Here is a 69,577-nt window from a genome sequence, read left to right as displayed (position 1 = left end):
GTCACGGAGATGCTCTGTTCTGCTTGGGGTTTATTTGTCCAGGATCTAGGATTTCTCTGTAGCCAGTGTTGGGGGCAAGGGGGAGTTGTGCTTTGTGTAATAGGATTGGGCTGCAGACTGAAATGTCCTTCACAAAGGCTGCGACTTGTAACCTATCCTCCATGAACTTATCTAGTTCTCTGAACCCTGTGATAGTCTTGGCCTTCACAACATCCTCAGGCAAGGAGTTCCACAAGTTGACTGTGCGTTGTGTGAACAAATACTTCCTTTTGTTTGCTTTAAACCTGCTGCCTATTCATTTCATTTGGTGACCCCTAGTTCTTGTGTTATGAGGCGGAGTAAATAACACTTCCTTATTTACTTTCTCCACACCAGTCCTGATTTTATAGACCTCAATCATATCTCCCTTTAGTAGTCTCTTTCCCAAGCTGAAAAGTCCCAGTCTTATTAATCTCTCCTCATATGGCAACCGTTCCATACCCCTAATCATTTTTGTTGCCCTTTTCTGTACCTTTTCCAATTCTAATATATCTTTTTTGAGATGGGGCAACCAGATCTGCACACAGTATTCAAGATGTGGGCGTACCATGGATTTATATAGAGGCAATATGATATTTTCTGTCTTATTATCTATCCCTTTCTTGATGATTCCCAACATTCTGTTCGCTTTTTTGACTGCCGCTGCACATTGAGTGGATGTTTTCAGAGAACTATCCACAATGACTCCAAGATCTCTTTCTTGAGTGGTAACAGCTAATTTAGACCCAAATGTTTTATATGTATAGTTGAGATTATGTTTTCCAATGTACATTATATTGCATTTATTAAAATTGAATTTAATCTGCCATTTTGTTGCCCAGTCACACAGTTTTGAGAGAGACTTTTGTAGCTCTTCGCAGTCTGCCTGGACTTATCTATCTTGAGCAGTTTTGTATCGTCTGCAAATTTTGCCACCTCACTGTTTACCCCTTTTTCCAGATCATTTATGAATATGTTGAATAGCACTGGGCGCAGTACAGACCCCTGGGGGACACCACTATTTACCTCTCTCCATTCTGAAAACTGACCATTTATTCCTACCCTTTGTTTCCTATCTTTTAACCAGTTACTGATCCATGAAAGGACCTTCCCTCTTATCCCGTGACAGTTTACTTTGCTTTAGAGCCTTTGGTGAGGGACCTTGTCAAAGGCTTTCTGAAAATCTAAGTCACTATATCCACAGGATCACCCTTGTCCACATGCTTGTTGACCCCCTCCATCACTGAAGCCTTCTTTACTCAGTGCTTGATGGGGGTCTCAGTCTAGAACCATATCCCTGATCAACCTCTGGGTTGTTGTTCGCAGTGTTGTAGCCTTATTGGTCCCAGGATATTAGAGAGACCAGGTGGGTGAGGGAATATCTTTTATTGGACCCATTTCTGTTGGTGAGAGAGACAAGCTTTCAAGCTACACAGAGCTCTTCTCTGGGCCTAGGAAAGGTACCCAGTGTGTCATCAGTAAATTCAAGGGGCAACAGATTGTTTAGCATAAACTGGTAGACCCTGTGTTAACTACGCATGCTAAACAATCCGTCCCCTTGTATTTAGTGGTGACGCACTGGGCATCTTTCCCAGGCCTGAAGGAGAACTCTGTGTTGTGTAGTCAGAGGTGAAAGTAAGCCGGTCCAGTATGGTATGGCATACCAGCAAAAGCCAGTACGCCGTGCCAGACTGCACCGGCTTCCACGGTGGTGATTTAAAGGGCCCAGGGCTCCAGCCGCTGCGGGGAGCCCCGGGCCCTTTAAAGCGCCTCCAGAGCTTTGGCAGCCGGGCTCCCACGGTGATTTAAAGGGCCTGGAGCTCCGCGGCGGCTGGAGCCCCGGTCCCCTTTAATTCGCTTCTGCAGCTGGTAGCTCTGGGGCGATTTAAAGTCCCTGGGGCTTCCAGCCACAGCCGGAGCCCCAGGGCCTTTAAATCTTGAAAGGTCCCGCCTCTTCCGGTTGAGGCCACGCCCCCGCTCAGGACTCCGGCATACCGGTAAGTCCTTTAAGTTACTTTCATCCTGGTGTGTAGTTCAAAAGCTTGAATACTTGTAACTGACACTGGCTTCTCCAGGGCAGTGGTTGGCACTTGGATGCTGTGCAGACACTGCCCTGTAACACTGATCACAGAGCGACTAGGCAGAGTGAACGACTTGAGCACGTGGCAGTTCCCTGCAGACCCTTGTTGTATGGAAGCAACTAGTCCAGTGTGGTAGCTGCGTTAGTGCTTTGGCTCTCCTGTGTGGTTGCAGGACTGGGAGGCCCTGTGCTCTGTACTTAGCAGTTCTGGAGGCAAGTTTGCGCTCAGAGGTCACATTCAAGTAGAGAAAGTTAAAGGGGGTGGAAGCAGAAGGATGCAGGAGGTTTAACACGGCAATGAAAGGTGGATACGAGGAGGCAGGGAAGTGCTGCGGCTGGTGCCCGGGTGCTCCGGGAGCATGGCCGAGATGCACTTTACATCTCGATGTGGTGTAGCCGGACCCTGCTTTGTAGGCACATTCATCCAGACCAAGCCTCTTCAGAGTGCTCGGTAAATCTCCAGTGTCAGCTGGTGGCTCCCTTTCGAGGCCTCAGCAAGCAGGGCAGGGGAGGCCCTGTTTGCAGCATGTGTGCAGTGGGATGGGTGAGTCACGCGGGACAGGAGGTGCTGCTGAGAACGCCCCAGGCTGCAGGAGCCTGGAACAATATGAGAGAGAACTGTGCGGAGACTCTGGTTTCTCAAGTGCTCTGTGGCATGGGGCTGTCTTGGGTGTGTCCTTCTTGGGTAGTTGAGTTGGGAAAACCTCCTTCCCTAGAGCTGAGGTGGTGACATACGTCCCTTATCTCTGGGCCTCTCTGGGCACCTGGAGCAGCTTCATTGCCAGTAGGCAAAGCCCCGTGCATTGTGCGGCTGTATCAGACTGGGCAGCCCAGCCATGTCCGCTGAGTGTGAAACCTTCGATAACTATCCGCAGGGCCGGCTTTAGGCACCACGGGGCCCGATTCCGGGGATTCGGCTGAATCGCCCTAAAGCCGGCCCTGACTATCCATCTCGCTGCAAGGGTGCTGAGAATCCGCCCGTGTGCCAGAGCCGGCAGGAAGCCCCCAGGGCAGGTGCAAAGCCGGGCTGCGAGGCCGATGAGAGCAATGGAAAGTCTGCTGCTGAGCAGAGACTGGGAGAGTGCGGCTTGTGTCATGGACTCACAGGACTCGTGTTCTCTCTGGGCTCCCCCCGGTCCCTGGGAGGAACCCCCTTCAGTGCGACAGCCCTGCTCGGGGGTCCACTCTCTCTCAGGGTCAAGGCTCTGCCTCCTGGAACCGCACCTCTCTGAGCCGTCAGCACGCCCGTCTCCGCCGTGGGCCCCTTGTAGGGGAAACATTTTGGTGCTTAACATCATAGGTGCGCCATCTTGGAATGCCCAAACAACACCTGGGAATCCACCTTGGCTGCCCTTCTTCCCCCTCCTCAGGTGCAGTTTCCTGCCCTTTCTACCGAAAGGCAGGAACCAAGCAACCCTGTGACCTGTGCTCTGCCAGTAACAGCAGGGCTATCGGGGCCAGCACAGCCGAGAGAAGGGGCTGCCCTTTGGAGGGGCAGTGTCTGGAGATGCTGCTGCAATCGTTGGAGAGCAGAGCAGAGGAGTACGCTGAGCACCGCATGTGTTCGCCTGGCTGCAGGAGGGTGATTCTCACTTGCACGCAGAATGTCACCAGCTGCCACTCGTTCACTGAGGACAAACACACCCCACAATGCCACAGGGGGAGCCAAGCCGAGTTATCGCTGGGGCAGAGCTGTCATCACCTGACCCTGAGGTCCCTCCGGACCTGTCGGTTCCACCTACCTAGATGAGTCCGGAGCTGTCCTGTCGACGCGCGGGTCCTCAGAGCTCAAGAAATGATCGTGGTCCATTGATCCTCCATCCTCTTACCTGGGTCCCGTCCTAGGGGAGGGAACTTACCCTCAGTCACAGTCAGCACACTGCCGGGCCTTTACTTACCTTATACCACCTGTTGTGGGGGTCCTGGCTTTACCTGTGTTCCTAGTCATTTGGTTTACCTCTGCTTCACCCTGTTTAGAACGAGAGACTGCTGAATTGGAATTAATTTGCAAATTGGACACCATTAAATTAGGCTTGAACAAGGACTGGGAGTGGATGGGCCATTACACAAAGTAAAACTATTTCCCCATGCTTATCCCCCCCCCCCCTACATTTCCTCACATCTTCTTGTCAATTGCTGGAAATGGGCCATTTTCATTACCACTACAAACAGTTCTTTTTCTCTTCTACTGATAATAGCTCACCTTAACTGATCACTCTTCTTATAGTGTGTGTGGTAACACCCATTGTTTCATGTTCTCTGTGTATGTATATATCTTCTTACTATATGTTCCATTCAATGCATCCGAAGAAGTGGGCTGTAGCCCACGAAAGCTTATGCTCAAATAAATGTGTTAGTCTCTAAGGTGCCACAAGTACTCCTGATCTTTTTGCGGATACAGACTAACACGGCTGCTACTCTGGAACTTGTTTAGAACTGTTGATGTCCTAATAAATACCTTGGTTGTTGACACCCACATATCCGAGTTGGGTTACTTGTTTTCTTAGGGCTGACAGCAAACCCCGGCGATAGATGCGGGTAGGAGGATGTTCCTTTAGACTGATTCTCTGTCAGCCTTACTAAGCAGTTGTTGTCAGACCCTCCTGGTGTGGTGCTCTGCTCTGTTCAATGTTGATATTAATTGGCTTCGTGCGTGTGTTCCCTCTGTGTGCTGCCCCAGCTCTGCGCGGATAGCTGACCCAGCAGACCCCGAGAGACCCCCAATGACCACAGACTCTAGTAAGGTACGAAGGCACCTCGGCCAGGTTTATTGCCTTTAGAGATACACAGTCTCCAGCTCCCGGGCAAACGAAGTCCAAGGTGCTGCTGAGGTGCGGCTAGCCAGTACATCTGTGCTCCCTTGACAATGGACTCAGCTCAGTCAGTGGCAGGACTTTCCACTGCCCCCTAGGCTGGACAAAGACATCCACTCAGGGGTGCATTCTTATACGCAGGTACAAACAAGTTACACATCCCTCCTGACGTATTGAGGTGCAGCCCCTCTGCGTAGTAAGGTGCCGCCTCTCACCTTGTACATGTTGGTTTGAACAAAACAACTTTATCCATCATATTCCCCTTTTGGCCCTGTCATTGGGATGGGTCGGCCTGTTCCTTGTGTGTGGAATGTACAAGTGTGCAAATGTTCTGATATCTGGTGTCCAGGACCTTTTAGGTATATCTGTTTTTGCAGCATCAGCCCTTTCCTTGCCAGCTTCTGTGAGCCTGGCCTGTCTCTGGCTCACAGCTTCACTTTGCTTTATGTTAGCAAAGTCTTGACCATTACTTTACTTCAGGCCTCAGGCCTCAGAGTCCACTTGCTCTAGGTCCCTGGGGCCTTCAGCCCCAGAGAGAATAATGCAACCCGATCTCTAGACCGGAGCTACTCTCAGCCTGCGTAAAACAGGAGGTTTATTGAACGTCTGAACCCACCATAGGAGGTTATCAGGACTCTTGGGCCTGGCATCCCTCCACACAGGACATCTAGGTCTCTCCTGCATGCAAAGCACTGAAGAAACAAGAATCTCCCCCCAACTTAGTCACAGCCTGTTTAGCCTAAACCGCAGGGGCCTGGGGATTGGATGGCTCCTTATAACTACATTGGGGGTGGGGGTAAACAGCAGGGAGGGGGAGGAGCCACTGAAGTTAAAAGACGAGGCTGGCCCAAGAACAAATGGGCCAGGAGCAGGCTGGAAATGAGTATTTCTAACCATTGGAGGAGTGAGGTGCTGGAGCAGCCTCCCCTTCGGAGCTGCAGCAAACAACCCAACTGGCTTCGAGCTGAGTTTACAAAGGGGATGATCTGATGGGGCTCCCTGGGATGGCCTCTGCCCCAGGAGGTTCCTGCCAGCCCTATAGTCTTCTGACTCAGAAGCTGGTAGACAGACGCAAACCCTCCATTTATAATTTAAAATCACTTCATTTTTAAGCCAATTTAATGAATTTTGGGGCCGGACTCGGAGTTCTTGAATGCTTGGGGTGACGCTCAATGCATTTCCATTATGTGGTGTTTAAAAACCTGTTACCTCCTGGACCTAGATTTGCCAGGGTACTTAGGACCAGATGGACAGGTGGAGGTTTATGGACAGATGTTCAGCACCCCCTCTCCCCCCATTGGGATGTGTCTGGCCAGTTGTTCAGCAAATCTCGCCCCCCCCCCCCCCCCCAATTGGGACATGTCTATCCAGACGTTCAGTACCCCCTTTCCCCCCACTGGGACGTGCCTGGCCAGATGTTCAGCAAATCTCCCCCCACCCATTGGGACATGTCTATCCAGACGCTGAGCAGCCCCCGTCCCCGTTGGGATGTGCCTGGCTGGACACTCAGTAGCCCCCCATTGGGACGTGACTGGACGGACGTTCAGAAGCTCCCACCCCCGTTGGGCTGTGCCTGGCCGAACGCTCAGGAGAGCTCAGTGCCGTGTGTGCTGACGCTTTGGGAAGCCGGGTCTCTCGTGCAGCGTGGGTTTAACACTGTTAGGCTTTGTCTAGATCTCGCAGCTTTTAGCAACACGGTTGTGCCGCTACAACCGTGCCACTAAAAGTGTAGCCGTGCTTTGTCGGCAGTAGAACGCTCTCCTGCCGACAAAAAACTTCCACCCCCACAAGCGGCAGCAGCTTTGTCGGCAGGAGCGACAAAGTGCTATTCGCAGCACTGCTTTTCCTCCGTAAAACTTTTGTCATTTGTGTGTGTGTGTGTGTGTTTTTAACACTCCTGAACGACAGATGTTTTGCCCATGAAGTTCCAGTGTAGAGAAAGCCTTAGAAAGGTGAACTGGCGGCAGGCAGCTTTAGCAGGTAAAGCCGGTAAAGCCTGTGTGTACTTGCTGCTTTCCGGTTTCAACCCCACTGAATTAAGTGCAATCACATGCTTTTATACCCCCCCCCCCAAAAAAACCCACCCCCCTTTTTCCTCCTCCAGCAGGGTCTAGGGCTCAGTTGAGGGGCTCGGGAGAGGTGTGGGCAGACAGACAGCAAACTCCTGTCACTCCCTGGTTCCAGGAAACAAGATTTCACAACTCTGAACTCGAAGGGAAACAGAACACCCCACCCACTGCATGGGATTCCTGAGAACTGGGGCCTGGCTGCCTCTCTCACGCATCAGGGCCTTGTAGGCCTGGGAGGGGAGGGACCCAACCAGACTTGTCCCTATCCTGCTCTGCAGGGTCTCCAGCACTGCCCAGCCAGCAGCTGCTCCATTTAGCTCTTTCCAGGCTGTTCGGAAAATGCTCTGAATTTGCTATCCCAGGTTCCTGGCAGGAGAGAATGTTCCTCTTTGCATAGGGTTACCATACGTCCGGTTTTTCCAGGACATGTCCGGCTTTTCGGCAATCAAACCCCCATCCGGGGGGAATTGCCAAAAAGCCGAACATGTCCGGGAAAAATACCGGCCGGGCACTTCCTCTCTCCGCGGCTGCTCTGCTCCTCCCCTGACTCAGACTGTTTAAGAGCCAAGCTGCCCGAGCCAGTGCTACCGGCTTCAGGCAGCCCCTATGCCTCTGGACCCTGCGCCCCCAGCCGGGCACTTCTCCTCACCGGCTCCAGCTGCTCTGCTCCTCCCCGGACTCAGACTTCGGCTCTGTTTAAGAGCCAAGCTGCCCGAGCCAGTGCTACCGGCTTCGGGCAGCCCCCATGCCTCCGGACCCTGCGCTGCCGGAGCAAAGCAGCTGGAGCCGGGGAGGAGAAGTGCCCGGCCGGCGGCTGGGGTCCGGAGGCAAGGGGGGCTGCCCGAAGCCCGAGTGCTACCGGCTTCATGGTTTGCTGGGCAGCCTCCAGACCCTGCGCCCCCGGCTGGGCGCTTCCCCTCCCGGGCTCCAGCTGCACTGGGGAAGCGCCAGCTGGGGTCGCAGGGTCTGGGGGCTGCCCGGCAAACCGTAAAGCCGGTAGCGCTCGGGCAGCCCTTTTCGCGTGGCTGGGAGGGAGGAGGGGGAGTTAGGGCGGGGACTTTGGGGAAGGGCGGAGTTGGGGCGGGGCCGGGGGTGGGAAAGGGGCGGGGCCAGGGCCCGTGGAGTGTCCTCTTTTTTTATTTTTTAAATATGGTAACCCTATCTTTGCAGCACCCCAGCCCCGAGCCACACCCCAATCCCAGCATGCCCTGTGGCAAGCCACGTCACCACACCCCAATCCCAGCATGCCCTGTGCCAAGCCACATCACTGCACCCCCATCCCAGCATTCCCCGCGCCAAGCCACGTCACCGCACCCCCATCCCAGCATTCCCTGCTCCGGGCCAGGTCACCGCACCCCCATCCCAGCATTCCCTGCGTCGGGCCAGGTCACCACACCCACATCCCAACATTCCCTGCGCCGGGCCAGGTCACCGCACCCCCATCCCAGCATTCCCTGCGCCGGGCCAGGTCACCGCACCCCCATCCCAGCATGCCCTGCGCCGGGCCAGGTCACCGCACCCCCATCCCAGCATTCCCTGCGCCGGGCCAGGTCACCGCACCCCCATCCCAGCATGCCCTGCGCCGGGACAGGTCACCACACCCACATCCCAACATTCCCTGCGCCGGGCCAGGTCACCGCACCCCCATCCCAGCATTCCCTGCGTCGGGCCAGGTCACCGCACCCACATCCCAACATTCTCTGCGCCGGGCCAGGTCACCGCACCCCCATCCCAGCATGCCCTGCGTCGGGCCAGGTCACTACACCCCCATCCCAGCATTCCCTGCGTCGGGCCAGGTCACTGCACCCCCATCCCAGCATTCCCCGCGCCAAGCCACGTCACCGCACCCCCATCCCAGCATTCCCTGCGCCGGGCCAGGTCACCGCACCCCCATCCCAGCATTCCCTGCGTCGGGCCAGGTCACCACACCCACATCCCAACATTCCCTGCGCCGGGCCAGGTCACCGCACCCCCATCCCAGCATTCCCTGCGTCGGGCCAGGTCACCGCACCCACATCCCAACATTCTCTGCGCCGGGCCAGGTCACCGCACCCCCATCCCAGCATGCCCTGCACCGGGCCAGGTCACCACACCTCAATCCCAGCATTCCCTGCACCGGGCCAGGTCACCGCACCCCTATCCCAGCATTCCCTGCGCCGGGCCAGGTCACCGCACCCCCATCCCAGCATGCCCTGCGCCGGGCCAGGTCACCGCACCCCCATCCCAGCATTCCCTGCGCCGGGCCAGGTCACCGCACCCCCATCCCAGCATGCCCTGCTTCGGGCCAGGTCACCGCACCCCCATCCCAGCATGCCCTGCGCCGGGCCAGGTCACCGCACCCCCATCCCAGCATTCCCTGCGCCGGGCCAGGTCACCGCACCCCAATCCCAGCATTCCCTGCGCCGGGCCAGGTCACCGCACCCCCATCGCAGCGTTCCCTGCGCCGGGCCAGGTCACCGCACCCCCATCGCAGCGTTCCCTGCGCCGGGCCAGGTCACCGCACCCCCATCGCAGCGTTCCCTGCGCCGGGCCAGGTCACCGCACCCCCATCGCAGCGTTCCCTGCGCCGGGCCATGTCACCGCACCCCCATCCCAGCGTTCCCTGCGCCGGGCCATGTCACCGCACCCCCATCCCAGCGTTCCCTGCGCCGGGCCAGGTCACCGCACCCCAATCCCAGCGTTCCCTGCGCCGGGCCAGGTCACCGTTGTGACGTGTGGCCTGTGTAAGTGAAATGAGAGATCTGGTAGATAAGTGGGTGAGGGACAAAGGCATTACAAGCTTTGAAGAAATGTGTGAATTGATTACTCAGAAACAATTCCTGAATATGTGCAGTGATGATGTAAAACAGTATTTGTGGGACAAAAAGCTGGATGCAGTGGGGGAATTAGCCGGGTTTGCAGACTCTTTTGAGTAATCACAAGCTGCAATTAAACATAAACCACTGGCAGAGGGTTGGGGGAAAGCAGAATCACCATTTTCCCCCTGGGAAAAAGGAGGCTGGGCGGTCACCTCCCCATTCCCCTGTTACTCGTCCCAAGTCTCCTGTGCAAGCAGCGGAGCCCCAAATGCTATCATTGTAAATCCACTGAGCACCTGAGGGATAAATGTCCTGGGCTGAGTGGAAACAGGCACCAGGTAACACATGAAGCTGCTGTTTCTCAGAGCACAGGGGTATCCCACTGCCTCTTTCACGCAGGATTTGTAAAGGTTGCTTCTACACAGCCAAGCAGTGAGCATACGCATGCTGTTAAGCTTAATGGGAAAGTGCTCCAAGGTTTAGGGACACAGGTCAGAGCCGTAACAAGGAATTTTTGCGCCTGAGGCAAGGGCCGGCTCCAGGCTCTTTGGTGGCAATTCGGCGGTGAGTCCCTCAGATCCTCTCGGAGAGAAGAGCCTGCCGCCGAATTGCCGCCGAAGAATGAATGAAGCGGAAGCGCCGCCGATCGCGGCTTTCCCCTCCCCCCTCCGCCCCGCTTGGGCGGTAGAACTGCGCCCCTCACTTGCCTCGCCCTTGTTACAGCACCGACACAGGTGCAGAAGTTTCTGTGGTCAGGAGAGACCTGATCCAGGAGAAGGATCTGTTACCAGGAAAAATGGCAGAATTAGACCTGATGGGAGTTTACAAAGTCCTTAAACCTTTAGCTAAGGTACACATGGACACTGGTGATTTGCAGGCTGAACTGACTGTCGCAGCGGTGGCACACAGTTTTGCACCGTTTCTACTGGGGAATGATTTTTTTGATGTGGCAGAATCTGTCCCAGGGTTTGTTAGCACCAAGAAGGAATCTTGGGCTGAAAGCCCCAGAGGGGAGGGTAAAGCCCCTAGGAGGGAGGGATAGCTCAGTGGTTTGAGCATTAGCCTGCTAAACACAGGGTTGTGAGTTCAATCCTCGAGGGGGCCACTTAGGGATTTGGGGCAAAAATCTGTCTGGGGATTGGTCCTGCTTTGAACAGGGGGTTGGACTAGATACCTCCTGAGGTCCCTTCCAACCCTGATGTTCTAGGATTCTAAGTCACAAGTGCTGCTGGGGAAATAGGAGAGTGTCTCTTTAATTCCTTGGTAGCAGCAGGGATGGTGGTGTAACTAGTTCCTGTAGCCCTGGGGCTCAAGGCAAGTCCCTGCGGGAGGGGCTGGATAAAGCCAGCTCCTGTCCTGTGATCATCTCCCCCGCGGGAGGGGGATGTTCCATCTTGTAACAGGGAGGCCTTCCCAGCTGCTGTCTGCCAGGAAGGTGCAGGTCAGCAGGGGACAGGTCCTGCCCTGGGGGGCACAGAAACATGGATCCCAGAGATGGAAGTTGGGGTCCTGGTGACCTCTGCGGTGGGAACGGACCCCAAGGACTCTAGCTGGAAGCAAGCCCAACCTGAGTTAAAGTGCAGGGGGCGTGGATTTTGCTGGCCAGTGAAGGGTCTGTCATAGCTGGGAGCTGGGAGCCCACAGCTGGACCAGGGTCACCTTCCCTTTTGGGGGTTACAGGAGTGTCTGCCCCACAGGGGAGCCCAGAGAGGAAGTCCAGACGGAAGGTGAGGGGGGACAGGAGGGTCTACCCACCTGAAGGATCTGCATCTGAAATGCCAGACCCCTCACCTGTGGGTCAGGTTTTAAGGGAAGACTGGTGGTCAAATCTCCTGGAGGGGAGAGTCCTCCCAGCTGACTTTTGGGAACAGAGAGTGGGGTGTCCGAGGGGATCTGACCAATCTGGAGCATCCCATTGAAAGATGTTGTTCCTGCCACGCTTGTAAGAGATCACACTGTCTCTTCAAGGCAGACAGAGGAAAACTTCGCATTTGGGAAGCTTCACAAGCGGGTGGGGCCCAACACAAACAGATTCCCGAGAGAGGGGCCGAGGGCAGGCATGGCTGCAGTGCACCCATTCCTTGCCAAAGCCTCAAACACATGCCTGAATTGAGAGTCTTCTCCAAGGAGGCAGGAGAATCTGTGTCGAAGCACCTACCATGGCACACAAAGGGTCTGGGAAATGCAGTGGACACTGAGCAAGCCAGGCTGTGTGAACGGAGTCTGTCCGTCATAAGTTACCTGTTAATCATGTGCCTTTTGCTACTTCATCTGAGGGTCAAGACAAAGGAGTTAATACTAATGGTAAACCCTTTAAAGATGGGTGATGTACCTGATTTGTGGAAAAAAACGTTTGTACATGCTAGGGATGGTAACAAGCCAGTCCCACAAGAGTGTTGCTTTTCAGCTTATACCTGTAACCAGGCTTAGAGCTTGGCACAGCAGCAAAAGCGTAACAGGCCTACACTGCTGTGTGGAAGGGGAAACTGAGGCACACCGCTTCATGGCATTGGTGGCTAAATGCCAAGACACCTCCACTTTAACAGATATTGCTATCTGCATTCTGTTAGCAATACTGCACACCAACATGTTTTCAGCCACCCAGGGACCAGGAACCCCGCATCTTTCTAGGACACCTCTGAATGACATCACAGGGTTTAGAGGTACTGGGATGGTGTCTAACCAGAAACAAACAGGCATTTTACATGTACTGCCTCCGCCATGGACAGTGTCCAAGACTCTGGCAGTAAGTTCAGGAGGAGGGTGTGACGTTGCACTCCATATGTTTTATGGAAATATGCTAATGAGTGTAAATATAATGTAACTGGAATATGCTTCAAGCAAAAGGTCTCTTGTAAGGTATCATTACAAAGCTTATAATCTACTGAGTGTGTTCATCCTATTTGTATGTATGTATCATGCTTGTATCTAAAGCTAGAAATATGTATAAAGCTAGAAGTATTACTCTAAAGTCCTATTGTAACTATGCAAAGTGTAGGCCATTAATAACGGCTTGGAATCTTGATGGCTCCCATTAACCAGGACAATTGGCTGTAAATGGCTGTGTTTGCTCCCAAACCTTCCTGGGTACGTGCAGGCCAACCCTGAAAGAAGGGAGAATGAGGCCTTACAATGACATGTGATCATGTCACCTGGTACTGGAATCCATCTTAAACCTGGTGCTTTTCCAGCTAGAAGGAGGGATGGGGACCCAGAGAGACAAAGGTTTCTCACCTTATGCCAAAGCCATATAAGAGGGTGGAACAGAACAGAGGAGGTTCCAGTCATGAGAAATCCCCTAGTTACCACCTGAGCTGGAGCTAACAAGACCTGCACCAGGGGAAAGGATTGGGCCCAGCCTCCTCCCCAGGGCTCTTTCCATTGCCCTGGCCAGGCAGGAGGAAGGACCTCGAGCCCGGAAGTGACTGGGCCTGTGGGACGCAGCAGCCACACCCTGGCTGGCCAGGAGCTGCAGAGAGGGCTCCTAGGACAGTGCACAAGGCCATGGCTGGGATGGGCAGCTCTGCCTGTAGGGCTCCATATTTCAGGCCGGGAGTGCAGTTGGGGGAGCTGGTGGGGTACTGGCTGGAGGTGGGGGCAGTGTCGCTCTCTCCCACGGTGCCAGGGCGGCTGGCACAAGCCCAGGATGCAGAGACAGTGACCCCCTTCGGCGGAGACCCTCCCCAGGGCTGGGAGCTGGGGCTTGCAGGAGAATGGACCGATCAGCTGCGGATGCAGGGAGCGACCAATCGGGAAGCGGGCCCATTGGGCGCTTTCTGAGATGCAGCTTGTCTGCTCTGCCTGTTGTTTGAAAAGGGCCCGGACAGAGGTGGAGGCGCAGACACGAGGCTGGTCCGGGAAAGCCCAGGGAGCAGCGGCGGCTGGGCAGGGAGCAGTACCAAGGGCCCCAATGAGAGACACGAACTGAGCCTGGCCTGGAAACAGCCAGCTCCTGCTAGCCTGAATAGACACAGCCCTGACTCTCAGTGGGACCAGCCCCAAACAGGTCCCACCGCTGCTCACCGCGAACTGTAACTGTCTAAGCTTCTGCAGCCTTTCCCCTGTCCTGCCAGCCCTAGTACAAACCTTCCCCTGAGCCGTGGCTTTGAGTGGTTATTGGCACCCACCAGGGCTGGGACCTACAAGCCCGAGCTGCTGAAGTGCCTGCAGTGTCCGGTTGCACCTGGCATGCTGCTGGCACCTTGGCGGTTTGGTGTGCTCCAGCCCTGAGCAGCTGCAATAATTTCACGGGTGGGCTCGCTCAGGAGGAAAGCCCGGTAACCTCTTGCAGTTTAGAGGCTCTCAGCACACCGGCTGTAAGGGCATCTTCCGGGTTATCTCCATCCCCAAGGCCTGGAGGAGCACAGAGTTCACAGCAATCTGGAGCTGCACGATTGCACGAGCTCAGGAATTACGGCTTCCTGCAGATGGCACTGCACTGCCACAGACGACAGGTGTGGTTTAGCCTCCTGGGCGCTAGGATCCCCAGGTATCAGTCCCGATTTTTACACGGATGCTATGGGCAAATCACCTCCCCTCTGTGCCTCCACGTCCTTATCCCCAGAACGGGGACTGGGACAGGGACTGACCTCCCTCGTGGGGCGGGAGGGCCAAGGGACTAATCAGATAGTTAACCCATAAAGTGCCTTCCATACTCCTAGTGCTGCACCCTGCTGCTGTCACTGTAACAGGGCAAATCTGGGCCTGTTCCCTGCTCCCCAAATCTCTCTGGGTTCGTCCACAGACAATGCACAGCATTGGCTTTTGAGGGTCTCAGGGTCTGTAATAGGGAGACACAGTTTTCCTACAGGAACAAAGCTGCCTCCCCTTCTGCTAAGATCTCTGCTCTCCCCTGGCTCTAGGCTTGACCTGGATCCGAGCACTGAAGCTCTGCCCTTTATCCAGTGGCAGCTGTAGAAGTCCTGGGGTTGAATCCATACAGCTGCAGAGACCGCTTTGCTTTGGATGGGTTAATTAAGACACAGATCTATTCTACTCATGTCATCCTCTGCAGGTTTTGAAAGATTCCCTTTATTGAGTCAGGAGAGCTAGTCAGCGCCTGGGCACCCCCTGTAACAAACCCCAGTGCAGGAAACATTTCTTCCAGGCAAGTGCGGCATGGGCAGCACATGGAGCCTCCAGCAGGCATAGAACATTGGCAAAGCGAGCTCAAGAGTTGGAAGGAGAAGAGGAGCTGAAATGCCCTGTCAGAGGGGAAAGGCCCCTTTACTTCTGGCTGTGCCACTGAAAAGTGCATGTTGCAAACCCAAGTTTTATTTATTTTATTAATGGAGATATCCGATCTCCTAGAACTGGAAGGGACCTTGAAAGGTCATCGAGTCCAGCCCCCTGCCTTCACTAGCAGGACCAAGGACTGATTTTGCCCCAGATCCCCAAGTGGCCCCCTCAAGGATTGAACTCACAACCCCCTGGGTTTAGCAGGCTAATGCTCAAACCACTGAGCTATCCCTCCCCACCTAAAGTTTGAGTAAACAAACCCTTATGAAAATACGCCACGCGATTCCTCAGCTCCTGGCTAGATTCCAAAGGGGGACTTTGAAAACAATATACTACTGTGTTTGTGAGTAAGTCTAGTGCTTGTAACGGGAGGCACACAATATCCCCAGCTACAGACTCACATAGTATTAGATCGCTCAGGGAGGATTGCACTTGGAGAAACTAAATCTAATCGACTAGAATAGTGCAGGCCAATGCTGTGAAGCCGTCTGCCGCTCAACTCTGCCAATGCCCCACACTCCCCGCCAAGGCCCCATGGTCTTCCAGTTCTGGCCCCCACCCAGCTCTGCTGATACTCCTCGATCCAGATCTACAGTCTCCCCGCGCCACTCCAATCCAGGGCGAGCCCACCCATGTGCCTCAACTCTGACCTGCAGAAACTTTGGAATTCCGGTTCTAGAACTATCCTGAGCAGAAACTGTGAAGAGAAGACCCAGCCACTTCCTCCCTTACCGCAGCCTGCACTGAGCGCTTTTCCTTCCCACAATGCGCTGTTTGGTGTAGGCATTGCACGTTACCCTGAGATTCCCTATGGTTATTCCGTACGATTCCCGCATGACCCAGAGCACTGGACAATATCAGGGACCCAATATCCCTGACAACATGGGAGACAAATAACATGGCATTCCACAGCAAGCAGCTAGTGGACAGACCAGGGTAAAAGGGGGTGATAATAAAGAGAAGAATCACTAAGATCTTCGTTCTGCAAAGCACGCTGGGAACTTCACCACACCATCAGAGGGACAGAATTCTGGTGCTCACAGAGACAGACTGAGTGGACACAAAGGGATGAAAAGTGCTATTTGCAAAACAAAACAAAACTGGGATCAGAGTGATGAAATGAAATATAATTAGTCCATCCCCACCTTCAGCAAACAGAGCCCTGTGTCTGGGTCTGGGACGCATCTGCTGAGGAGCTGCATGTAGGTGAGGTTCTCGTGAGTGTTGGGGTCGAAGAAGCCCTTGGTGTCGTCGCTGGGGTCAGAGAGGATGCGGTTCATCTCTTCGTCGAAGTAGCCCCGCTTGTAAGCCACCTCCACGGGGAGGCGGTGACTGTGCACGGGGTCGATGATGCCGCCGGTGGCGATCTGGGCCTCCAGCAGGCGGACGCCGTGGTCTTTGACTATCAGGTCTTTCTTCATGGCCTGGAAGAGGGAGATCTTGTTGCCCGTGTAGGGGTCAGTGTAGCCGGTCACTGCTCTCTCTGCAGAGAGCAGCTTCTCGTGAATCTCACGGCCCACCAGGCCGGCGGAGACGGCTTCATCGACGGACAGCTTCTCGTTCTTCAGCGGGTCGGTGATAAAGCCGCTGGCAGCCTGCGCCTCCAGCAGCACCAGCGCGGTGCCCGGCCTCAGAATGCCCTTCCCCATGGCCTGGTAGATGCTCATCTTCTCTGTCTTGGACGGGTCCGTGTTGGACGGCACCAGGACTCCGGCAATGCAGCTAGTTCCTTCCAGGTATCTCTTTACGGAATCCATTTCCGTGATCTCCTGCACCGTCTTGGTGCCCTGGGTGAGTTCAGTCAGCGTGTCCTGGTCAATAATGTCAGAGCTGAACAGCTCTGAGGCAGTCACCTGCCTCCTGAGGCCTGAGAACTTCACTTTGCTGCTTCTCTCTTCTGTCTGCTCAACGATGGTGGTGAGGATTCTGACCAGCTCCTCCAGAGTCACGGTCCCCGCTCTGTACTTCTCCAGGAGCTCCTGCCTTTTCTCTTCCGAGAGGTATTTGGAGAAGAGAAGTTCCCACACGGAGACCTTTCGCCCTTGGAACTCGCCGACCGATACGTCGACGGTCGCGAGCCGGAGAGTCTTTTCCGCTTCTTGGTCCTGTGGAGAAGGGGCGCTGGCAGCTCTCCCGGATGTTCTCTCCTCTCGGCAGGGGCCTTCCACCCCGCTGGGCTGTTTGCCGCTCTTTTTCTCTGTCTCGGTGATGATGGTGGTGAGGACGGTTATCATTTCTTGAATGGTTAGCGTCCCTGCTTTGTACTTCTTCAGAAGCTCTTGTCTTTTCTCTTCAAGGACGTATTTGGAGAAGAGCAGATCCCACACAGAGACCTTTCGCCCTTGGAACTCGCCCCCCGGCCCGTCGACTGTCGTAGTCTTTAAGGCCTTTTCCCGTTTTTCATCTCTCTGCGAATGGGCAGCCTCGGCCTTCTGTGACGTTGCCCGTTGCGTGCTCGGACTTTTCACGGGCCTGGGCTCTCGGCTGCTCTTTTGCTCTGCCTCGGTGATGAGGGTGGTGATGATGGTTGTCATTTCCTGAATGGTTAGCGTCCCCGCTTTGTACTTCTTCAGAAGCTCCTGCCTTTTCTGGTCAGGGACGTATCTGGAGAAGAGAAGCTCCCACACAGTCACGTTCTGCCCCTGGAAGAGTCCCACGCTGACGGTGGCAGGGGCAGACTGTAAGCAGGTTCGTGTTTTTTCATCTAGCTGGAAGAGCACGGAGCCTTTGTGCATCAGCTGAAGCATCAGGAGCCCCGTGTCTGGGTCTGGGACGCATCTGCTGAGGAGCTGCATGTAGGTGAGGTTCTCGTGAGTGTTGGGGTCGAAGAAGCCCTTGGTGTCGTCGCTGGGGTCAGAGAGGATGCGGTTCATCTCTTCGTCGAAGTAGCCCCGCTTGTAAGCCACCTCCACGGGGAGGCGGTGACTGTGCACGGGGTCGATGATGCCGCCGGTGGCGATCTGGGCCTCCAGCAGGCGGACGCCGTGGTCTTTGACTATCAGGTCTTTCTTCATGGCCTGGAAGAGGGAGATCTTGTTGCCCGTGTAGGGGTCAGTGTAGCCGGTCACTGCTCTCTCTGCAGAGAGCAGCTTCTCGTGAATCTCACTGCCCACCAGGCCGGCGGAGACGGCTTCATCGACGGACAGCTTCTCGTTCTTCAGCGGGTCGGTGATAAAGCCGCTGGCAGCCTGCGCCTCCAGCAGCACCAGCGCGGTGCCCGGCCTCAGAATGCCCTTCCCCATGGCCTGGTAGATGCTCATCTTCTCTGTCTGGGACGGGTCCGTGTTGGACGGCACCAGGACTCCGGCAATGCAGCTAGTTCCTTCCAGGTATCTCTTTACGGAATCCATTTCCGTGATCTCCTGCACCGTCTTGGTGCCCTGGGTGAGTTCAGTCAGCGTGTCCTGGTCAATAATGTCAGAGCTGAACAGCTCTGAGGCAGTCACCTGCCTCCTGAGGCCTGAGAACTTCACTTTGCTGCTTCTCTCTTCTGTCTGCTCAACGATGGTGGTGAGGATTCTGACCAGCTCCTCCAGAGTCACGGTCCCCGCTCTGTACTTCTCCAGGAGCTCCTGCCTTTTCTCTTCCGAGAGGTATTTGGAGAAGAGAAGTTCCCACACGGAGACCTTTCGCCCTTGGAACTCGCCGACCGATACGTCGACGGTCGCGAGCCGGAGAGTCTTTTCCGCTTGTTGGTCCTGTGGAGAAGGGGCGCTGGCAGCTCTCCCGGATGTTCTCTCCTCTCGGCAGGGGCCTTCCACCCCGCTGGGCTGTTTGCCGCTCTTTTTCTCTGTCTCGGTGATGATGGTGGTGAGGACGGTTATCATTTCTTGAATGGTTAGCGTCCCTGCTTTGTACTTCTTCAGAAGCTCTTGTCTTTTCTCTTCAAGGACGTATTTGGAGAAGAGCAGATCCCACACAGAGACCTTTCGCCCTTGGAACTCGCCCCCCGGCCCGTCGACTGTCGTAGTCTTTAAGGCCTTTTCCCGTTTTTCATCTCTCTGCGAATGGGCAGCCTCGGCCTTCTGTGACGTTGCCCGTTGCGTGCTCGGACTTTTCACGGGCCTGGGCTCTCGGCTGCTCTTTTGCTCTGCCTCGGTGATGAGGGTGGTGATGATGGTTGTCATTTCCTGAATGGTTAGCGTCCCCGCTTTGTACTTCTTCAGAAGCTCCTGCCTTTTCTGGTCAGGGACGTATCTGGAGAAGAGAAGCTCCCACACGGTCACGTTCTGCCCCTGGAAGAGTCCCACGCTGACGGTGGCAGGGGCAGACTGTAAGCAGGTTCGTGTTTTTTCATCTAGCTGGAAGAGCACGGAGCCTTTGTGCATCAGCTGAAGCATCAGGAGCCCCGTGTCTGGGTCTGGGACGCATCTGCTGAGGAGCTGCATGTAGGTGAGGTTCTCGTGAGTGTTGGGGTCGAAGAAGCCCTTGGTGTCGTCGCTGGGGTCAGAGAGGATGCGGTTCATCTCTTCGTCGAAGTAGCCCCGCTTGTAAGCCACCTCCACGGGGAGGCGGTGACTGTGCACGGGGTCGATGATGCCGCCGGTGGCGATCTGGGCCTCCAGCAGGCGGACGCCGTGGTCTTTGACTATCAGGTCTTTCTTCATGGCCTGGAAGAGGGAGATCTTGTTGCCCGTGTAGGGGTCAGTGTAGCCGGTCACTGCTCTCTCTGCAGAGAGCAGCTTCTCGTGAATCTCACTGCCCACCAGGCCGGCGGAGACGGCTTCATCGACGGACAGCTTCTCGTTCTTCAGCGGGTCGGTGATAAAGCCGCTGGCAGCCTGCGCCTCCAGCAGCACCAGCGCGGTGCCCGGCCTCAGAATGCCCTTCCCCATGGCCTGGTAGATGCTCATCTTCTCTGTCTTGGACGGGTCCGTGTTGGACGGCACCAGGACTCCGGCAATGCAGCTAGTTCCTTCCAGGTATCTCTTTACGGAATCCATTTCCGTGATCTCCTGCACCGTCTTGGTGCCCTGGGTGAGTTCAGTCAGCGTGTCCTGGTCAATAATGTCAGAGCTGAACAGCTCTGAGGCAGTCACCTGCCTCCTGAGGCCTGAGAACTTCACTTTGCTGCTTCTCTCTTCTGTCTGCTCAACGATGGTGGTGAGGATTCTGACCAGCTCCTCCAGAGTCACGGTCCCCGCTCTGTACTTCTCCAGGAGCTCCTGCCTTTTCTCTTCCGAGAGGTATTTGGAGAAGAGAAGTTCCCACACGGAGACCTTTCGCCCTTGGAACTCGCCGACCGATACGTCGACGGTCGCGAGCCGGAGAGTCTTTTCCGCTTGTTGGTCCTGTGGAGAAGGGGCGCTGGCAGCTCTCCCGGATGTTCTCTCCTCTCGGCAGGGGCCTTCCACCCCGCTGGGCTGTTTGCCGCTCTTTTTCTCTGTCTCGGTGATGATGGTGGTGAGGACGGTTATCATTTCTTGAATGGTTAGCGTCCCTGCTTTGTACTTCTTCAGAAGCTCTTGTCTTTTCTCTTCAAGGACGTATTTGGAGAAGAGCAGATCCCACACAGAGACCTTTCGCCCTTGGAACTCGCCCCCCGGCCCGTCGACTGTCGTAGTCTTTAAGGCCTTTTCCCGTTTTTCATCTCTCTGCGAATGGGCAGCCTCGGCCTTCTGTGACGTTGCCCGTTGCGTGCTCGGACTTTTCACGGGCCTGGGCTCTCGGCTGCTCTTTTGCTCTGCCTCGGTGATGAGGGTGGTGATGATGGTTGTCATTTCCTGAATGGTTAGCGTCCCCGCTTTGTACTTCTTCAGAAGCTCCTGCCTTTTCTGGTCAGGGACGTATCTGGAGAAGAGAAGCTCCCACACGGTCACGTTCTGCCCCTGGAAGAGTCCCACGCTGACGGTGGCAGGGGCAGACTGTAAGCAGGTTCGTGTTTTTTCATCTAGCTGGAAGAGCACGGAGCCTTTGTGCATCAGCTGAAGCATCAGGAGCCCCGTGTCTGGGTCTGGGACGCATCTGCTGAGGAGCTGCATGTAGGTGAGGTTCTCGTGAGTGTTGGGGTCGAAGAAGCCCTTGGTGTCGTCGCTGGGGTCAGAGAGGATGCGGTTCATCTCTTCGTCGAAGTAGCCCCGCTTGTAAGCCACCTCCACGGGGAGGCGGTGACTGTGCACGGGGTCGATGATGCCGCCGGTGGCGATCTGGGCCTCCAGCAGGCGGACGCCGTGGTCTTTGACTATCAGGTCTTTCTTCATGGCCTGGAAGAGGGAGATCTTGTTGCCCGTGTAGGGGTCAGTGTAGCCGGTCACTGCTCTCTCTGCAGAGAGCAGCTTCTCGTGAATCTCACTGCCCACCAGGCCGGCGGAGACGGCTTCATCGACGGACAGCTTCTCGTTCTTCAGCGGGTCGGTGATAAAGCCGCTGGCAGCCTGCGCCTCCAGCAGCACCAGCGCGGTGCCCGGCCTCAGAATGCCCTTCCCCATGGCCTGGTAGATGCTCATCTTCTCTGTCTGGGACGGGTCCGTGTTGGACGGCACCAGGACTCCGGCAATGCAGCTAGTTCCTTCCAGGTATCTCTTTACGGAATCCATTTCCGTGATCTCCTGCACCGTCTTGGTGCCCTGGGTGAGTTCAGTCAGCGTGTCCTGGTCAATAATGTCAGAGCTGAACAGCTCTGAGGCAGTCACCTGCCTCCTGAGGCCTGAGAACTTCACTTTGCTGCTTCTCTCTTCTGTCTGCTCAACGATGGTGGTGAGGATTCTGACCAGCTCCTCCAGAGTCACGGTCCCCGCTCTGTACTTCTCCAGGAGCTCCTGCCTTTTCTCTTCCGAGAGGTATTTGGAGAAGAGAAGTTCCCACACGGAGACCTTTCGCCCTTGGAACTCGCCGACCGATACGTCGACGGTCGCGAGCCGGAGAGTCTTTTCCGCTTCTTGGTCCTGTGGAGAAGGGGCGCTGGCAGCTCTCCCGGATGTTCTCTCCTCTCGGCAGGGGCCTTCCACCCCGCTGGGCTGTTTGCCGCTCTTTTTCTCTGTCTCGGTGATGATGGTGGTGAGGACGGTTATCATTTCTTGAATGGTTAGCGTCCCTGCTTTGTACTTCTTCAGAAGCTCTTGTCTTTTCTCTTCAAGGACGTATTTGGAGAAGAGCAGATCCCACACAGAGACCTTTCGCCCTTGGAACTCGCCCCCCGGCCCGTCGACTGTCGTAGTCTTTAAGGCCTTTTCCCGTTTTTCATCTCTCTGCGAATGGGCAGCCTCGGCCTTCTGTGACGTTGCCCGTTGCGTGCTCGGACTTTTCACGGGCCTGGGCTCTCGGCTGCTCTTTTGCTCTGCCTCGGTGATGAGGGTGGTGATGATGGTTGTCATTTCCTGAATGGTTAGCGTCCCCGCTTTGTACTTCTTCAGAAGCTCCTGCCTTTTCTGGTCAGGGACGTATCTGGAGAAGAGAAGCTCCCACACGGTCACGTTCTGCCCCTGGAAGAGTCCCACGCTGACGGTGGCAGGGGCAGACTGTAAGCAGGTTCGTGTTTTTTCATCTAGCTGGAAGAGCACGGAGCCTTTGTGCATCAGCTGAAGCATCAGGAGCCCCGTGTCTGGGTCTGGGACGCATCTGCTGAGGAGCTGCATGTAGGTGAGGTTCTCGTGAGTGTTGGGGTCGAAGAAGCCCTTGGTGTCGTCGCTGGGGTCAGAGAGGATGCGGTTCATCTCTTCGTCGAAGTAGCCCCGCTTGTAAGCCACCTCCACGGGGAGGCGGTGACTGTGCACGGGGTCGATGATGCCGCCGGTGGCGATCTGGGCCTCCAGCAGGCGGACGCCGTGGTCTTTGACTATCAGGTCTTTCTTCATGGCCTGGAAGAGGGAGATCTTGTTGCCCGTGTAGGGGTCAGTGTAGCCGGTCACTGCTCTCTCTGCAGAGAGCAGCTTCTCGTGAATCTCACTGCCCACCAGGCCGGCGGAGACGGCTTCATCGACGGACAGCTTCTCGTTCTTCAGCGGGTCGGTGATAAAGCCGCTGGCAGCCTGCGCCTCCAGCAGCACCAGCGCGGTGCCCGGCCTCAGAATGCCCTTCCCCATGGCCTGGTAGATGCTCATCTTCTCTGTCTGGGACGGGTCCGTGTTGGACGGCACCAGGACTCCGGCAATGCAGCTAGTTCCTTCCAGGTATCTCTTTACGGAATCCATTTCCGTGATCTCCTGCACCGTCTTGGTGCCCTGGGTGAGTTCAGTCAGCGTGTCCTGGTCAATAATGTCAGAGCTGAACAGCTCTGAGGCAGTCACCTGCCTCCTGAGGCCTGAGAACTTCACTTTGCTGCTTCTCTCTTCTGTCTGCTCAACGATGGTGGTGAGGATTCTGACCAGCTCCTCCAGAGTCACGGTCCCCGCTCTGTACTTCTCCAGGAGCTCCTGCCTTTTCTCTTCCGAGAGGTATTTGGAGAAGAGAAGTTCCCACACGGAGACCTTTCGCCCTTGGAACTCGCCGACCGATACGTCGACGGTCGCGAGCCGGAGAGTCTTTTCCGCTTGTTGGTCCTGTGGAGAAGGGGCGCTGGCAGCTCTCCCGGATGTTCTCTCCTCTCGGCAGGGGCCTTCCACCCCGCTGGGCTGTTTGCCGCTCTTTTTCTCTGTCTCGGTGATGATGGTGGTGAGGACGGTTATCATTTCTTGAATGGTTAGCGTCCCTGCTTTGTACTTCTTCAGAAGCTCTTGTCTTTTCTCTTCAAGGACGTATTTGGAGAAGAGCAGATCCCACACAGAGACCTTTCGCCCTTGGAACTCGCCCCCCGGCCCGTCGACTGTCGTAGTCTTTAAGGCCTTTTCCCGTTTTTCATCTCTCTGCGAATGGGCAGCCTCGGCCTTCTGTGACGTTGCCCGTTGCGTGCTCGGACTTTTCACGGGCCTGGGCTCTCGGCTGCTCTTTTGCTCTGCCTCGGTGATGAGGGTGGTGATGATGGTTGTCATTTCCTGAATGGTTAGCGTCCCCGCTTTGTACTTCTTCAGAAGCTCCTGCCTTTTCTGGTCAGGGACGTATCTGGAGAAGAGAAGCTCCCACACGGTCACGTTCTGCCCCTGGAAGAGTCCCACGCTGACGGTGGCAGGGGCAGACTGTAAGCAGGTTCGTGTTTTTTCATCTAGCTGGAAGAGCACGGAGCCTTTGTGCATCAGCTGAAGCATCAGGAGCCCCGTGTCTGGGTCTGGGACGCATCTGCTGAGGAGCTGCATGTAGGTGAGGTTCTCGTGAGTGTTGGGGTCGAAGAAGCCCTTGGTGTCGTCGCTGGGGTCAGAGAGGATGCGGTTCATCTCTTCGTCGAAGTAGCCCCGCTTGTAAGCCACCTCCACGGGGAGGCGGTGACTGTGCACGGGGTCGATGATGCCGCCGGTGGCGATCTGGGCCTCCAGCAGGCGGACGCCGTGGTCTTTGACTATCAGGTCTTTCTTCATGGCCTGGAAGAGGGAGATCTTGTTGCCCGTGTAGGGGTCAGTGTAGCCGGTCACTGCTCTCTCTGCAGAGAGCAGCTTCTCGTGAATCTCACTGCCCACCAGGCCGGCGGAGACGGCTTCATCGACGGACAGCTTCTCGTTCTTCAGCGGGTCGGTGATAAAGCCGCTGGCAGCCTGCGCCTCCAGCAGCACCAGCGCGGTGCCCGGCCTCAGAATGCCCTTCCCCATGGCCTGGTAGATGCTCATCTTCTCTGTCTTGGACGGGTCCGTGTTGGACGGCACCAGGACTCCGGCAATGCAGCTAGTTCCTTCCAGGTATCTCTTTACGGAATCCATTTCCGTGATCTCCTGCACCGTCTTGGTGCCCTGGGTGAGTTCAGTCAGCGTGTCCTGGTCAATAATGTCAGAGCTGAACAGCTCTGAGGCAGTCACCTGCCTCCTGAGGCCTGAGAACTTCACTTTGCTGCTTCTCTCTTCTGTCTGCTCAACGATGGTGGTGAGGATTCTGACCAGCTCCTCCAGAGTCACGGTCCCCGCTCTGTACTTCTCCAGGAGCTCCTGCCTTTTCTCTTCCGAGAGGTATTTGGAGAAGAGAAGTTCCCACACGGAGACCTTTCGCCCTTGGAACTCGCCGACCGATACGTCGACGGTCGCGAGCCGGAGAGTCTTTTCCGCTTCTTGGTCCTGTGGAGAAGGGGCGCTGGCAGCTCTCCCGGATGTTCTCTCCTCTCGGCAGGGGCCTTCCACCCCGCTGGGCTGTTTGCCGCTCTTTTTCTCTGTCTCGGTGATGATGGTGGTGAGGACGGTTATCATTTCTTGAATGGTTAGCGTCCCTGCTTTGTACTTCTTCAGAAGCTCTTGTCTTTTCTCTTCAAGGACGTATTTGGAGAAGAGCAGATCCCACACAGAGACCTTTCGCCCTTGGAACTCGCCCCCCGGCCCGTCGACTGTCGTAGTCTTTAAGGCCTTTTCCCGTTTTTCATCTCTCTGCGAATGGGCAGCCTCGGCCTTCTGTGACGTTGCCCGTTGCGTGCTCGGACTTTTCACGGGCCTGGGCTCTCGGCTGCTCTTTTGCTCTGCCTCGGTGATGAGGGTGGTGATGATGGTTGTCATTTCCTGAATGGTTAGCGTCCCCGCTTTGTACTTCTTCAGAAGCTCCTGCCTTTTCTGGTCAGGGACGTATCTGGAGAAGAGAAGCTCCCACACGGTCACGTTCTGCCCCTGGAAGAGTCCCACGCTGACGGTGGCAGGGGCAGACTGTAAGCAGGTTCGTGTTTTTTCATCTAGCTGGAAGAGCACGGAGCCTTTGTGCATCAGCTGAAGCATCAGGAGCCCCGTGTCTGGGTCTGGGACGCATCTGCTGAGGAGCTGCATGTAGGTGAGGTTCTCGTGAGTGTTGGGGTCGAAGAAGCCCTTGGTGTCGTCGCTGGGGTCAGAGAGGATGCGGTTCATCTCTTCGTCGAAGTAGCCCCGCTTGTAAGCCACCTCCACGGGGAGGCGGTGACTGTGCACGGGGTCGATGATGCCGCCGGTGGCGATCTGGGCCTCCAGCAGGCGGACGCCGTGGTCTTTGACTATCAGGTCTTTCTTCATGGCCTGGAAGAGGGAGATCTTGTTGCCCGTGTAGGGGTCAGTGTAGCCGGTCACTGCTCTCTCTGCAGAGAGCAGCTTCTCGTGAATCTCACTGCCCACCAGGCCGGCGGAGACGGCTTCATCGACGGACAGCTTCTCGTTCTTCAGCGGGTCGGTGATAAAGCCGCTGGCAGCCTGCGCCTCCAGCAGCACCAGCGCGGTGCCCGGCCTCAGAATGCCCTTCCCCATGGCCTGGTAGATGCTCATCTTCTCTGTCTTGGACGGGTCCGTGTTGGACGGCACCAGGACTCCGGCAATGCAGCTAGTTCCTTCCAGGTATCTCTTTACGGAATCCATTTCCGTGATCTCCTGCACCGTCTTGGTGCCCTGGGTGAGTTCAGTCAGCGTGTCCTGGTCAATAATGTCAGAGCTGAACAGCTCTGAGGCAGTCACCTGCCTCCTGAGGCCTGAGAACTTCACTTTGCTGCTTCTCTCTTCTGTCTGCTCAACGATGGTGGTGAGGATTCTGACCAGCTCCTCCAGAGTCACGGTCCCCGCTCTGTACTTCTCCAGGAGCTCCTGCCTTTTCTCTTCCGAGAGGTATTTGGAGAAGAGAAGTTCCCACACGGAGACCTTTCGCCCTTGGAACTCGCCGACCGATACGTCGACGGTCGCGAGCCGGAGAGTCTTTTCCGCTTGTTGGTCCTGTGGAGAAGGGGCGCTGGCAGCTCTCCCGGATGTTCTCTCCTCTCGGCAGGGGCCTTCCACCCCGCTGGGCTGTTTGCCGCTCTTTTTCTCTGTCTCGGTGATGATGGTGGTGAGGACGGTTATCATTTCTTGAATGGTTAGCGTCCCTGCTTTGTACTTCTTCAGAAGCTCTTGTCTTTTCTCTTCAAGGACGTATTTGGAGAAGAGCAGATCCCACACAGAGACCTTTCGCCCTTGGAACTCGCCCCCCGGCCCGTCGACTGTCGTAGTCTTTAAGGCCTTTTCCCGTTTTTCATCTCTCTGCGAATGGGCAGCCTCGGCCTTCTGTGACGTTGCCCGTTGCGTGCTCGGACTTTTCACGGGCCTGGGCTCTCGGCTGCTCTTTTGCTCTGCCTCGGTGATGAGGGTGGTGATGATGGTTGTCATTTCCTGAATGGTTAGCGTCCCCGCTTTGTACTTCTTCAGAAGCTCCTGCCTTTTCTGGTCAGGGACGTATCTGGAGAAGAGAAGCTCCCACACGGTCACGTTCTGCCCCTGGAAGAGTCCCACGCTGACGGTGGCAGGGGCAGACTGTAAGCAGGTTCGTGTTTTTTCATCTAGCTGGAAGAGCACGGAGCCTTTGTGCATCAGCTGAAGCATCAGGAGCCCCGTGTCTGGGTCTGGGACGCATCTGCTGAGGAGCTGCATGTAGGTGAGGTTCTCGTGAGTGTTGGGGTCGAAGAAGCCCTTGGTGTCGTCGCTGGGGTCAGAGAGGATGCGGTTCATCTCTTCGTCGAAGTAGCCCCGCTTGTAAGCCACCTCCACGGGGAGGCGGTGACTGTGCACGGGGTCGATGATGCCGCCGGTGGCGATCTGGGCCTCCAGCAGGCGGACGCCGTGGTCTTTGACTATCAGGTCTTTCTTCATGGCCTGGAAGAGGGAGATCTTGTTGCCCGTGTAGGGGTCAGTGTAGCCGGTCACTGCTCTCTCTGCAGAGAGCAGCTTCTCGTGAATCTCACTGCCCACCAGGCCGGCGGAGACGGCTTCATCGACGGACAGCTTCTCGTTCTTCAGCGGGTCGGTGATAAAGCCGCTGGCAGCCTGCGCCTCCAGCAGCACCAGCGCGGTGCCCGGCCTCAGAATGCCCTTCCCCATGGCCTGGTAGATGCTCATCTTCTCTGTCTTGGACGGGTCCGTGTTGGACGGCACCAGGACTCCGGCAATGCAGCTAGTTCCTTCCAGGTATCTCTTTACGGAATCCATTTCCGTGATCTCCTGCACCGTCTTGGTGCCCTGGGTGAGTTCAGTCAGCGTGTCCTGGTCAATAATGTCAGAGCTGAACAGCTCTGAGGCAGTCACCTGCCTCCTGAGGCCTGAGAACTTCACTTTGCTGCTTCTCTCTTCTGTCTGCTCAACGATGGTGGTGAGGATTCTGACCAGCTCCTCCAGAGTCACGGTCCCCGCTCTGTACTTCTCCAGGAGCTCCTGCCTTTTCTCTTCCGAGAGGTATTTGGAGAAGAGAAGTTCCCACACGGAGACCTTTCGCCCTTGGAACTCGCCGACCGATACGTCGACGGTCGCGAGCCGGAGAGTCTTTTCCGCTTCTTGGTCCTGTGGAGAAGGGGCGCTGGCAGCTCTCCCGGATGTTCTCTCCTCTCGGCAGGGGCCTTCCACCCCGCTGGGCTGTTTGCCGCTCTTTTTCTCTGTCTCGGTGATGATGGTGGTGAGGACGGTTATCATTTCTTGAATGGTTAGCGTCCCTGCTTTGTACTTCTTCAGAAGCTCTTGTCTTTTCTCTTCAAGGACGTATTTGGAGAAGAGCAGATCCCACACAGAGACCTTTCGCCCTTGGAACTCGCCCCCCGGCCCGTCGACTGTCGTAGTCTTTAAGGCCTTTTCCCGTTTTTCATCTCTCTGCGAATGGGCAGCCTCGGCCTTCTGTGACGTTGCCCGTTGCGTGCTCGGACTTTTCACGGGCCTGGGCTCTCGGCTGCTCTTTTGCTCTGCCTCGGTGATGAGGGTGGTGATGATGGTTGTCATTTCCTGAATGGTTAGCGTCCCCGCTTTGTACTTCTTCAGAAGCTCCTGCCTTTTCTGATCAGGGACGTATCTGGAGAAGAGAAGCTCCCACACGGTCACGTTCTGCCCCTGGAAGAGTCCCACGCTGACGGTGGCAGGGGCAGACTGTAAGCAGGTTCGTGTTTTTTCATCTAGCTGGAAGAGCACGGAGCCTTTGTGCATCAGCTGAAGCATCAGGAGCCCCGTGTCTGGGTCTGGGACGCATCTGCTGAGGAGCTGCATGTAGGTGAGGTTCTCGTGAGTGTTGGGGTCGAAGAAGCCCTTGGTGTCGTCGCTGGGGTCAGAGAGGATGCGGTTCATCTCTTCGTCGAAGTAGCCCCGCTTGTAAGCCACCTCCACGGGGAGGCGGTGACTGTGCACGGGGTCGATGATGCCGCCGGTGGCGATCTGGGCCTCCAGCAGGCGGACGCCGTGGTCTTTGACTATCAGGTCTTTCTTCATGGCCTGGAAGAGGGAGATCTTGTTGCCCGTGTAGGGGTCAGTGTAGCCGGTCACTGCTCTCTCTGCAGAGAGCAGCTTCTCGTGAATCTCACTGCCCACCAGGCCGGCGGAGACGGCTTCATCGACGGACAGCTTCTCGTTCTTCAGCGGGTCGGTGATAAAGCCGCTGGCAGCCTGCGCCTCCAGCAGCACCAGCGCGGTGCCCGGCCTCAGAATGCCCTTCCCCATGGCCTGGTAGATGCTCATCTTCTCTGTCTGGGACGGGTCCGTGTTGGACGGCACCAGGACTCCGGCAATGCAGCTAGTTCCTTCCAGGTATCTCTTTACGGAATCCATTTCCGTGATCTCCTGCACCGTCTTGGTGCCCTGGGTGAGTTCAGTCAGCGTGTCCTGGTCAATAATGTCAGAGCTGAACAGCTCTGAGGCAGTCACCTGCCTCCTGAGGCCTGAGAACTTCACTTTGCTGCTTCTCTCTTCTGTCTGCTCAACGATGGTGGTGAGGATTCTGACCAGCTCCTCCAGAGTCACGGTCCCCGCTCTGTACTTCTCCAGGAGCTCCTGCCTTTTCTCTTCCGAGAGGTATTTGGAGAAGAGAAGTTCCCACACGGAGACCTTTCGCCCTTGGAACTCGCCGACCGATACGTCGACGGTCGCGAGCCGGAGAGTCTTTTCCGCTTCTTGGTCCTGTGGAGAAGGGGCGCTGGCAGCTCTCCCGGATGTTCTCTCCTCTCGGCAGGGGCCTTCCACCCCGCTGGGCTGTTTGCCGCTCTTTTTCTCTGTCTCGGTGATGATGGTGGTGAGGACGGTTATCATTTCTTGAATGGTTAGCGTCCCTGCTTTGTACTTCTTCAGAAGCTCTTGTCTTTTCTCTTCAAGGACGTATTTGGAGAAGAGCAGATCCCACACAGAGACCTTTCGCCCTTGGAACTCGCCCCCCGGCCCGTCGACTGTCGTAGTCTTTAAGGCCTTTTCCCGTTTTTCATCTCTCTGCGAATGGGCAGCCTCGGCCTTCTGTGACGTTGCCCGTTGCGTGCTCGGACTTTTCACGGGCCTGGGCTCTCGGCTGCTCTTTTGCTCTGCCTCGGTGATGAGGGTGGTGATGATGGTTGTCATTTCCTGAATGGTTAGCGTCCCCGCTTTGTACTTCTTCAGAAGCTCCTGCCTTTTCTGGTCAGGGACGTATCTGGAGAAGAGAAGCTCCCACACGGTCACGTTCTGCCCCTGGAAGAGTCCCACGCTGACGGTGGCAGGGGCAGACTGTAAGCAGGTTCGTGTTTTTTCATCTAGCTGGAAGAGCACGGAGCCTTTGTGCATCAGCTGAAGCATCAGGAGCCCCGTGTCTGGGTCTGGGACGCATCTGCTGAGGAGCTGCATGTAGGTGAGGTTCTCGTGAGTGTTGGGGTCGAAGAAGCCCTTGGTGTCGTCGCTGGGGTCAGAGAGGATGCGGTTCATCTCTTCGTCGAAGTAGCCCCGCTTGTAAGCCACCTCCACGGGGAGGCGGTGACTGTGCACGGGGTCGATGATGCCGCCGGTGGCGATCTGGGCCTCCAGCAGGCGGACGCCGTGGTCTTTGACTATCAGGTCTTTCTTCATGGCCTGGAAGAGGGAGATCTTGTTGCCCGTGTAGGGGTCAGTGTAGCCGGTCACTGCTCTCTCTGCAGAGAGCAGCTTCTCGTGAATCTCACTGCCCACCAGGCCGGCGGAGACGGCTTCATCGACGGACAGCTTCTCGTTCTTCAGCGGGTCGGTGATAAAGCCGCTGGCAGCCTGCGCCTCCAGCAGCACCAGCGCGGTGCCCGGCCTCAGAATGCCCTTCCCCATGGCCTGGTAGATGCTCATCTTCTCTGTCTTGGACAGGTCCGTGTTGGACGGCACCAGGACTCCGGCAATGCAGCTAGTTCCTTCCAGGTATCTCTTTACGGAATCCATTTCCGTGATCTCCTGCACCGTCTTGGTGCCCTGGGTGAGTTCAGTCAGCGTGTCCTGGTCAATAATGTCAGAGCTGAACAGCTCTGAGGCAGTCACCTGCCTCCTGAGGCCTGAGAACTTCACTTTGCTGCTTCTCTCTTCTGTCTGCTCAACGATGGTGGTGAGGATTCTGACCAGCTCCTCCAGAGTCACGGTCCCCGCTCTGTACTTCTCCAGGAGCTCCTGCCTTTTCTCTTCCGAGAGGTATTTGGAGAAGAGAAGTTCCCACACGGAGACCTTTCGCCCTTGGAACTCGCCGACCGATACGTCGACGGTCGCGAGCCGGAGAGTCTTTTCCGCTTGTTGGTCCTGTGGAGAAGGGGCGCTGGCAGCTCTCCCGGATGTTCTCTCCTCTCGGCAGGGGCCTTCCACCCCGCTGGGCTGTTTGCCGCTCTTTTTCTCTGTCTCGGTGATGATGGTGGTGAGGACGGTTATCATTTCTTGAATGGTTAGCGTCCCTGCTTTGTACTTCTTCAGAAGCTCTTGTCTTTTCTCTTCAAGGACGTATTTGGAGAAGAGCAGATCCCACACAGAGACCTTTCGCCCTTGGAACTCGCCCCCCGGCCCGTCGACTGTCGTAGTCTTTAAGGCCTTTTCCCGTTTTTCATCTCTCTGCGAATGGGCAGCCTCGGCCTTCTGTGACGTTGCCCGTTGCGTGCTCGGACTTTTCACGGGCCTGGGCTCTCGGCTGCTCTTTTGCTCTGCCTCGGTGATGAGGGTGGTGATGATGGTTGTCATTTCCTGAATGGTTAGCGTCCCCGCTTTGTACTTCTTCAGAAGCTCCTGCCTTTTCTGGTCAGGGACGTATCTGGAGAAGAGAAGCTCCCACACGGTCACGTTCTGCCCCTGGAAGAGTCCCACGCTGACGGTGGCAGGGGCAGACTGTAAGCAGGTTCGTGTTTTTTCATCTAGCTGGAAGAGCACGGAGCCTTTGTGCATCAGCTGAAGCATCAGGAGCCCCGTGTCTGGGTCTGGGACGCATCTGCTGAGGAGCTGCATGTAGGTGAGGTTCTCGTGAGTGTTGGGGTCGAAGAAGCCCTTGGTGTCGTCGCTGGGGTCAGAGAGGATGCGGTTCATCTCTTCGTCGAAGTAGCCCCGCTTGTAAGCCACCTCCACGGGGAGGCGGTGACTGTGCACGGGGTCGATGATGCCGCCGGTGGCGATCTGGGCCTCCAGCAGGCGGACGCCGTGGTCTTTGACTATCAGGTCTTTCTTCATGGCCTGGAAGAGGGAGATCTTGTTGCCCGTGTAGGGGTCAGTGTAGCCGGTCACTGCTCTCTCTGCAGAGAGCAGCTTCTCGTGAATCTCACTGCCCACCAGGCCGGCGGAGACGGCTTCATCGACGGACAGCTTCTCGTTCTTCAGCGGGTCGGTGATAAAGCCGCTGGCAGCCTGCGCCTCCAGCAGCACCAGCGCGGTGCCCGGCCTCAGAATGCCCTTCCCCATGGCCTGGTAGATGCTCATCTTCTCTGTCTTGGACGGGTCCGTGTTGGACGGCACCAGGACTCCGGCAATGCAGCTAGTTCCTTCCAGGTATCTCTTTACGGAATCCATGTTTGCTATATCTTTTGCAGTCTGTTTTCCTTCCTCTAGCTTTTCCATTGTGTCTTTGGTAATTATCTGTGCGTTGAATAGTTCTGATGCAGTGATTTGTTGTCTGATTCCCTGGAACCAGATATCTTTTCTGCTCCTCTCTTTTTCATGTATAATGGTTAAGATTGTATCAGTGATCTTTTGTAGGATAACTGTGGATTCTTTTTTGTATTGTTTTACCAATTCCTTCCTCTTTTCCTCACTGATATAATCAGAACACAGGAGTTCCCATAGAGAGAGAGTATGTCCTTTGTATTTCCCTACCGGTACTTGAACCATGGTTAATAACAGTGTATTTTTTGTGTGCTCATCAATGTAGAAATAGTCTTCCTTCTTTTCTGTTATCTGCAGCAGGCAGAGTCCTGTGTCTGGGTCTTTGCTACATCTCTGCAGGAGCTGGGCATAACTGAGTTTTTCATGGGTGTTAGGATCCATAAAGCTTTTGTTACCATGTTCTGGATCAGAAAGAAGAAGAAATGTGTCATCGTCCAAATAGCCCCGCTTGTACGCCACCTCCACGGGGAGGCGGTGACTGTGCATGGGGTCGATGATGCCGCCGGTGGCGATCTGGGCCTCCAGCAGGCGGATGCCGTGGTCTTTGACTATCAGGTCTTTCTTCATGGCCTGGAAGAGGGAGATCTTGTTGCCCGTGTAGGGGTCAGTGTAGCCGGTCACTGCTCTCTCTGCAGAGAGCAGCTTCTCGTGAATCTCACGGCCCACCAGGCCGGCGGAGACGGCTTCATCGACGGACAGCTTCTCGTTCTTCAGCGGGTCGGTGATAAAGCCGCTGGCAGCCTGCGCCTCCAGCAGCACCAGCGCTGATTCTGGTGTTAGGAGACCTCTCTCTAGGGCCTGGTAGATGCTCATCTTCTCTTTCTTGGCTGGCAGCAGAACTCCAACAATGCAGCCAGTTCCTTCCAGATACCTCTTGACAGAGTCCATTTGTGTGAGTTTATGGACTGTGAGAGTTCCTTTTTGCAGATTGTCCAGTGTTGTCTTGTCAATTATCTCAGCGTTGAATAACTCTGACACAGATACATGTCCTCTGAGGCCTTTAACCTTGAGGGCTTGGGTTCTGAGTTCCATTTCCTCAATGATGGTGGTGATGGCTGTGATGAGCTGTTCTATTGTGAGGGTTTCACATTTATATTGCTTCACTAGTTCTTTTCTTTTCTGTTCTGAGATGTACTGAGAGCAGAGCAGGTCCCAGAGGGACACTGTTTGGCCTTTGAACTTCCCAACTTGCATTTTAATGGGTTTTGAGCGTAAAAAGTGTTTCATTGACTCATCGATATAGAAGTATGTCCCCCCATGCTTTACTATTTGGAGCATGTACAGCCCAGTCTCAGGGTCTTGGACACATCTCTCCAGGAGTTGTAGGTAGGTGAGGTTCTCGTGAGTGTTGGGGTCGAAGAAGCCCTTGGTGTCGTCGCTGGGGTCAGAGAGGATGCGGTTCATCTCTTCGTCGAAGTAGCCCCGCTTGTACGCCACCTCCACGGGGAGGCGGTGACTGTGCACGGGGTCGATGATGCCGCCGGTGGCGATCTGGGCCTCCAGCAGGCGGACGCCGTGGCTCTTGAGGATAAGCCCCTGGTTCATGGCTTCGAAGAGGGAGATTTGGCCTTTTGTGAAGGGGTCAGTGTAGCCGGTCACCGCTCTCTCTGCAGACAGCAGCTTCTCATAGACCTGTTGTCCAATGAGCCCAGCAGCGAGTGCCTCCTCCACTGACAGCCTCTTGTTCTTCACCGGGTCAATAATGAACCCGGTAGCAGCCTGAGCCTCCAGCAACACCAGCGCGGTGCCCGGCCTCAGCATTCCTCTCGTCATAGCCTGGTAGATGCTCATCTTCTCCTTGGCTGGCTGTACTAACACTCCAGCTATGAAGTTACCCCCCTCCAGGTATCTCCGGACGGAGTCCATCTCTGTGACTTCTTTGACAGTTTTCTGTCCCTGCTTGAGTTCATCCAGGGTTTTCTTGTCTATCAGCTGAGACTGGAAGAGGTCACTGGCAGACACCTGCTTCCGCAGGCCCTTGAACGTGAACCTCTTGCCTTGCTTCTCAGTTTCTTCAATGATTGTGGTAACGCTGGTGATGATTTCTTGCAGGGCCACAGCATTCTCCACTTTGTATAATCCCACCAGCTCTCTCTGCTTGCAGTCTGTGATGTACTCGGAGTTGAGAAGGTCCCAGAGGGAAACTGTCTGCCCTTTGAACCGTCCTACTGCTACACAGACTGTCACAGACTTCAGCACCTCCATGGTTTGTTTGTCCACATAGAATGCTGCAGTTTCAGACAGAGGTAATAGCCAGAGGCCTGTTTCAGCATCAGGGACACACCTGTCTTTCAGCTGCTGGTAGGTCAAGTTTTCCTTTGTGTTTGGATCAAAGAAGACTTTGGTGTTGTCAGTGGGCTGGGATAGGGCCTGGTTCATTTCTTCATCATAAAAGCCGTGCATGTAGGCTGCAGGAAGAGGAAGATGATGATGGTGGATGGGATCGATGACCCCTCCTGTAGCCAGCTGGGCCTCTATTAAGGGAACACCATCGCTCATGGGAATAAGGCCTTTCCTGATTGCTTGACAGACTGAGATTGAGTTCCCCGTGTATGGGTCTGTGTAACCGGTCACTGCTCTCTCTGCTAGAAGCAGCTTCTCCATGAGTTCCTCACCGACAATGGCTGCTTTGACGGCCTCCTCCACACCAAGTTTCTGGTTTGTTACTGGATCTATAACAGCTCCTGTAGCTGCTTGAGCCTCTAGCAACAACACCCCTGTCCCTGGCAGGAGGAGATTGTTTTTCATTGCTTGGTAAATGCTCATCCTCTTCTTGGAGGCCTGTAGGAAAATCCCAGCAATGCTCCCCGTGCCCTGTAAGTATCTCTTCACGCTCTCCATCTCGGCTACTTCTGTGGCCGTTTGTGTTCCCTGAGCCAGATCCTCGAACATCTTCTCGGTAATGATGCCAGCATCGAGCAGCCAGACGGCAGGCACACTGCCCCTCAGGCCTTCAAAGGTGATGTGGGTATGGGCTTTCATCTCTATTTCCTCAACAAGCTTCAGGACAAGAGTGACCAGCTGCCAGACAGACACGTCCTCAGACCGGTACTTCTCCACAAAGTCATTTCTCTGCTCCTCAGTGAAGTAGCCAGAGTGGATCAGCTCCCAGAGGGAGACCCCTTTCTCCTTCACCATGGTCTCCTTGAATAGCTGCTGGATCTGTTCATCCGTGCGGACAGGCACAGCTGTCTGTGGCAAAGGCAGCAAGTGGAGACCAGAGTTTTTGTCCTTCTGGCAACGCGTGATGAGCTGAGCGTAGGTCATAGGCTCCTTGCTGTTGGGGACACAGTAGACCCTGGTATTATCAGAGGCACTAGAGAGAGTTTTGCTCATGTCCTCATCCAAGTAGCCTTGTTTCTGGGCAAATTCCACAGGGACATAGTGGCCGCGGTGGGGGTCAATGATGCCTCCTGTGGCAATTTGGGCTTCCATGAGCTGAACAGCCTGTTTGTCGGCGATGAGGCCCTTCTTCATGGCTTGGAAGAGGGAGATCTTTTCCCCAGTGAAAGGGTCTTTATAGCCCATTACAGCTCCTTCCGCGTGCTGCAGTTTCTCATGGAGTTCTGGCCCGATAACCCCTTCCCTTACGGCTTCATCAACGCACAGCTTCTGGTTGTTCACTGGGTCGATGACGAAACCAGTAGCGGCCTGGGCCTCGAGCAGTGGGAGAGCCACCCCTGGCATCACAATCTTCTGCTTCATGGCTTCATAGATGCTCATTCTCTGGTTTGATGGCTGGAGCACGATCCCCCCAATGCTGCCGGAGCCATAGAGGTATTTCCGGACAGAGTCCATGCGCAGGACGTCCTCTGGGCTCACAGCTCCCTCCAGCACCCTCTCGAACAGGGCCTTGTCTATGATGCCAGTTTCTAGCAGGTGGTAGGCCGTGACGCTGCCTCTCATGGCTGGGAATTTGATGTGGGCCCATTTTTTCATCTCTTCCTCCAACATGAGTCTGATCTGCTCCAGGGTGAGCTTCCGCAGCTGGTAGTGATTAAATATCTCCCGCCGCTTTCCCTCGCTGAAATACTCAGAGTTCAACAGGTCCCACACAGAGACCCTTTCTCCTCGGAACCTCCCGTACTTCACGAGGAGCCACGTGCTCCTGAAGGCTTGTTTGGTGGTGTCATTGATGAACTGCCGCTTCTTGCTGTTCAGAGGCAGGAGGCAGAGTCCGGTGGAGGGCTCTGTGATGCACTTCTCCTTCAGCTGCAAGTACGTGAGGTTCTCGTGCGTGTTGGGGTCGAAGAAGCCCTTGGTGTCGTCGCTGGGGTCAGAGAGGATCAAGTTCATCTTCTTGTCGAAGTAGCCCCGCTTGTAAGCCACCTCCACGGGGATTCGGTGGCTGTGCACGGGGTCGATGATGCCGCCGGTGGCAATCTGGGCCTCCAGCAGGCGGATGCCGTGGTCTCTGACAATGTGGCCTTTGCTCATGGCCTGGAAGAGGGAGATCTTGTTGCCGGTGTAGGGGTCTTTGTAGCCAGTGACTGCTTTCTGTGCTGCCAGCAGCTTGTTGTAAATATCTGGGCCGATGACGCTGGCTCGCAGAGCCTCCTCCACGGAATATTTCTTGTTTGCAGCTGGGTCGATGATGAATCCAGTGGCAGCCTGTGCCTCGAGGAGGATGAGGGACGTCCCTGGCATTAGAAGGCCTTTCCTCTTTGCCTGGTAGATGCTGATTTTCTCCTGGGAATCGGGCAGCAGCAGCCCACTGATACTGCCTGTCCCTTCCAGGTACTTCCTGACTGTGTCCATGCCGACAACTTCTCTGGCGGATGTCTCCCCTTGGCTCAGCTTCTCAAACAAATCCCTGTTGATGATTTCAGCACTCAGGAGCTGGCTAGGGGTCACCTTGTGCCTCAGGCCTTCAAAGGTGATATTGGCAGTGGAAGCCATTTGCTGAACGGTGGTGCTGACGGTCTTAGCCAGTTCCTGGAGGGAGAGAGTCGCGGTGCGGCACTGCTGGGTAAGCGTGGCCCTTTGTGCACTTGTGAAATAGTCTGAGAAGAGGAGTTTCCAGAGCGACACCGACTTCCCCTTGAATTTGCCACAGGCCACAGGTACTGTTGTTTTTTCCAAAGCCATTCGGGTCCTGTGGTCAATGAAGGACTGCACGCCCCGAGACCCTTCCCCATCATCTCCGAAGAGTGGCAGCAGGCGGAGACCGGTGTCTGGGTCAGTGACGCACCTCTCCAATAACTCTGCGTACATCACGGTCTCCTTCGTGTTGGGGTCAAAGAACCCTTTGATGTCATGGGTGGGATGGAAGAGGAGCCGCTTCATCTCTTCATCGAGGTAGCCCCGTTGGCAGGCCATCTCCACTGGGACACGGTGATTGTGGACTGGATCGATGAGGCCACCGGTGGCCAGCTGGGCCTCCAGTAGGTAAGTCCCCTGGGCCCTGGCAACGAGCCCCTTATTCATGGCTTGAAACAGAGAGAGCAGCTCCCCAGTGCAGGGGTCTCGGTACCCAGTGACGGCTCTCTCAGCGGATGACAGCTTCTCATAGAGCTCCGGCCCAACCACACCAGCCTTGACAGCATCGTCAACTGAGAGTCTCTGGTTCTTGGTGGGCTCTGTCAGGCAGGCAGTGGCAGCCTGGGCCTGCAGGAGGGCCAGTGCTGTGCCTGGCATGAGGAGGTGCTCTGTCAGCGCCTGGTACAGACTCTTCCTCTCACCGATAGGCAGTACGGCAACACCTGCAATGCCTCCCGTGCCCTCCAGGTACTGCTGAACATGGTCCATCTCTGCTACCTCCTGGACGGAGACCCGGCCTTCCTGGAGGGCCCTGAACGTTTCCATGTCGATGATGCTGGAGCTGAGCAACTCACTGCTGCTCACTCTCCCTCTCAGCCCCGGGAAGGTGATTTTCAGAGGCAAGAGGAGGAGCCCTGTGGCCGGATCGATCATGCATCGTTTCTTAAGCTCCCGATAGGTGACCCTCTCGCTGGTGTTTGGGTCAAGAAACCCTCTGGCAGCAGCAGAGCTGGGGTCAGAAAGGAGCTGGCTCATCTCGTCACCAAAGTGTCCCTGCTCGTAGGTAACCTCCATGGGGACGCGGTGGCCGGTGGCTGGATCCACGAGGCCCCCTGTGGCGATCTGGACCTCCAGCAGACGGGCACCCTGCTCCCGCCCGAGCAGCTCTTTTTGGATGGCTTGATAGAGCGAGATCTTCTCATCCGTGTAGGGGTCCATGAAGCCAGTTGCTGCTCTCTCTGCAGACAGCAGCTTTTCTTTCAGCTCCAGGCCCACCAGCCCCAGTCTCACGGCCTCGGCCACGCAGAGCCGCTTGTTTCGCACCGGGTCAATGAGGGAGCCTGTGGCTGCCTGAGCCTCCAGAAGAGCAAGTGCTGGCTCAGACATCAGGAAATGCTCTCTGGTGGCATCATAAAAACTCATTGTCTTCTTGGAAGCCTCCACGTACACCCCAGCAATGGTCCCGGTCTCCGGCCGGGGCTCTCTGACTCCGTGGGGCTCCACACCCCTCTGTCCCTGCTTGCCAGGCTGCATGTCCTGATGGAAGTGACTCCCTCCTGGGGTGTCGTCTGGGTGAGCTGTGGGGGTGGCATGTCCATTCACTGCCTGCTTGTGCGCCATGCTGTCTGCCCTGGTGCTCTGCGCTCCCCTCCGGTGACGGTGGGGCCTCGCTCACCTCCTGGGGCAGCGCCCGCCTCTCTGCAGAGAGAGAAGAGAAGAGATCACTCTACAAATCACTCAGCCAGGAACCCGCCCCAGTCCATTCCCCACCACCGATCGCTCAGCCGGGAACCCGCCCCAGCTACCTCCAGCGCTCCCCGCTCCAGGGGGTTTCCGGCTGGCTTTGCTCCCCCCACCCCCACCCCCGGTGCTGCTGTGCTCTCCATCCCCACCCTCCCATCAGGGAGAGACGGTTGGTGTCTCAGCCTGAAGCTGCTGCGCTCCCCTCCGGTGACCGTGGGGCCTCACTCATGTGCACGGGCACGTGCAGTTTTCATGGTACATGTGGACAAGAGAAGTATCTCCGCAGACACAATGCCAGGAACTGGACTAGAGGCAGGGAGCGGAGCCAGTGCAGCCCCCTGGGCTGGGGGCATCCAGACAACAGTGAGAGCGAGACAAGAAATGCCAGAGGCAAGACTCTCCTCCCATCTCTCCCGCCGTGGGCTGGATTAGCAGCAGGAGCAGCAGAAGGCCCCTAAACATGGTGGGCCACCCCTTCCCCCTGAAGCCCTGTTCCTTGAAGCCCCGCCCCTTCCCCTGAAGCCCCGCCCCTTCCCCTGAAGCCCTTCCCTTGTGCCACCCCTTCCCCCTGAGGCCCTGCCCCCACGCTGCCCCTTCTCTCCGAGTCCCTGCCTTTGCACTGGCCCTTTCCCCTGAGCCCCCACCCTCGCACTGTCCTCGCACGGCACATGCTGGCCCAGTGCACTGACATGGGCCTGCCGTGCGAGGAGCCTGTTGGGGGTGTCTGTGCGGCCGCAAGGCCATTGCCCTGTGTGGAGGCACCCGTTCCCCACAAGCCCTGCTCCTGTGTATCCACCAGCGTGGCCAGAGAAGGGACACGGCGGGGCCTAGAGGTGTCAGAGACGAGCGGGAATGGGCTCGCTGACCCCCTTTGCCCTGTACAAGCAGCAGCTTCAGGCTGAGACACGAACCGTCTCTCCTGATGCGAGGGTGGGGATGGAGAGCACAGCAGCACCGGGGGGGGGAGGGCAAAGCAAGCCGGAAACCCCCTGGAGCGAGGAGCGCTGGAGGTGGCTGGGGCGGGTTTCCGGCTGAGCCATCTGGGGGGGTCGGAAATGGGCCGGGGCAGGCTGGGACGGGTTCCCAGCTGAGCGATCTGTGGGGAGGGAATGGGCCGGGGCAGGCTGGGGCGGGTTCCCGGCTGAGTGATCGGCGGGGGGGAATGGACTGGGGCAGGCTGGGGCGGGTTCCCGGCTGAGCGATCGGTGGGGGGAATGGACTGGGGCAGGCTGGGGCGGGTTCCCAGCTGAGCGATCTGTGGGGAGGGAATGGGCCGGGGCAGGCTGGGGCGGGTTCCCGGCTGAGCGATCGGCGGGGGGGAATGGGTCGGGGCAGGCTGGGACGGGTTCCCGGCTGAGCGATCGGCAGGGGGGAATGGACTGGGGCAGGCTGGGGCGGGTTCCCGGCTGAGCGATCTGTGGGGAGGGAATGGGCCGGGGCAGGCTGGGAAGGGTTCCCGGCTGAGCGATCGGCGGGGGGGAATGGGCCGGGGCAGGCTGGGACGGGTTCCCAGCTGAGCGATCTGTGGGGAGGGAATGGGCCGGGGCAGGCTGGGACGGGTTCCCAGCTGAGCGATCTGTGGGGAGGGAATGGGCCGGGGCAGGCTGGGGCGGGTTCCCGGCTGAGCGATCGGCGGCGGGGAATGGGCCGGGGCAGGCTGGGGCGGGTTCCCAGCTGAGCGATCTGTGGGGAGGGAATGGGCCGGGGCAGGCTGGGGCGGGTTCCCGGCTGAGCGATCGGCGGGGGGGAATGGGTCGGGGCAGGCTGGGACGGGTTCCCGGCTGAGCGATCGGCGGCGGGGAATGGGCCGGGGCAGGCTGGGGCGGGTTCCCAGCTGAGCGATCGGCGGGGGGGAATGGGTCGGGGCAGGCTGGGACGGGTTCCCGGCTGAGCGATCGGCAGGGGGGAATGGACTGGGGCAGGCTGGGGCGGGTTCCCGGCTGAGCGATCTGTGGGGAGGGAATGGGCCGGGGCAGGCTGGGGCGGGTTCCCGGCTGAGCAATCTGTGGGGAGGGAATGGGCCGGGGAAGGCTGGGGCGGGTTCCCGGCTGAGCGATCGGTGGGGGGAATGGACTGGGGCAGGCTGGGGCGGGTTCCCGGCTGAGCGATCGGCGCGGGGGAATGGGCCGGGGCAGGCTGGGGCGGGTTCCCGGCTGAGTGATCGGCGCGGGGGAATGGGCCGGGGCAGGCTGGGAAGGGTTCCCGGCTGAGCGATCGGCGGGGGGGAATGGGCCGGGGCAGGCTGGGGCGGATTCCCGGCTGAGCGATCGGCGGGGGGGAATGGGCCGGGGCAGGCTGGGACGGGTTCCCGGCTGAGCGATCGGCGGGGGGGAATGGGCCGGGGCAGGCTGGGGCGGGTTCCCGGCTGAGCGATCGGTGGGGGGAATGGACTGGGGCAGGCTGGGGCGGGTTCCCGGCTGAGCGATCGGCGCGGGGGAATGGGCCGGGGCAGGCTGGGACAGGTCCCCGTGAGCGTGCGGAATCAGGGCAGGGACGGATGCTGGCGGCTCAGTGACAGTCCAGCCTGGGCTGTACCTGTGGGCCCAGGCCCCCACACTGGGGATTTGTGCTCTCCCTGCTGGCCCTGGCGCAGTGGCTGCCTTGTTTGCAGGAGCCAGTGCCGAGGCTGGGGGATTCGCAGCTGAGCATCCGGCAGCCGGCCCAGGGTTAGCGGGGGGCTGTCTGGTACGGAGAGCTGGGCTTTGAAAGGGGCATCCCTGGGAGGCTGGCGTCCTGGCCAGTGTCCCGGGGACAGCGTTGGGGCAGCAGAAGCAGCTTCTCCCCTTCCTTGTATTTGTTTTATACCTGCTGCCTATTAATTTCATCAGGGCCGGCCTTAGCAAGAGCAGGGCCTGATTCCTGGAATCAGGCCGGGGTTGCGGGGTTTGGGTCCGGGCCGGGTCGAGGGGTGCTCGGTCGGCACTGCTCGGCTGGGGCCGGGCTGGAGTCGCTCGGCCGGGGCCGAGGCCGGCCGGCGCACTCAGCCCGGGACGGGGACGGCGCCCCAGGGCCCGAGCCAGAGCCGCCGGGGCCGGGGGTGCTCGACTGGCGCCCGGGCTGGAGCCACGGGGCCGGGCCGGGAGTGCTCAGCCGGAACCGGTGCCCCAGGGCCCGAGCCGGGCCGGGCCAGAACTGCTCGGCCGGGGCTGGAACCACTCGGACAGGGGCTGGAGCCGCTTGGGCCGGGGGTGCTCGGCCGGCGCCGGGACCGGGCCGGCGCCGCGGGGCTGGTCCGGCGTGCTCAGCTGGAATCGGGGCCGGTGCCCCGGGGCCCGTGCCGGGCTGGAACCAGAGCCGATCGGGCTGGGGCCGGGGGACTCAGCCGGGGCCGGCCTGGAGCTGCGGGGCCGGGCCGGTGCGCTTGGCCAGAACCGGGACTGGTGCCCCGGGGCCCAAGCTGGGCTGGAGCCAGAGCCCCTGGGGCCAGGGGGCTCGGCTGGTGCCGGACTGGGCCGTGCCTCCCCGGAGCCCTCCTCGCACCCCCCCGCCCCAGATTACCTGCTGCTGCCCGCCTGCCCCTGCTTCTTTTCAGACTTCCCGCGAATATCTGATTCGTGGGAAGCAGGGGAGGGGGAGGAGCAGGGGGGCGGAGCATTCAGGGGAGGGGAGGATGGGGAAGTGAGCTGGGGGCAGGGGCGGGGTGGGCAGCTGCAGGGCCCTCTTAGGCGCGGGGCCCGAATTGGCTGAATCGGCCTAAAGCCAGCCCTGAATTTCATTTGGTGACCTCTAGTTCTTATCATAGAATCATAGAATCATAGAATATCAGAGTTGGAAGGGACCTCAAGAGGTCATCTAGTCCAACCCCCTGCTCAAAGCAGGACCAATTCCCAACTAAATCATCCCAGCCAGGGCTTTGTCAAGCCGGGCCTTAAAAACCTCCAAGGAAGGAGACTCCACCACCTCCCTAGGTAACGCATTCCAGTGTTTCACCACCCTCCTAGTGAAATAGTTTTTCCTGATATCCAACCTGGACCTCCCTCACTGCAACTTGAGACCATTGCTCCTTGTTCTGTCATCTGCCACCACTGAGAACAGCCGAGCTCCATCCTCTTTGGAACCCCCCTTCAGGTAGTTGAAGGCTGCTATCAAATCCCCCCTCATTCTTCTCTTCTGGAGACTAAACAATCCCAGTTCCCTCAGCCTCTCCTCATAAGTCATGTGCTCCAGACCCCTAATCATTTTTGTTGCCCTCCGCTGGACTCTTTCCAATTTTTCCACATCCTTCTTGTAGTGTGGGGCCCAAAACTGGACACAGTATTCCAGATGAGGCCTCAACAATGTCGAATAAAGGGGAACGATCACGTCCCTCGATCTGCTGGCAATGCCCCTACTTATACAGCCCAAAATGCCGTTAGCCTTCTTGGCAACAAGAGCACACTGTTGACTCATATCCATCTTCTCGTCCACTGTGACCCCTAGGTCCTTTTCTGCAGAACTGCTACCTAGCCATTCGGTCCCTAGTCTGTAGCAGTGCATGGGATTCTTCCGTCCTAAGTGCAGGACTCTGCACTTGTCCTTGTTGAACCTCATCAGGTTTTTTTCGGCCCAATCCTCTAATTTGTCTAGGTCCCTCTGTATCCGATCCCTACCCTCTAGTGTATCTACCACGCCTCCCAGTTTAGTGTCATCTGCAAACTTGCTGAGAGTGCAGTCCACACCATCCTCCAGATCATTAATAAAGATATTAAACAAAACCGGCCTCAGGACCGACCCTTGGGGCACTCCGCTTGAAACTGGCTGCCAACTAGACATGGAGCCATTGATCACTACCCGTTGAGCCCGACGATCTAGCCAGCTTTCTATCCACCTTACAGTCCATTCATCCAGCCCATACTTCTTTAACTTGGCGGCAAGAATACTGTGGGAGACTGTATCAAAAGCTTTGCTAAAGTCAAGGAATAACACATCCACTGCTTTCCCCTCATCCACAGAGCCGGTTATCTCATCATAGAAGGCAATTAGGTTAGTCAGGCACGACTTCCCCTTCGTGAATCCATGCTGACTGTTCCTGATCACTTTCCTCTCCTCTAAATGTTTCATAATTGATTCCTTGAGGACCTGCTCCATGATTTTTCCAGGGACTGAGGTGAGGCTGACTGGCCTGTAGTTCCCCGGATCCTCCTTCTTCCCTTTTTTAAAGATGGGCACTACATTAGCCTTTTTCCAGTCATCTGGGACCTCCCCCGATCGCCATGAGTTTTCAAAAATAATGGCTAATGGCTCTGCAATCTCACCCGCCAACTCCTTTAGCACCCTCGGATGCAGCGCATCCGGCCCCATGGACTTGTGCACGTCCAGTTTTTCTAAATAGTCCCGAACCACTTCTTTCTCCACAGAGGGTTGGTCACCTTCTCCCCCATTCTTGTATTATGGGAATAAGTAAATAACTTTTCCTTATCCACTTTCTCCACATCACTCATGATTTTATAGACCTCTATCATATCCCCCCTTAGTCTCCTCTTTTCCAAGCTGAAGAGTCCTAGCCTCTTTAATCTCTCCTCATATGGGACCCGTTCCAAACCCCTAATCATTTTAGTTGCCCTTTTCTGAACCTTTTCTAGTGCCAGTATATCTTTTTTGAGATGAGACGACCACATCTGTACGCAGTATTCGAGATGAGGGCGTACCATCGATTTATATAAGGGCAATAATATATTCTCCGTCTTATTCTCTATCCCCTTTTTAATGATTCCTAACATCCTGTTTGCTTTTTTGACCGCCTCTGCACACTGCATGGACATCTTCAGAGAACTATCCACAATGACTCCAAGATCTTTTTCCTAACTTAATTCCTAGCTTAATTAGCCCCCATCATATTGTATGTATAGTTGGGGTTATTTTTTCCAATGTGCATTACTTTACATTTATCCACATTAAATCTCATTTGCCATTTTGTTGCCCAATCACTTAGTTTTGTGAGATCTTTTTGAAGTTCTTCACAGTCTGCTTTGGTCTTAACTATCTTGAGCAGTTTGGTATCATCTGCAAACTTTGCCACCTCACTGTTTACCCCTTTCTCCAGATCATTTATGAATAAGTTGAATAGGATTGGTCCGAGGACTGACCCTTGGGGAACACCACTAGTTACCCCTCTCCATTCTGAGAATTTACCATTAATTCCTACCCTTTGTTCCCTGTCTTTTAACCAGTTCTCAATCCATGAAAGGACCTTCCCTTTTATCCCATGACAGCTTAATTTACGTAAGAGTCTTTGGTGAGGGACCTTGTCAAAGGCTTTCTGGAAATCTAAGTACACTATGTCCACTGGATCCCCCTTGTCCACATGTTTGTTGACCCCTTCAAAGAACTGTAATAGATTAGTAAGACACGACTTCCCTTTACAGAAACCGTGTTGACTATTGCTCAACAGTTTATGTTTTTCTATGTGTGTGACAATTTTATTCTTAACTATTGTTTCGACTAATTTGCCCGGTACCGATGTTAGACTTACTGGTCTGTAATTGCCGGGATCACCTCTAGAGCCCTTTTTAAATATTGGCGTTACATTAGCTAACTTCCAGTCATTGGGTACAGAAGCCGATTTAAAGGACAGGTTACAAACCTTAGTTAATAGTTCCGCAATTTCACATTTGAGTTCTTTCAGAACTCTTGGGTGAGTGCCATCTGGTCCCGGTGACTTGTTAATGTTAAGTTTATCAATTAATTCTAAAACCTCCTCTCGTGACACTTCAATCCATGACAGTTCCTCAGATTTGTCACCTACAAAAGCCAGCTCAGGTTTGGGAATCTCCCTAACATCCTCAGCTGTGAAGACTGAAGCAAAGAATCCATTTAGTTTCTCCGCAATGACTTTATCGTCTTTAAGCGCTCCTTTTGTAACTCGATCATCAAGGGGCCCCACTGGTTGTTTAGCAGGCTTCCTGCTTCTGATGTACTTAAAAAACATTTTGTTATTACCTTTGGAGTTTTTAGCTAGCTGTTCTTCAAACTCCTCTTTGGCTTTTCTTATTACATTCTTGTACTTAATTTGGCAGCGTTTATGCTCCTTTCTATTTGCCTCACTAGGATTGGACTTCCACTTTTTAAAGGAAGTCTTTTTATCTCTCACTGCTTCTTTTACATGGTTGTTAAGCCATGGTGGCTCTTTTTTAGTTCTTTTACTGTGTTTTTTAATTTGGGGTATACATTGAAGTTGGGCCTCTATTATGGTGTCTTTAAAAAGCACCCATGCAGCTTGCAGGGATTTCACTTTAGTCACTGTACTTTTTAACTTCTGTTTAACTAACCCCCTCATTTTTGCATAGTTCCCCCTTTTGAAATTAAATGCCACAGTGTTGGGCAGCAGCCCAAGGTGCCCGGTTTGGGTTTAAGCTTCCCTTTAGCCCAGGAGCAATGTAGTTATTTTCCTTGGTGGGCGAGTACATGCAGCAGAACTGCACTGAATGGGCCCCAATGGGGGGTCACCCTGATTAACCACACGCACTAAGCGGGAAGTGATGCCGAAACCGAGGGAGAGACAGAGCGGTTGGGTCGGTTCCTGGCAGGTGCCGTCCCCCTGACCAGCGCCATCTGAGAATCCTGGTGCTTTCTCGGATGGCCAGAGCTGGACCCACTGATCAGATGGCTGGGACGTGGGGTGGAGGGGTGACCCGAGACCTGGGCTGGGGGACAGACAAGGTAGACGAGGCGATGGACAGCCAGCCCATGGCATCACAGTTAGACGCAGCAGTGACGGCGGAGCAGCAGTGATGGGGGCAGAGCCTGCAGCCACAGCGGAGGCACCGCTCGACCACCAGCCCCCTCAGGGGCAAGAGGTGACCCCCGGGACCTCCCCCCCCTTGGATTCTGGGACTTCAGCCAGCCAACACTGAGTGGGTGCAGCAGAGGGAAAGGGGAGTGGTGTGTCGAAGGGACATTTGGCTGTTGGACTGTCACCCAGCAGGGTGGGAAACTGAGGCAAAAGACACTGCCTGTGACACCACAGGGCGGGCGTTTACGGGGTTTCCGTACTTTGGCATTGTTGGTGTTTTCCCAAACGAATGCCAGGTTCCCGCTCCCTTTTAGTAACAGTTACTCTGGTACATGCAGACCCAGCGCTGCCTCTGAGAGATGCCCGGGGCCTGGTCCCCAGGTCTCTGGCTCGGGGCTCGAGTCGGTTCTGTTCTGTAACGTTAAGAGGACCCCCCAGATATTGAACCCAGCGCGCGATGCTGCCAACGCTGCCTGGCAGATGGGTTACACTTGTGGCCGAGGGGGGCGGGCAGAGAAAGGCAGACGCCCTGGCGGCGGGGGAGGGGGAAGGCGCTGAAAGAGAAGGGCAAGGCCGGCGTACACGTTCATGGGGACCAAGTCGGGGCAGCCCCTTGCCCAGCCCGGGCAGGGTTTTATCTGAGCACTTCATGGGGTCGCTGTGTCTCAGCTCTCCTTAGAAAGGAGAAAATAACCTGAAATTCACCCAACTGCAACCAGGAGTCTCCAGCTGCCCCAGTGCCCCCCCCTCCCCCCCCGCCACTTGGCCTGGCTCCCAGTCCCCTGCCTTCTTGGGAGAATTGTTTCACTCGGGTCCTCACACAGGCCCCTCCACCCCTGAGAGCTACCCCGGGTGGGGGGGGGGGGCAGGAGCAGGGAGCTGCCTGGGCCTGGTCTCTGGGGCAGCAGCGAGGGCCAGGGGTGACGACAGCCCCTGCCCAGAGAGCCGCAGGCTCAGCACAGGCTGAGAGGTGGGTCCAGCTGGCAGCTCCCCTCCGGTCCCCTCCCGTTCCCTCCCCTCTGCTGCTTCCACCCCATTTGTGGGCTGCTGTTTGTGAAAGGTTCACGGGCGGGGAGGGGTGGGGTGGTGGAATCCAGGCTTCTCCCAGCCCCACACTGTTTGCGCCACAAGGAGAGGAACCGTGTGCAGAGGCCTGGAATTCAGGAGTGGCGGGGAGAGGCTCAGCCGCCCACCGTGAGGATCCACTCCACTCCTGGCAGACACACAGGGAACCAGGCAATTCCCGCCCCCCCTCCCCCGCGCAGGGAACCTGGCGACCCGCCCCGCGCAGGATTCCGGCGATCCGCCCCGTGCAGGGACCCCGGCGATCCCCCCCGCGCAGGGACCCCGGCGATCCACCCCGCGCAGGGACCCCGGCGATCCGCCCCACGCAGGAGCCTGGCGATCTGCTCCGCGCAGGCAACCCGGCGATCCGCCCCGCGCAGGGACCCCAGCGATCCCCCCCGCATAGGAGCCCGGCGATTCCCCCCGCGCAGGGAGCCCGGCGATCCGCCCCGCGCAGGAGCCCGGCGATCCGCCCCGCGCAGGGAACCCGGCAATCCGCCCCGTGCAGGGACCCCGGCGATCCCCCCCACGCAGGAGCCCCGGCAATCCGCCCCGCGCAGGGAACCCAGCGATTCCCCCCGCGCAGGGACCCCGGCGATCCGCCCCGCGCAGGGAGCCCCGGCGATCCACCCCGCGCAGGGAACCCGGCGATCCGCCCCGCGCAGGGAGCCCCGGCGATCCGCCCCGCGCAGGGAACCCGGCGATCCGCCCCGCGCAGGGAGCCCCGGCGATCCGCCCCGCGCAGGGAACCCGGCGATCCGCCCCACGCAGGAACCCGGCGATTCCCCCCGCACAGGGACCCCGGCGATCCACCCCGCGCAGGGAGCCCAGCGATCCGCCCCACGCAGGGAGTCCGGCGATCCACTCCGCGCAGGGAGCCCCGGCGATCCACCCCGCGCAGGGAGTCCGGCGATCCACTCCGCGCAGAAACCTGGCGATTCCCCCCGCGCAGGAGCCCGGCGATCCGCCCCACACGGGGAGCGTTGGGGAAGGGACGAGATGCTGGGAGGAGATGCCCCCAAGCAGTGTCATGTAGCCACCCATGGGACTTGAAAGAGACACTGGGCACCTCCTTAGGCAGCTGCCATTAGCCGGCCTGCATGTCCCCTGGCAAAGGGAAATGGGTCATCACCGCGTGCCGGCTTCCTGCTCCGTAGGGCAGAGCCAGCACGGCTGCCTCGGGTGCCAACACTCCAGGGCTGTCCACGGCCCCAGGAATTCCAGGTTGTGTGGTGTGACCAAAGCTCCAGGAAGACGCCCGCTGAGAACTGGCGCCTCTAGGCCTGCGTGCGGGGCCCAGGCTGGACAAGCTGCAGGGTCTCAGACTCTACCAGGGCTGGAGAAAGGGCACCAGCCAGCTGGGCTCCGGGGCAGGATTGTTCCCGCCGGCCTCTCTGGGGCACCGCTGAGTCCCTGCCCCTCCGCCGCGCCCCTTGGGGGGAGCTGTGCCCAGCCGGCGCCATCGCCCTGAGAGCAGCTCCCGCTTCTCCAAGCCAAAGAGACGTTGCTGTCCCGGCTCAGCCCCCGCAGTGGCCTGGAGGTCGCCCTGCTCCGAGCCAGTGAGGTCGCGCCCCAGAGCTGTGCACAGGGCCTCTCCCCCCGCATTGAAGCACCCAGCACTGCCGTCACCTCCTCCTCCAGTCCAGAGCCACCCCCACCTGCTGGGTCCTGCCTGAGCCTAGACCGGGATTCTCTGGGGCGGGGTCTGGCTTTGCTACGTGTCGGGGGGGCCTGATCGCCCCAGTAGGACCCATATGTTCATCGCGATAGCTGAGCTTAGGATGCCCTGAGTTGTACAGAGAGGCTGGCCCACCCGGTCCAGGTATAGGGGCCGGGGGGCTCTGCACGATGCCTGCAAGTGCTGCCCCTGCAGCTCCCATTGACCGGGCCGTGGATTGTCCGGCTGGCGGCGCTACGCAGCAGGGCTGGCAGGCTCTGCAGCTCCCGGGAAGCAGCCGGCATGTCCCCCCTCCAGCTCCTACACGTAGGGACAGCCAGGGGGCTCTGCATGCTGCCCCACCCCAAGCACCACCCTGCAGCGCCCATTGGCCAGGAACTGTGGCCAACGGGAGCTGCAGGGGTGGCTCCTGCTGACGGGGCAGCGCGCAGAGCCGCCTGGCTGCGCCTCTGCATAGGAGCCAGAGGGGGACATGCCGCTGCTTCTGGGAGCTGCTTGAGGTAAGCGCCGCCCAGAGCCTGCACCCCTGAGCCTCCCCCCATCCCAATCCCCTGCCCCAGCCCTGATCCCCCTCCCGCCCTCTGAACCCCTCAATCCCAGCCCGGACCACCCTCCTGCACCCCAAAACCCTCAGCCCCACCCCAGAGTCTGCACCCTCGGTGGAGGGGCGGGGCAGGGGGCGGGGCCTCGGAGGAGAGGCGGGGTAAGGGTGTTCGGTTCTGTGCAAGTAGAAGGTTGGTGACCCTCCCCCCCGCCCAGGGGCCCTGTTGCTCTCTCGCTCTGGCTCTAGTTCTTTTTCCCTGTCTCTTCTCTTCCCCCTCCCACCCCCCCCAGTACACGGGAAGTCCTGGATCTCTCTGGGGAAGCTCCCCGCGGGGGGGGGCTCCGGCAGCCCCCAGTGATATGAGCCCTACAATCCTGTGCATGCCCCTTTCGTGGCAGGAAGTTGCCTGGCCAGAACGGGCCTGGGTTTGCCCTGTGCAGATCACAGAGACTATTTACCAGTGTCTCCCTGCGTGTGCCCGGCCTGGAGACTGCATGAGAGCCTGGCTGACCAGGGTGCAGCCCGCAGGAGCCAGGACTCCTAGGTTCTATCCCGAGCTCTGGGAGGGGAGTGGGGTCTAGTGGTTAGAGCAGTGGGGCTGGGAGCCAGGACTCCTGGGTTCTATCCCGAGCTCTGGGAGGGGAGTGGGGTCTAGTAGGTAGAGCAGTGGGGCTGGGAGCCAGGACTCCTGGGTTCTATCCCCAGCTCTGGGAGGGGAGTGGGGTCTAGTAGGTAGAGCAGGGGGGGCTGGGAGCCAGGACTCCTGGGTTCTAGCCCTGGCTCTGGGAGGGGAGTGGGGTCTAGTAGGTAGAGCAGGGGGGCTGGGAGCCAGGACTCCTGGGTTCTATCCCGAGCTCTGGGAGGGGAGTGGGATCTAGTGGTTAGAGCAGTGGGGCTGGGAGCCAGGACTCCTGGGTTCTGTCCCGAGCTCTGGGAGGGGAGTGGGGCCTAGTAGGTAGAGCAGTGGGGCTGGGAGCCAGGACTCCTGGGTTCTCTCCCGAGCTCTGGGAGGGGAGTGGGGTCTAGTGGTTAGAGCAGGGGGGCTGGGAGCCAGGACTCCTGGGTTCTATCCTGAGCTCTGGGAGGGGAGTGGGGTCTAGTGGTTAGAGCAGTGGGGCTGGGAGCCAGGACTCCTGGGTTCTGTCCCGAGCTCTGGGAGGGGAGTGGGGCCTAGTAGGTAGAGCAGTGGGGCTGGGAGCCAGGACTCCTGGGTTCTCTCCCGAGCTCTGGGAGGGGAGTGGGGTCTAGTGGTTAGAGCAGTGGGGCTGGGAGCCAGGACTGTTTCCAGCTGTGTTGCTGTGTGTGCTGGGCAAGTCCCTTGTCTCTGTGCTGCAGAATCCGGGCTGTGCTAAGGGGATCCCGGGGTGGGACTGGCCACGCTTGCACAGGGCTGCGGCCTAGTTCCGTGTCCAATGGGCGGTGCCGTCGGTTACTGTCACTCTGACTGAGCCCAGCGTGTGCTGTGTAAACAGCCCTGGGCAGACATGGCCGCACTGGCACACACGGCGAGATGCACAAGACCACAAACGAGTCCCGGGAGCCCTAGGCCTGTCTGCAGCATTCTGTGTCCCCAGCCCAGCGTAGTGTGAGTCCGTCTCAGGGAACCCATCACCCCCCAGCCCGACACCATGCAGGGACGGGACAAACGCTGGGCAGGGAGGGGGGCAGGCTTGGAATTGGGCAGGGGCCTCCCTCTGCCCCATGGACTGCGGCTTAAAAGATGTGACGCTTCCTCTGCCGGACCCAGGACCAGGCTCGATGCCCAACTGGCCTGCCAGCTTCTGGGCTGGGCACGGCCCTGCCCGTGCATGGCGCTCGCCCCAGTCACCAGGGCTGGATGCCGCGAGGGCCGTGCTGGGCCCGGGGGGCTTTGCCTGCTACTGCTCAGGGTGCAAGGCCAGCTACGGGCTCTTCCTGCAGCTGCACTAGGACCCTGAGGGCTTCTGTGAGCTAACCCAGCCCCCGTTCCTAGCCACACAGAGAGGTGAGGTCAGGCAGGGACAGTGTGAGACCGCAGAACCCAGCAGGGGGCGCTGTGGGGGGCAGGACAGCAGTATGGGTGGCGGGGGTTCCCAGCAGGGGGCGCTGTATGGGGGCAGGACAGCAGTATGGGTGGCGGGGGTTCCCAGCAGGGGGCGCTGTGGGGGGCAGGGCAGCAGTATGGGTGGCAGGGGTTCCCAGCAGGGGGCGCTGTGGGGGGCAGGACAGCAGTATGGGTGGCGGGGGTTCCCAGCAGGGGGCGCTGCATGGGGGCAGGGCAGCAGTATGGGTGGCGGGGGTTCCCAGCAGGGGGCGCTGTGGGGGGCAGGGCAGCAGTATGGGTGGTGGGGGTTCCCAGCAGGGGGCGCTGCATGGGGGCAGGGCAGCAGTATGGGTGGCGGGGGTTCCCAGCAGGGGGCGCTGTATGGGGGCAGGACAGCAGTATGGGTGGTGGGGGTTCCCAGCAGGGGGCGCTGCATGGGGGCAGGGCAGCAGTATGGGTGGCGGGGGTTCCCAGCAGGGGGCGTTGTGGGGGGCAGGGCAGCAGTATGGGTGGCGGGGGTTCCCAGCAGGGGGCGCTGTGGGGGGCAGGGCAGCAGTATGGGTGGCGGGGGTTCCCAGCAGGGGGCGCTGTGGGGGGCAGGGCAGCAGTATGGGTGGCGGGGGTTCCCAGCAGGGGGCGCTGCATGGGGGCAGGGCAGCAGTATGGGTGGCGGGGGTTCCCAGCAGGGGGCGTTGTGGGGGGCAGGGCAGCAGTATGGGTGGCGGGGGTTCCCAGCAGGGGGCGCTGCATGGGGGCAGGGCAGCAGTATGGGTGGCAGGGGTTCCCAGCAGGGGGCGCTGTGGGGGGCAGGGCAGCAGTATGGGTGGCGGGGGTTCCCAGCAGGGGGCGCTGTATGGGGGCAGGGCAGCAGTATGGGTGGCGGGGGTTCCCAGCAGGGGGCGCTGTATGGGGGCAGGGCAGCAGTATGGGTGGCGGGGGTTCCCAGCAGGGGGTGCTGTGGGGGGTCTGGGCAGGGGGGAGCTCCCAGGAGGGGGAGCTGTGGGGAGCAGGGCAGACGGGCAGCTCCCGGTTCCTCCAGCCCGGCCTCTCCCAGCAGAGGGACCTGCCTGCAGGGTTTCTCCAGCCAGTCCCGGCAGGGCACCCTGGCCCAGCAGCGAGGGCTGGGGATGGCATGTGGGTTCAGGCCTGCTCTCCTGTTGCCACACTGCAGAGCAGGCTGCGTGCCCAGTCCCAGGCGATGGGGGCGGGGGCAATAGGGAGGAGCTGGATGGGGGCGGATGCTTCTCAGCACTCTCGAAGGGTGTTGGCCCCGTGGAAACTTTTAATAATTGACTTTTCCTAGCAAATGAGGGAATTTCCTGGCTGGGCTTCAAAGGCTGCCAGCACCTGCCACTCCCTCAGGTGCAGACTCGCCCCAGCTGCTCCCAGGAGGGTGCATGTGGGCTCGGCTTGTTCCCAAGCTCAGGCCAGACGGGCCCATTGGGGGATCTGCTTTGGCAGCCAGTGCAGCACCCGCCACAGCCCTGCCCCCGTAACGCCTGGTGCACCTGGGGCTTCTGCATGGGCAGCCATAGAGACTCGTAGACCCGTAGGACTGGCAGGAACACGAGGGCTCTAGGCCTGTCCCCTGCACTCATGGCAGGATTCAGTATGATCTAGACCAGGGGTCGGCAACCTGCAGCACGCGTGCCATGGGCGGCACGCGAGCTGATTTTTAGTGTCACTCTGCTGCCAGCCAGGGTCCCGGCCGCCGGCCCCACTCAGCCCGCTGCCGGCCTGGATGGATGGAACCCCGGGCTGGCAGTGGGCTGAGCGGGGCCGGTGGCCGGGACCCCGCCTGGCAAGGACCGGTAGACAGAACGCCAGACCAGCAGCAGGGTGAGCGGCTCAGCCCACTGCCGGTCTGGGGTTCCGTCCGTCGGCCCCTGTAAATGTAAAATGTTACTGGCACGTGAAACCTTAAATTACAGTAAATAAATGAAGACTTGGCACCCCACTTCTCAAAAGTTGCCGACCGCTGATCTAGACCATCCCTGACAGGGGTTTGTCTAACCTGTTCTTAAACATCTCCAGTGATGGAGACTCCACAACTCCCTGGGCAATTTATTCCAGTGTTTAACCACCCGGACAGGAAGTTTTTCCTAATGTCCAACCTAAACCTCCCTTGTTGCAATTTAAGCCCATTGATGAGAAAGGGTGCGGGGCAGGGAGCTTAGCAGCGGGGGCTGATGTTGGATGGGGGAGGGGCAGGGGAGGAGCTGTGATGTGGGGGGAACTCAGAGAAGGGGATGGGGGGGTGATGTTGGGTGTGGGAGGGGCAGGGGAGGAGCTGTGATGTGGGGGGAGCTCAGAGAAGGGGATGGGGGGGTGATGTTGGGTGTGGGAGGGGCTGCAGAGGGGGCTGATGGTGGATGGGGGAGGGGCAAGGGAGCTGTGATGTGGGGGGAGCTCAGAGAAGGGGATGGGGGGTGATGTTGGGTGTGGGAGGGGCTGCAGAGGGGCTGATGGTGGATGGGGGAGGGGCAAGGGAGCTGTGATGTGGGGGAGCTCAGAGAAGGGGGTGATGCTGGGTGTTTCTAGGGGGCCCTGACCCCTGGCTGGCTGTGCCTGTTGATGTGCTAGTCTCAGGCTCATGCACTGACCTGCTGCCCCATGGTCTGCGCGGGGGTCACACAAGGATGGGGGCGTGGCAGAGTCTGGAGCAGACGGGACACCCCAGTAGGGAACAACAGACCGGGCTGGCTGCTGTCACGTGGGAAAGGGCCCCGCAGCCTGGGACAGCCCCACCTGCCTTTCCCGCCCTGCTGCCTCCCAGCCTCACCCTGTCTGTGGAACTGCTGGGGAGCGGGAGCAGCCAGGGCTGGTCACTGCTGGGGGAAGCTCGCAGCCAGGGCTGGTCACTGCTGGGGGAAGCTCGCAGCCAGGGCTGGTCACTGCTGGGGGGAAGCTCGCAGCCAGGGCTGGGCCCTACTGGGGGGAAGCTCGCAGCCAGGGCTGAGCCCTGCTGCGGGAAGCTCGCAGCCAGGGCTGGTCACTGCTGGGGGAAGCTCGCAGCCAGGGCTGGTCACTGCTGGGGGAAGCTCGCAGCCAGGGCTGGTCACTGCTGGGGGGAAGCTCGCAGCCAGGGCTGGTCCCTGCTGGGGGGAAGCTCGCAGCCAGGGCTGGTCACTGCTGGGGGAAGCTCGCAGCCTGACACATCCACAGAGGTGTAGTAGGGAGAGAGAGCCTGGAGCACTGGGCCTGGTGCAAGACCTGAGGCTGAACCAGAGGCTGAGACCGAAGTCAGGCCATGGAGTAAAGCAGACGCTCACAGGTTCATTTCCCAGTACATGAAGTTGGCCAATATCTAGGCAGCAGATATTTCCATAAAGCCATTCCCCTGAGCGCAGTCACATCCCAGTCTGGTACCAGAGACGATGGTTTAACAGAGCAATGAACAGGGATGGAAATTCCCGCTGCTGACTGAGCCACTCCTTGCTATTAAGCACGCGTGTGTCAGTGTGCCTGTAACCACAGAGACAGGGCGCTGGGACTGCGCCTAGGGGACAACAAACCTGGCTGGGTGCCTTTGTCACTAAACCATGCCTGGGGTCTAGCTGTATGAGTAACAGCGCGGGCTGCTGATGAGCAGCTGCCGTATCCGCTGGGAATAGTGATAACAGCAGAGCTCCAAGCCCCAGCTCTGGGCGGCCGTTACTCAGACCCCATTGCAGCCTTCAGCACTTAACCAACAGGGTAGTACTGTCGAGGTCTGTGGCACCCGCTACCTGCACAGCGCACCGAGAGAGCACACGCACGCACGCCAGCCAACAGCCAGGGGGCAGCATGCTGACATTCAGTTTGGAGTCAGCTCCACTAGTAAAATAAGTACGGGGGAGCGAGGCGCAAGGGGAGCGAGCAGCGGGGGCATGGGGGGAGCGAGCAGCCGGAGCACCGGGGGAGCGAGCAGCCGGAGCACTGGGGGAGCGAGCAGCAGGCGCATGGGGCACGGGGGAGTGAGCAGCAGGGACACGGGGCAGTGAGCAGCAGGGGCACAAGGAAACGAGCAGCTGGGGCACGGGAGCAGTGAGCAGCGGGGGCATGGGGGAGCGAGCAGCGGGGGCATGGGGCAGTGAGCAGCAGGGGCACGGGGGAGCGAGCAGCAGGCGCAGGGGGCACGAGGGAGCGAGCAGCAGGGGCACGGGGCAGTGAGCAGCAGGTGCACGGGGGAGCGAGCAGCAGGCGCAGGGGGCACGGGGGAGCGAGCAGCAAGGGCACGGGGCACGGGGGAGTGAGCAGCAGGCGCATGGGGCACGGGGCAGCGACCAGCAGGGGCACGGGGTAGTGAGCAGCAGGGGCATGGGGGAGCGAGCAGCGGGGGCACGGGGGAGCGAGCAGCAGGGGCACGGGGGAGGGGGCAGCGGGGGCACGGGGCAGTGAGCAGCGGGGGCACGGGGCAGTGAGCAGCAGGTGCACAAGGGAGCGAGCAGCCGGGGCACGGGGGCAGCGACCAGCAGGGGCACGGGGGAGCGAGCAGTGGGGGCACGGGGCAGTGAGCAGCGGGGGCACGGGGCAGTGAGCAGCGGGGGCACAAGGGAGCGAGCAGCGAGGGCATGGGGCAGCGAGCAGCGGGGGCACGGGGCAGTGAGCAGCGGGGGCACGGGGCAGTGTGCAGCAGGTGCACAAGGGAGCGAGCAGCCGGGGCACGGGGGCAGCGACTAGCAGGGGCACGGGGGAGCGAGCAGCGGGGGCACGGGGCAGTGAGCAGCGGGGGCACGGGGCAGTGAGCAGCAGGTGCACAAGGGAGCGAGCAGCGAGGGCATGGGGCAGCGAGCAGCGGGGGCACGGGGCAGTGAGCAGCGGGGGCACGGGGCAGTGAGCAGCAGGTGCACAAGGGAGCGAGCAGCCGGGGCACGGGGGCAGCGACTAGCAGGGGCACGGGGGAGCGAGCAGCGGGGGCACGGGGCAGTGAGCAGCAGGGGCACGGGGCACGGGGGAGTGAGCAGCGGGGGCACGGGGCAGCGACCAGCAGGGGCACGGGGGAGCGAGCAGCAGGGGCACGGGGCAGTGAGCAGCAGGTGCACAAGGGAGCGAGCAGCCGGGGCACGGGGGCAGTGACCAGCAGGGGCATGGGGGAGCGAGCAGCCGGGGCACGGGGGAGCGAGCAGCCGGGGGCATGGGGAAGTGAGCAGTGAGCAGCGGTGGCATGGGGGCAGCGACTAGCAGGGGCACGGGGCAGTGAGCAGCGGGGGCACAAGGGAACGAGCAGCCGGGGCACGGGGCAGTCGGGAGGAGCAGTATCTGGCCCCAGGTCTGTTTGCCGGGAGCAGCGGGTGGCAAAGTGGGCTGTAAGGGACCAGCAGAGGCCTGTGACCCCATGAGCAGGAGCAGAGGAGCCTGGGCACAGGGGTTACACGTTCAGCCAGCCGTGCTAAGCACATGGGCCTGTTCCCTACGGGGAAAGCTCCCGAGAGCCCGGGGGAGCCCGGGGCCTCATGGGCACGCACGTCTCTAGCCTCTGCACTGCCCCCCAGAGCCTGCCCTCTGGCTCTGAGCCCCGGCTGCCCCAGTCAGACCTGCCTGTGGCTCAGCCCCGCTCCCCAGACATCCGTTGTTTTACGGGGTTTTGTCGAGCATTTCATACAGCCAGGGCTAGACCCCCTCCCTTTGCCCCAGGCGCGAGGCCTCCCCCGGGAGGAGCCGTTTCGGAGCAGGGTGAAAGGACGAGGCTGCCTGCGATAGCAGGGCGGGACGTGCTGACCCACCAGGGCCCTTCCAGACCCATGGCCTAGGAGTCTCCATCTCAGGCCCCTTTGGGGTCGGACCCCAGCGCTGCCCCAGTTGGCTCCTCCTGACCATTTGGCCCTGGCAGGAGCCTGCCCCAGGCGTCCATGGTTCCCCGCCTGCCCCTGCCCCGGTGCAGCCCTGCCAGAGGCAGCCGCAAAGCTCTGATTGCTGCACAAACGCCCCAGGACTGCAGCTGCACTGCGAGCACCGTGCCCTCCTCCCCGGTTCCGCCCGGCTCCGTCCTACCTGCTGGGGCTGGGCTGGGCTGGGCGAGCCTCTGAGACGCTGGCAGGTGCTCTCCGTCCTGCCACTGCACCAGGCTGAGCCCTAGGCCGGGAGCCTGATTTAAACCCTTCCCTTCCCCGCCCCTGGGGATGACACATCAGCCCAGCCCCATTGCTTGCAAGGCGCACAGCTTCCCCGGCTCCCCGCCCCCTAGGCTCCCTCAGCCAGCCCTGCCGCAGCACAGGGGCCTCCTGCTGCCAGCAATAAACCCACCGGGCACACCTGGCCTGCTTCCTCCCTGCCCCAAGCCCGGCGCGGGCGGCCTTGGCCATTACCCCATCTCCCCGGGGCCAGACGGGGACACTGGGAGCCCTCTCCAGGGCTGGGCTGGGAGCAGGGCTGGTGGGTCGGGCTCAGGGCTGGGGGCAGTCCCCAGCTCTGCCCCAGATGTCCCGCGGGGCTGGGTATCTCCAGGCACACAGCGATGGGGTCTGCTAGCCCGGGCCAGCCCCGGGGAATAGGAGGCTTGTGCTCAGTGCAGCTTAAACCACTTCCCTGGTAACACCAGCCAAACCCAATGGCTCCTCTCGTGGCCCAGGGACCAGCAGCAGCTGGCCTCCCGCTCCCACCCTGGGCTGTACTGAGAGCACGTTCCTGTCGCGAGCAGCCCTCAGTGCCCCCTGCTAACACAGCAAGGGATGCGGCCTCACTCCATCCGGACAGACACCAGCTCTTCTTATGCCTTGGTGCGGCACCCCAGCCAGACAGCCCCTTGGCCGTCCAGCTTCCCAGCGAAGCAGAGCGCCAAGGAGGTGTGCAGGGGACATGGGGGAGGGAGGCTTGCAAGAGGTGGGGGAGGGAGGAGGGCTGGGATCATGGGGGAGGGAGGTGGGGCAAAGGGTATGTGGGAAGGGAGGTATGTAGGGGTGTCACGGAGTATTGGGGAACTCAGGGCCCTGCACCCCCGGCTTCCTGCGATTCACCATGACTCTCAGCCAGCCAGTAAAGCAGAAGGTGTATTTGGATGACAGGAACACAGTCCAAGACAGGTCTTGCAGGCACAGACAACAGGGCCCCCCTCAGTTAGGTCCAGCTTGGGGTCCCAGGGCATCCCAGCCCCCCCCTTTGGGGGGTCAGAGCCATCTCTGCCTCCCAGCCATCTCTCCAGCCTCCTTCCAGCCTGCTTCCAGCACTCTGCCTTCAGCGACCCCTCCCACAGCCTTTGTTCAGTTTCCCGGGCCCCGGAGTCATCTGACCTCCAACCCCCTCCTGGGTTCTCATGTTACAAGCTCAGGTATGTTCCCTTGGGCCGGCTCCCATCCCCCGATGCAGACCATCCTAGTCACACTCCCCTGTCAGCATTCCCACACCCCAGCAAGAACAGTCCCAGTTCGTCACATCTCTCCCCCCTTCGAGACCGAACTGAGCAGGGTCACTTTAGCCAGTGACCCGGGGAAGTTCGAACCTACCCCCGTTCCCATGGATGCCCCCGCATCCCTCCAGTTCCTTGGTGAGAATTACACCAGGCCCCTTCCGTTCCACGCCCCCCCTTAGGTCGGGGGTGCTTGATGGCACTCGCAGTTCGCATGTGGGAAGGTTTATGCGGCCTGTGCCCTTTTCCCACCCCCATACCTCTGGGGTTCCAACTGGGCTGTGGTCTTCTCCCAGCGCTCCAGTCTGGAGGTCTGTGCTTTGGGCTCTCTTGGTTTAGAGCCGCCCTTTTAACCTTGGCCACCCTCTGGAAAGGATCCTTTATGCTGGGCAAGGGTCCTAAAGCTCTTTTCCCCTTGTCCCAGGCCTTCCTCCCCCTCTGACAGGGGTCACAGGATCCGCAGTACTGTCGGACAGTAACAAAGACCCCAGGCCAGTAAAAGCTCCGTAGCAGCCTCTGCTGGGTACGCCAGGTTCCCTGGTGCCCTGAGAGGGGAATGTCATGGGCCCGGCACAGCAGCTGGCGGCGATACTTCTGGGGTACCACCAGCTGCCTCCTGATCCCCCCTGACTCCATTTTCCCTGGGGGAGCCCATTCTCGGTACAGGAACCCCTTCTCCCACAGGAACCTTTTCCGGCCACCTCGTTCCATGGTCTGTACCGCATTGAGGTCGGCCAGGTCCCTTATCTTCCGCAAGGAGGGGTCTCTCTGTAACTCGGCCTGGAACTCAGCAGCTGGGACAGGGATGGCCACCTGCTCTTTCTCGCCCGCTGGGTCCGAAGCTGCAGCCTCCCTGAGCCGCGTCCCTGGGCGTTCCCTCCCCACCAGGTTAGGGTCCTGCGCCTCAGGCAAGGCACCCCCCCCAAGGCCAGGGCGCAGGGCCCCTCGCCGGCTCTGACTGCGGGTCACAACCAGTGCCTTTTGGGGGTTGCTTGGCCAGTTCTCCAGGTCCCCCCCCATCAATACCTCAGTGGGCAGATACGGGTGTACCCCCACATCCTTGGGGCCCTCCTTGGCCCCCCACTTCAGGTGTACCCTTGCCACGGGCACTTTGACTGGTGTTCCGCCCACCCCCGTCAGGGTCAGGTAGGAGTTGGGCACCACCTGATCTGGGGCCACCACCTCGGGCCGGGCCAGCGTCACCTCTGCGCCCGTATCCCAGTATCCATTGACCTTCCTCCCATCCACCTCCAGGGGAACAAGGTACTCTCTCCGGAGGGACAGCCCCGCGCCCACCGTATAAACCAAAAACCCTGAGTCTGGGGCATCCAGCCCCCTAGAGGAGCTGGCCTGGGGCCCTTCTCTCTCTTGAGCAGTTGATAAGCTGCCAGCCCCTCTTGCGTGAGAAGCCTGCCCCTCGTCCGTCTGGGCCTCTACCAAGTTAACCCTATGCGGGTTCGGTCTGCTCAGTCTGTCCTTGAGCTTGGGGCACTGGGCCCGAACGTGGCCTCTTCGGCCGCAGTAATAGCAGCTCATGTCCTGTGGGTCCCCTCGAGCCGGTCGGTTGTCCCTGACGCTGGGCATTCCCCGTGGGAGGGGATTCCCCATATTCCCTCTTTGGGAGGTCCCAGGGTGACTCTCTCTCTGCATCACGGCGGGCCTGTTCCTTTGGGGCTCCTCCCTGCCACCCCCTGACCGGCTCTTTACAAACTCATCAGCCAGCTGCCCGGCGTGTCGCGGGTTCTCTGGCTTTCTGTCCACCAACCACAGCCTCAGGTCGGATGGGCACCGCTCATACAGTTGCTCCAGTACCAGCAGTTTAATCAGGTCCTCCTTCGTCTGGGCCCCACCAGCCCACTTGCTGGCGTATCTTTCCATGCGGACGGCTAGTTGCAGATATGAGATCTCAGGGGTTTTATCTTGACTCCGGAACCTTCCCCGGTACATCTCAGGAGTCAGCCCAAACTCACGTAGCAGGGCCTTTTTGAATAGTTCGTAGTCCCCTTTCTCTGCCTCTCCCAGTTGGCGGTACAATGCCACGGATTTGGGGTCCAGTAAGGGGGTAAGGACCCGGAGTCTGTCCGCGGGATCAACCCGGTGCAGCTCGCAGGCCGTCTCAAAGGCCTCCAGGAAGTCATCCATGTCCTCCCCCTCCTTGTATGGGGCCATGATGCACTTATCAAAGCTCCGTGCAGTCCTGGGTCCCCCCTCACTCACCGCAGCCGGGGGTTCGCTGCCCCTCAGTCTCGCCAGTTCCAGTTCATGCTGACGCTGTCTCTCATTCTCCTGTCTCTGTCTCTCTTCATGCTGACGCTGTCTCTCATTCTCCTCCCGTTCACGCTGATGCTGTCTCTCTTTCTCCTCCCGTTCATGCTGACGCTGTCTCTCTTCACGCTGATGCTGTCTCTCTTCATGCTGTCTCTGTTGTTCACGATCCTCCAGCTCCCTCAGTTTTAGCTCTTTCTCCCATTCCAGCCAATTCCGCTCCCCGGATGCCGAACGTCGCCGGGAGGCTCCTCTGCTGGCCGGCGGGCTTCGCCGGGGGGACCCCCTGCTGGCCGGGGGGATCACGGCGCCTTCGGTATTTGCTGGGCTCCTCCCCACCCTTCCCCTAGGCATAGGAAGGAGGGGTCTCGGGAAGCCCTCAGCAGCCGGCTGACCACTCCCAGCTGGGACAGACACTGGTGCCTGCGCTGCATTTGCCAGGCTGCTTCCCTGAGACACAGGGATCAGTTCATTCGCGCGATCTTCCGCCTCCAGCTGGGCGATGAGCTGTTCTTTGGTGAGCCTCCCAATGCGCAGCCGCCTCTGCTTGCACAGCTCCACCAGGTCGCTCTTAAGCCGCTTGGCATACATCTTCCTGCTGGCCACTCACCGGCCTGTGTGCTCACAGCTCCCCACAGTTTGCAGGGGGCCCCCTAGTGTGCCAGCCCTTCTCGAGGTCACCACCTCTCTGCCAGGGTCGAGCTGCAGACTCCTCCGCCCCTGGGACCACTCGCTGTGATCCCACGGGGGACCCTGTTACTGCAAAAGTCCTTCTCGCTGGTCACACACTCCCAGGGGTAATAACCGTCTCTCTCCCACTCTTCAGCAGGCCTGGTCCCCGTCAATCCCCCTTCGTTTTACTGCTCCCCAGTCACTTACTGCAGGAAGCGCCGTCCACGGGGTGCAGTAGATCCCACCGCTGCCACCAGTTGTCACGGAGTATTGGGGAACTCAGGGCCCTGCACCCCCGGCTTCCTGCGATTCACCATGACTCTCAGCCAGCCAGTAAAGCAGAAGGTGTATTTGGATGACAGGAACACAGTCCAAGACAGGTCTTGCAGGCACAGACAACAGGGCCCCCCTCAGTTAGGTCCAGCTTGGGGTCCCAGGGCATCCCAGCCCCCCCCTTTGGGGGGTCAGAGCCATCTCTGCCTCCCAGCCATCTCTCCAGCCTCCTTCCAGCCTGCTTCCAGCACTCTGCCTTCAGCGACCCCTCCCACAGCCTTTGTTCAGTTTCCCGGGCCCCGGAGTCATCTGACCTCCAACCCCCTCCTGGGTTCTCATGTTACAAGCTCAGGTATGTTCCCTTGGGCCGGCTCCCATCCCCCGATGCAGACCATCCTAGTCACACTCCCCTGTCAGCATTCCCACACCCCAGCAAGAACAGTCCCAGTTCGTCACAAGGGGGCGTGGGGGAGGGAGGTATGTAGGGAGCATGGGGGAGGGAGGTGTGATGAAGTGGGAATGTTCTCAGTGTTTTCTCTGAATACTGTGTAGGTGCCTCAGTTTCCCCATGCAGTTCTTAAGTATCTAGGTGGGGGGATCAGGGGGTGTGATTGTTGCAGAGCAGGGTCCCTGTGACACTGTCTGCACAGAGAATGGCCGACACTCTGTCTTCTGGCAATTAATGGCCTGGGCCCCTCTCCTGCAAAGGTGACAACTGAAGGTGTTGGAGAACAAAGAGATCAGGTGACCTCCTGGCCCGGGAAAGAGACAAAGGCCAGAGGAGGGGCTGGAGAGAGTCAGTTTGGAGCTGGCTGGGGAAAGAGAGGGAGGCCCAGACCTGGAGTCTGGCCTCCCTGCCCCCAAAATGGACCCGGCCGAGGGGTCCCGTTCTCTGGACCTACAAGCTCTGTTTTAGACCGTGTTCCTGTCATCTAATAAACCTCTGTTTTACTGGCTGGCTGAGAGTCACGTCTGACTGCGAAGTGGGGGGTACAGAACCCTTTGGCTTCCCCAGGACCCCGCCTAGGCGGACTCGCTGTGGGAAGCGCACGGAGGGGCATATGCTGAATGCTCCCAGGAGAGACCCAGGAGGTGAAGCCGTGTGAGCTTCTTGCCCTGAAGACAGTCTGCTCCGAGGGAGAGGAGGCTCCCCAAAGTCCTGAGTGGCTTTGTGGGGAGCAGTTCCAGAGCATCGCCCGGGGACTCCATGACAGATGGTTTCTAGATCCCAGGCCAGTAGGGCCCACATCGGTGTGACCCCCCATGTCACACGGGCTAGAGCCCTGCCCCACAGTAACTCCTGGAGCAGAGCGTGGAGACAAACAGCCCGTCTGGATTCACATGTTATCAGTGCTGGAGACTCCCCCACCACCCTGGGGACGTTGTTCCACCGGTTCGTTACCCGCTGTTAAAAACCTACCCCCAATTTCCTGCCTGAAATGATCCCGCTCCAACGTCCAGCCGTTGGATGGTGTCAGCCCTTCCTGTGCCCAGTGGTAAATCTTGGTTCCCACGCAGGTGCTGATAGCCCAGCGGGTGTGAGTGGGCTCTCTCTAGAGACGAGCTGCGGGAGGACTTCAGGAGCAGCCGGGTTCACAAGCCGGGTTCACACAGTTACTGTGGCGTAGTCGGAACGATGCTGGTTCTGGCGGGACACAACTGGGGGCATCAATTCAGGACAAATTGCTCAGAGCAGGGCAGTCCCAGCCCCAGGCTGGGGTCCTTTGCACACCCAGGCACCAAACCAGCCCGACAGAGACGACTTCGGTTTGATCCCCACTGGGGTCACACCAAAGCAATTCCCTCAGACACTCCAGTTTCCCAGTATCACCACCAGTGCCTCTCGTTATGGGGACAAATGGTTATGAAAACCAATATCCCAGTAAAAGAAAAAAGGTTCTCCCGATCCCAAAGGACCAAGCCCCAGACCCAGGTCAATATACAAATCAGATCTTACCCACAAATCACACTGTTGCCAATCCTTTAGAATCTAAAATCGAAAGGTTTATTCATAAAAGGAAAAAGATAGAGATGAGAGTTAGAATTGGTTAAATGGAATCAATTCCATACAGTAATGGCAAAGTTCTTGGTTCAGGCTTGCAGCAGCGATAGAATAAACTGCAGGTTCAAATCAAGTCTCTGGAACATCCCCAGCTGGGATGGGTCCTCAGTCCTTTGTTCAGAGCTTCAGTTTGTAGCAAAGTCCCTCCAGAGGTCAGAAGCAGGATTGAAGTCAAGATGGAGGAGCTGCAGCAGCCTTTTATAGTCTCTTGTCATGTGGCCTCTCTTCCTTTGTCCCAAAGACAAGCATTCGGGCACATGGCAAGAAAAACCTCAGAGTTCTGTCCATACGCATGTCCCTGCATACCTTGCTGAGTCACAAGGCCTATCTGCCTTCTCTCAATGGGTCAGTTGTAGCTGATGGTCCTTAATGGGCCATCAAGCAGGCTAGGTAGAGCTAACACCAGTTTGTCTGGGATGTCACCCAGAAGCACAGCATAAGTTTGAAATACAGACAGTCTAGAGCCAATATTCATAACTTCAACTACAAAATTGGTACACACATATAGACAGCATAATCTTAACCAGCAAACCATAACCTTGTCTTAGACACCCCATTTGACCCCCTTTATACAAGATTTGGTGCCACTACAGGACCTCGGTTGCAACCATATTCTATACGGTCCCAGTTCAAGTCACTAACGTCACAGAGGGGGGCGGGTGTTTCGGCTTTGCGGTGTGGCTGCTGCTCCAAGTGTCTTAGGTGCTCGTCAGTGTGACGAGACTCGATTAAGAGTCCTTGTTTCCAGTTGGGGTTCCTAGGGCTGTCCTGAGCGGGTCAAGGGGCTAACCCTTAGACCTGGTGTGGGTACAGTGAAAGCCAGCACACCAACGGCCTGGCAGCGAGGTTCCCCACTGTCTGCCACACTCCCTGAGAGGGGGTTCAGTGGTGGAGCCCGAGGAGGTGAAGTCGCAGGAGGGGCACAGGCAGCGGGACAGTGGGTGCGGAAAGGGGTGGCAGAGTAAGCGCGGTGCCCAGTGATGGCAGAGCCCGAGCAGCTGCTGTGAGCCAGTTGCAGAGATGGCAGCAGCAGAGGCAGTGATCAGTGTCTCCCCCCACCCCGAGGGTGGGAGGCGAACCCCATGAACGCGCTTCTGAACTCTGGGTCTTCTCTGACCAAGGCCAGCCAGCTGTGAATGGGGCGCAGCAGAGGGAGAGGGGAGTGGTGTGTTGAAGGACATTTGCTGGTTGGACTTTCCCACTGCAAGGTGGGAAACTGAGGCAAAAGACACTGCCCAACACACTGTGGGGCACGTTTGCTCAGAGGCGCCAACTGTGTGATTTCTCCATGGGTGCCAGATCCCCACTCCACCCCTTCCCCGAAACCCCCACCCCGCCTCTTCCCCCCCGCCCCACCGCTGCCCCACCTCTTCCTGCCCCCACTCCTCCCGCTCCACCCCAGCACTTCTTGAACACCTCTGAACAGCTGATCGCGGTGGGCAGGAGGTACTGGGGGGGGGGAGCTGAGCTGCAGGGCTGCTGGTGGGTGCTAAGCACCCACTATTTTTTTCTGTGGGTGCTCCAGCCCTAGAGCACCCACAGAGTCGGTGCCTATGGGTTTGCTTATAGTTACATACTATTGAATTGTGGTTGTGATATTTTCTCAAATTAATGTTGGGTTCCTTTTCCCCTTGTAATAAAAGTTTTATTTGTTGTACACAGACTCAGTGCTTGTGAGACAGGAAGTATTGCCTGGTAGAGGTGACCAGAGGTGGTGTTTAGTTTCCCAGATTACTGGGTGGGAAGTCAAGTCAGTTTCATTTTATGTTGTTAACAGGAACGCCTAGACATTGAACCTGGCCCTTGTTGCTGCCGACTGCACCTGGCAGAAGGGTTACACAAGTCATCTCTTAACCTTTTCTTCGTTAAGCTAAATAGACTGAGATCCTGGAATCTAACACTGTCAGGCATGTTTTCTAATCCTGTAATCATTCTTGTGGCTTTTCTCTGAACCGTCTCCAAATTACCAACATTCATCTCGAACCCTGGGCACCAGGACTGGACACAGGATTCCAGCAGTGGTAGCACCAGTGCCAAATACAGAGATAAACTAACCTCTCTGCTCCTACTCAAGGATTCCCTGTTAATAACATTGGTTCTTTTGGCCACAGTGTCACACTGGGAGCTCACGTTCAGCTGATTATCCACCATGACCCCCAAATCTTTTTCAGAGTCGCTGCATCCCAAGATAGAGTCCCGTACAACCAATATTCCTTTTTCCAGATGGATATATTTACATTTAGCTGTATTAAAACTGTGACGAAGTGGGGGGTTTTCTTGTTTTCTGTGGAGTTTCAATGGTTTGCATGCAGAGGGGGTGGGACTCAGTTTCCCTGGGTGTTATTGGTTTAACGACGTGAGGGGAGAGGGAGTTTGTTGTTACAGAGGACCGGAGAGGGAACGTGGGACCCCAGCCCATGGCCTGGAGGATGGATACCCCAGCGACCAGTGATCTGGCGACCTGGTGACCCGGAGACCCAGCTCAGGAGTCGCAGCCGGTCTGGCCAGTGGGGGGACAATGGGCTGCAGAGTGAGGACCCAGTGACCTAACCAGCTGGTTCCAGCCAGAGGACAGAAGCGAGGAGAGGAGGCCCCGGTTTACGACCCTGTTTACCTGGAGAGAACACAATGGACAGAGGCGGGGCCTGGGGCCGGGGATCTCAGATGCCCAGCTGGGATCAGGGGGGCTCTGGGCTGGAGAGGGGGAGCAGGCAGAGCCCACCTGGATGCAGAGAGACTGGGATGTGCTGGGCTGAGGGAGGCCAGGCCTGAGGCCCTGAGAGTTTCCTGGGCTGGGTTCAACTCTCAATAAACCCTCCTGTTTTACGCTGGCAGAGAGTCGCTCCAGTCTAGAGAATAGGGTTGCATCAGCCCCTTCGGGGGTGGAGGCCCGGGGGTCCAGAGCGAGTGGACTCCCTGAGGGGGCCCACGGCAGAAACAGACGTGTTGAGGCTCAGAGAGGTGCGGCTCCAGGAGGTGGAGGGGCCTGACCCCGAGAGAGAGTGGACCCCCGAGAAGGGCTGTCGCACTGCAGGGGGTTCCCCCCACGGACCGCACGGGGCCAAGAGTGGGCACGATCTGTAAGTCCGTGACAAAACACATCTTGTTCGCTTGTGTTCAGTTTACCAAGCACTCCAGATCATCCTGAATCAGTGATCTGTCCTCTCCCTTATTTACCAATCTCTCAATTTTGCATAATCTGCAAACTTTATCAGTGATTATTTTATGTTTTCTTCCAGGTCATTTATAAAGATGTTAAATAGCATCAGGCCAAGAACCAGTCTCAGTGGGACCCTATTGGAGCAGACCCCCTCTCTATGACAATTCCCCATTTCCAGTTATATTTTGAGACCTGTCAGTCAGCCAATTTTTAATCCATTTAATGTGTGCCATGGTCATTTGATATCGTGCTAATTTTTTAATCACAATGTCATGTGGTACCAAGTCAAACACTTTACAGAAGTCTAAATATATTATATCAACACTATTATCTTTATCAACCAACGTGTAATCTCAACCAAAAAAAAGATATCGTTAGTGTGACAGGACCTATTTTCCATAAACCCATGTTGATTTGCATTAATTGCAAATTACCCATCTTTAGTTCTTTATTACTCAAATCCCATGTCAGCTGCTCCATTATCTTGCCTATAATTACCCAGGTCATCCTTTTTACCCTTTGTAAATATTAGCCCAACATTCACTTTCTCCCAGTCTTCTGGATGTTCCCTGGTGCTCCAAGACTTACTAAAAATCAACAGTAATGGTCCCACAAGTGCCTCGGTCAGTTCTTTTAAACTCTTGGATGAAAGTTATCTGGACCTGCTGATTTAAAAATGTCTAAGGTTAGTAGCTTCTGTATAACATCCTCCAGAGATACTAGTGGAATAGAAAGCGTGTTATCATCACTATATGAGGAGACTATATAAGCTGTTTTCTCCCATATACAGAACAGAAATATTTATTGAACACTTCTTTATTTTTGCATTATTATTGATAATTCTACCATTTCCATCTAGTAATGGACCAAAATCATTGTCAGGATTACTTTTGTTCCTAATATATTAAAAAAACTCCTTCTAATTGTCATTCATTCTGCTGGCCATAGGCCTCTCCTTGTGTCTCTTGGTTTCCCTTATCAATTTTCTACAATTCCTAATTGATTTATATTCATTATTATCAATTTATATATTGTTGTTTTTTATTGTTGCCTGCCCTTCGAAACTAAGTCAGTATTTTAACCAGCACAGCCTTCTTCCTTGATTGTGGGACTGTGGCTTTTTAGGCCACTAGTAATATGGTCTTAAATGATTCCCAATTATCACTGGCATTTTTCTGATTAAATTCTTCCTCACAGCTGATTTGGCTCATAATTATTTTCAGCTTTGTGAAACTGGCCTTGTTAAAGCACCAAGTTTCTATAAAAAGAACAGGAGTACTT

General features: G+C 57.9%; 1 protein-coding gene across 1 annotated transcript; it reads right to left on the bottom strand.

Moving 5' to 3' along the window:
* Positions 1 to 16,079: 16,079 nt before the first annotated feature.
* EPPK1 (epiplakin 1) lies at positions 16,080 to 58,606 on the bottom strand. Its single transcript, XM_065586421.1, has 2 exons — positions 58,514 to 58,606; positions 16,080 to 39,474 (listed from the first exon to the last, which is right to left on the bottom strand). The coding sequence occupies exon 2, from the start codon at positions 39,394 to 39,396 to the stop codon at positions 16,147 to 16,149; it is 23,250 nt and encodes a 7,749-aa protein (XP_065442493.1). The 5' UTR covers positions 39,397 to 39,474; positions 58,514 to 58,606; the 3' UTR covers positions 16,080 to 16,146.
* Positions 58,607 to 69,577: the final 10,971 nt, after the last annotated feature.

Source organism: Chrysemys picta, chromosome 2, assembly GCF_011386835.1.
Source record: "Chrysemys picta bellii isolate R12L10 chromosome 2, ASM1138683v2, whole genome shotgun sequence".
NCBI classification, from domain to species: Eukaryota; Metazoa; Chordata; order Testudines; family Emydidae; genus Chrysemys; species Chrysemys picta.
This window is presented reverse-complemented; position numbering and strand designations above follow the sequence as displayed.

Bases quoted from the DNA above. Each gene is read 5' to 3' on its own strand.
- EPPK1 (XM_065586421.1), bottom strand. From the start codon at position 39,396: ATGGCGCACAAGCAGGCAGTGAATGGACATGCCACCCCCACAGCTCAC.